Consider the following 72,089-nt stretch of genomic DNA (forward strand, 5'->3'; position numbering starts at 1 on the left):
GAACAGACCGATCAATAATATCATATCAAAAATAATAAAATACCTAGGAATAAAATTGATCAAGGAGGTGATAGACTTACACTCTGAAAACTATAAAACATTGGTGAAGGACATTGAAGATGGTGCAATGTAATGGAAAGATAACCTGTGCTTTTTAGTTGGAAAAGATAATATTGTTAAAATGACCATAATACCTAAAGCAATCTACAGATTTAATGTAATCCCTACCAAAATACCTACAACATTTTCCACAGAACTAGAGCAAATAATCCTAAAATTTATACACAACCACACACGACCCTGACTTGCCAAAGTGATTTTGAGGAAAAAGAACAAAGCTGGAAGTATCATAATCACTGACTTCAGACTATGCTACAAAAAAAGCTACAGTAATCAAAACAACATGATGCTGGCCCAAAAGCAGACACATAGATCAATGGAACAGAATAGAGAGCCCAGAAATAAACCTGCAAACCATGGTTAATTAATCTGTGACAAAGGAGCCAAGAACATACAACGGAGAAAAGACAATCTCTTCAATAAGTGGTGCTGGGAAAACTGGACAGCTACATGTAAAAGAATGAAATTAGTACATTCTCTACTACCATATACAAAAATAAACTAAAAACGGATTAAACACCTAAATGTAAGACCAAACATTATAAAACTCCGAGAGGAAAACATAGACAGAAAACTTTTTGAGACAAATTGTAGCAATATTTTTTTGGCTTTGTCTCCTAAAGCAAGGAAAATAAAAGCAAAAATAAATAAATGGGACCTAATTAATATTAAAAGCTTTTGCACAGCAAAGGAAACCATCGACAAAATGAAAAGACAACCTACTGAATGGGAGAAAATATTTGCAGACGATATGACCCATAAGGGCTTAATATCCAAAATATTTAAGCAGCTTACACAACTCAACAACCAAAAAACAAACAACCAGATTAAAAATGGGCAGAAGAACTGTGAATAGACATTTTTCCAGAGAAGATATACATATGGCCAACAGGCACGTGAAGATGCTCAACTTCACTAATCATCAGGGCAATGCAGATCAAAACCATAATGAGATACCATCTCACTCCTATCAGAATGACTATCATCAAAAAGAACATAGGAGAGGGGGCAAGATGGCGGAAGAGTAAGACGCGGAGATCACCTTTCTTCCCACAGATACAGTAGAAATACATCTACACGTGGAACTGCTCCTACAGAACACCCACTGAATGCTGGCAGAAGACGTCAGACCTCCCAAAAGGCAAGAAAATCCCCACGTACTTGGGTAGGGCAAAAGAAAAAAGAAATAACAGAGACAAAAGAATAGGGATGGGACCTGCACCAGTGGGAGGGAGCTGTGAAGGAGGAAAGGTTTCCACACACTAGGAAGCCCCTTCGTGGGCAGAGACTGCGGGTAGCAGAGGGGGGAAGCTTCGGAGCCACGGAGGAGAGCGCAGCCACAGGGGTGCGGAGGGCAAAGCGGAGAGATTCCCGCACAGAGGATCGGCGCCTAGCAGCACTCACCAGCCCGAGAGGCTTGTCTGCTCAGCCGCCGGGGCGGGCGGGGGCTGGGAGCTGAGGCTCAGGCTTCGGTGCTAGCCGGGAGGGAGTTCAGGAAAAAGACTGCAGCTGCCGAAGAGGCAAGAGACTTTTTCTTGCCTCTTTGTTTCGCGGTGCGCAAGGAGAGGGGATTCAGAGCGCCGCTTAAACGAACTCCAGAGACAGGCGCGAGCCGCGGCTATCAGCGCGGACCCCAGAGACGGGCATGAGACGCTAAGGCTGCTGCTGCCGCCACCAAAAAGCCTGTGTGCGAGCACAGGTCACTCTCCACACCGCCCCTCCCGGGAGCCAGTGCAGCCCGCCACGGCCAGGCTCCCTGATCCGGGGACAACTTACCCGGGAGAACGCACGGCGTGCCTCAGGCTGCTGCAACGTCACGCCGGCTTCTGCCGCCGCAGGCTCGCCCCGCCTCCTCCGTACCGCTCCCTCCCCCAGCCTGACTGAGCCAGAGCCCCCGAAGCAGCTGCTCCTTTAACCCCGTTCTGTCTGGGCGGGGAACAGACGCCCTCAGGCGACCTACATGCAGAGGCGGGTCCAAATCCAAAGCTGAACCCCGGGAGCTGTACCAACAAAGAAGAGAAAGGGAAATCTCTCCCAGCAGCCTCAGAAGCAGCGGATTAAAGCTCCACAAACAACTTGATGTGCCTGCATCTGTTGAATACCTGAATAGACAACGAATCATCCCAAATTTAGGAGGTGGACTTTGGGAGCAGGATATATTAATTTTTCCCCTTTTCCTTTTTTTGTGAGTGTATGTGTGTATGCTTCTGGGTGAGATTTTGTCTGTATAGCTTTGCTCTCACCCTTAGTCCTAGGGTTAGGTCCGTCCGTTTTTTTTGTTTTTTTGTTTTTTTGTTTTTTTACTTAAAAAAATTTTTTTCCCTAATAAATGTTTTCTTAATAATTTTTTCCTTATTTTCTATTTTTAAAAAAATTAAAAAAATTTTTTAGTAAGTTTTTTCATATTTTTTATTTTAAAAAATTAAAAATTTTTTTCTTAATAAATTTTTTTCTTAATAATTTTTTTCTTAATTTTTTATAAAAAATTAATAAATCTATTTATAAAAATTAAAAAAATTTTTTTCTTAATAATTTTTTTCTTATTTTTTATTATAATAGCTTTATTTTATTTTATTTTATCCTCTTTCTTTCTTTCTTTCTATTTTTTCTCCTTTTTATTCTGAGCCGTGTGGATGAAAGGCTCTTGGTGCTCCAGCCAGGCATCAGGGCTGTGCCTCTGAGGTGGGAGAGCCAACTTCAGGACACTGGTCCACAAGAGACCTCACAGCTCCACGTAATACCAAATGGCGAAAATCTCTCAGAGATCTCCATCTCAACATCAAGATCCAGCTTCACTCAACGACCAGCAAGCTACAGTGCTGGACACCCCATGCCAAACAACTAGCAAGACAGGAACACAGCCCCATCCATTAACAGAGAGGCTGCCTAAAATCATAATAAGGCCACAGACACCCCGAAACACACCACCAGACGTGGACATGCCCACCAGAAAGACAAGATCCAACCTCATCCACCAGAACACAGGCACTAGTCCCCTCCACCAGGAAGCCTACACAACCCACTGAACCAACCTTAGCCACTGGGGACAGATACCAAAAACAACGGGAACTGCGAACCTGCAGCCTGTGAAAAGGAGACCCCAAACACAGTAAGATAAGCAAAATGAGAAGACAAAAAAACACACAGCAGGTGAAGGAGCAGGGTCAAAACACACCAGACCTAGCAAATGAAGAGGAAATAGGCAGTCTACCTGAAAAAGAATTCAGAATAATGATAGTAAAGATGATCCAAAATCTTGGAAATAGAATAGACAAAATGGAAGAAACATTTAACAAGGACGTAGAAGAACTAAAGAGGAACCAAGCAACGATGAAAAACACAATAAATGAAATTAAAAATACTCTAGACGGGATCAATAGCAGAATAACTGAGGCAGAAGAACGGATAAGTGACCTGGAAGATAAAATAGTGGAAATAACTACTGCAGACCAGAATAAAGAAAAAAGAATGAAAAGAACTGAGGACAGTCTCAGAGACCTCTGGGACAACATTAAACGCACCAACATTCGAATCATAGGGGTCCCAGAAGAAGAAGAGAAAAAGAAAGGGACTGAGAAAATATTTGAAGAGATTATAGTTGAAAACTTCCCTAATATGGGAAAGGAAATAGTTAATCAAGTCCTGGAAGCACAGAGAGTCCCATACAGGATAAATCCAAGGAGAAACACACCAAGACACATATTAATCAAACTATCAAAAATTAAATATAAAGAAAACATATTAAAAGCAGCAAGGGAAAAACAACAAATAACACACAAGGGAATCCCCATAAGGTTAACAGCTGATCTTTCAGCAGAAACTCTGCAAGCCAGAAGGGAGTGGCAGGATATACTTAAAGTGATGAAGGAGAAAAACCTACAACCAAGGTTACTCTACCCAGCAAGGATCTCATTCAGATTTGATGGAGAAATTAAAACCTTTACAGACAAGCAAAAGCTGAGAGAGTTCAGCACCACCAAACCAGCTTTACAACAAATGCTAAAGGAACTTCTCTAGGCAAGAAACACAAGAGAAGGAAAACACCTACAATAACAAACCCAAAACATTTAAGAACATGGGAATAGGAACATACATATCGATAATTACCTTAAATGTAAATGGATTAAATGCTCCCACCAAAAGACACAGACTGGCTGAATGGATACAAAAACAAGACCCATATATATGCTGTCTACAAGAGACCCACTTCAGACCTAGAGACACATACAGACTGAAAGTGAGGGGATGGAAAAAGATATTCCATGCAAATGGAAATCAAAAGAAAGCTGGAGTAGCAATTCTCATATCAGACAAAATAGACTTTAAAATAAAGACTATTATAAGAGACAAAGAAGGACACTATATAATGATCAAGGGATCGATCCAAGAGGAAGGTATAACAATTGTAAATATTTATGCACCCAACATAGGAGCACCTCAATACATAAGGCAAATACTAACAGCCATAAAAGGGGAAATCGACAGTAACACAATCATAGTAGGGGATTTTAACACCCCACTTTCACCAATGGACAGATCATCCAAAATGAAAATAAATAAGGAAACACAAGCTTTAAATGATACATTAAACAAGATGGACTTAATTGATATTTATAGGACATTCCACCCAAAAACAACAGAATACACATTCTTCTCAAGTGCTCATGGAACATTCTCCAGGATAGATCATATCTTGGGTCACAAATCAAGCCTTGGTAAATTTAAGAAAATTGAAATCGTATCAAGTATCTTTTCCGACCACAACGCTATGAGACTAGATATCAATTACAGGAAAAGATCTGTAAAAAATACAAACACATGGAGGCTACACAATACACTACTTAATAACGAAGTGATCACTGAAGAAATCAAAGGGGAAATCAAAAAATACCTAGAAACAAATGACAATGGAGACACGACGACCCAAAACTTATGGGACGCAGCAAAAGCAGTGCTAAGAGGGAAGTTTATAGCAATACAAGCCTACATCAAGAAACAGGAAACATCTCGAATAAACAACCTAACCTTGCACCTGAAGCAATTAGAGAAAGAAGAACAAAAAAACCCCAAAGCTAGCAGAAGGAAAGAAATCATAAAGATCAGATCAGAAATAAATGAAAAAGAAATGAAGGAAACAATAGCAAAAATCAATGAAACTAAAAGCTGGTTCTTTGAGAAGATAAACAAAATTGATAAACCGTTAGCCAGACTCATCAAGAGAAAAAGGGAGAAGACTCAAATCAATAGAATTAGAAATGAAAAAGGAGAAGTAACCACTGACACTGCAGAAATACAAACGATCATGAGAGATTACTACAAGCAACTCTATGCCAATAAAATGGACAACCTGGAAGAAATGGACAGATTCTTAGAAATGCACAACCTGCCAAGACTGAACCAGGAAGAAATAGAAAATATGAACAGACCAATCACAAGCACTGAAATTGAAACTGTGATTAAAAATCTTCCAACACACAAAAGCCCAGGACCAGATGGCTTCACAGGCGAATTCTATCAAACATTTAGAGAAGAGCTAACACCTATCCTTCTCAAACTCTTCCAAAATATTGCAGAGGGAGGAACACTCCCCAACTCATTCTATGAGGCCACCATCACTCTGATACCAAAACCAGACAAAGATGTCACAAAGAAAGAAAACTACAGGCCAATATCACTGATGAACATAGATGCAAAAAGCCTCAACAAAATACTAGCAAACAGAATCCAACAGCACATTAAAAGGATTATACACCATGATCAAGTGGGGTTTATTCCGGGAATGCAAGGATTCTTCAATATACGCAAATCAATCAACGTGATACATCATATTAACAAATTGAAGGAGAAAAACCATATGATCATCTCAATAGATGCAGAGAAAGCTTTTGACAAAATTCAACACCCATTTATGATAAAAGCCCTGCAGAAAGTAGGCATAGAGGGAACTTTCCTCAACATAATAAAGGCCATATATGACAAACCCACAGCCAACATTGTCCTCAATGGTGAAAAACTGAAACCATTTCCACTAAGATCAGGAACAAGACAAGGTTGCCCACTCTCACCACTATTATTCAACATAGTTTTGGAAGTGTTAGCCACAGCAATCAGAGAAGAAAAAGAAATAAAAGGAATCCAAATCGGAAAAGAAGAAGTAAAACTGTCACTGTTTGCAGATGACATGATACTATACATAGAGAATCCTAAAGATGCTACCAGAAAACTACTAGAGCTAATCAATGAATTTGGTAAAGTAGCAGCATACAAAATTAATGCACAGAAATCTCTATATTCCTATATACTAATGATGAAAAATCTGAAAGTGAAATTAAGAAAACACTCCCATTTACCATTGCAACAAAATGAATAAAATATCTAGGAATAAACCTACCTAAGGAGACAAAAGACCTGTATGCAGAAAATTATAGGACACTGATGAAAGAAATTAAAGATGATACAAATAGATGGAGAGATATACCATGTTCTTGGATTGGAAGAATCAACATTGTGAAAATGACTCTGCTACCCAAAGCAATCTACAGATTCAATGCAATCCCTATCAAACTACCAATGGCATTTTTCACAGAACTAGAACAAAAAATTTCACAATTTGTATGGAAACACAAAAGACCCCGAATAGCCAAAGCAATCTTGAGAACGAAAAATGGAGCTGGAGGAATCAGGCTCCCTGACTTCAGACTATATTACAAACTACAGTAACCAAGACAGTTTGGTACTGGCACAAAAATAGAAATATAGATCAATGGAACAGGATAGAAAGCCCAGAGATAAGCCCACACACATATGGTCACCTTATCTTTGATAAAGGAGGCAAGCATATACAGTGGAGAAAAGACAGCCTCTTCAATAAGTGGTGCTGGGAAAATTGGACAGATACATGTAAAAGTATGAAATTAGAACACTCCCTGACACCATACACAAAAATAAGCTCAAAATGGTTTAAAGACCTAAGTGTAAGGCCAGACACTATCAAACTCTTAGAGGAAAACATAGGCAGAACACTCTATGACATAAATCACAGCAAGATCCTTTTTGACCCAGCTCCTAGAGAAATAGAAATAAAAACACAAATAAACAAATGGGACCTAATGAAACTTAAAAGCTTTTGCACAGCAAAGGAAACCATAAACAAGACCAAAAGACAACCCTCAGAATGGGAGAAAATATTTGCAAATGAAGCAACTGACAAAGGATTAATCTCCAAGATTTACAAGCAGCTCATGAAGCTCAATAACAAAAAAACAAACAACCCAATCCAAAAATGGGCAGAAGACCTAAATAGACATTTCTCCAAAGAAGATATACAGATTGCCAACAGACACATGAAAGAATGCTCAACATCATTAATCATTAGAGAAATGCAAATCAAAACTACAATGAGGTATCATCTCACACCAGTCAGAATGGCCATCATCAAAAAATCTAGAAACAATAAATGCTGGAGAGGGTGTGGAGAAAAGGGAACCCTCTTGCACTGTTGGAGGGAATGTAAATTGATACAGCCACTATGGAGAACAGTATGGAGGTTCCTTAAAAAACTAAAAATAGAACTACCATACGACCCAGCAATCCCACTACTGGGCATATACCCTGAGAAAACCATAATTCAGAAAGAGTCATGTACCAAAATATTCATTGCAGCTCTGTTTACAATAGCCAGGACATGGAAGCAAGCTTGGTGTCCATCATCGGATGAATGGATAAAGAAGATGTGGCACATATATACAATGGAATATTACTCAGCCATAAAAAGAAATGAAATGGAGGTATTTGTAATGAGGTGGATGGAGTTAGAGTCTGTCATACAGAGTAAAGTAAGTCAGAAAGAGAAAAAGAAATACAGTATGCTAACACATATATATGGAATCTAAGGGGAAAAAAAAAAAAAAGGTCATTAAGAACCTAGTGGCAAGACGGGAATAAAGACACAGACCTACTAGAGAATGGACTTGAGGATATGGGGAGGGGGAGGGGTGAGATGTGACAGGGTGAGAGAGTGTCATGGACATATATACACTACCAAATGTAAAATAGATAGCTAGTGGGAAGCAGCCGCATAGCACAGGGAGATCAGCTCGGTGCTTTGTGACCACCTAGAGGGGTGGGATAGGGAGGGTGGGAGGGAGGGAGATGCAAGAGAGAAGAGATATGGGAACATATGTATATGTATAACTGATTCACTTTGTTATAAAGCAGAAACTAACACACCATTGTAAAACAATTATACTTCAATAAAGATGTTTAAAAAAAAAAAGAACATAAATAACAAATGTTGGCAAGGATGTGGAGAAAAAGGAACACTTGTACACTGTTAATGTAAATGTAAATTGTTGCAGACACTGTGGAAAACAGTATGGAGGTTTCTCAAAAAACTAAAAATAAAACTACCATATGATCCAGCAATTCCACTCCTGGGTATATATCTGAAAAAAACAAAAACATTAATTTAAAAAGATACATGTACCCCAATGTTCATAGCAGCATTATTTACAATTGCCAAGATATGATAGCAACATAAGTGTCCATTGACAAATGAATGGATAAAGAAGATGTGGTACACATACAATGAAATAATAGTCAACCATAAAAAGAATGAAATTTTGCCATTTGCAGCAACATGGATGGACTTGGAACGTATTATGCTAAGCGAAATAAGTCAGACACAGGAAGAAAGACAAATACTGTATGATATCACTTACATGTAGAATCTAAAAAAATACAACAAACTGGTGAATATAACAAAAAAGCAGCAGGCTCACCGATATAGAGAACAAGCTAGTGGTTACCAGTGGGAAGAGGGAAGGGGAAAGGAGCAATACAGAGGTAGGGAATTCAGAGATACAAGCTATTATGTATAAAATAAGCTACAAGGATATATCATACAACACAGGGAATATAGCCAATATTTTATAGTAACTCTAAATGAAGTACAACCTTTAAAAATTGTGAATCGCTGTATTGCACACCTGTAACTTATATAATCTTGTACATCAACTATATTACAATAAAAAATAAATATATAATAAATAAAATCAAATGAAACAAAAGGTATCCTTTATCACAATTATCTGTATCCAGTAACAGGTGTTGTTTTGAGATTTTTTAAAAAATAAATATCAGGAGTCACCACTTTTTGGCTACTAGATATTGTTGGCAATATGTGTAAGTGGTAAGGCCTGCCATTATGATATCAGAAAATTCATATTTACTCACTATGACTGATACGTGTAAGTTTAAATCTTCCTTTGGTCTGTAGTATGCAGTTTTGGAGATCTTACTTCTCAAAATCAGAATTGCCTTGGTTATAATATACATAAATTTATCTGTGTATCTCTATCTCTAAGTGTCTAATTTTATTTCTGTATATATTTATCAGTATCTGTCTATACCTATATTTATGTTAGCTTAGATAATTACATTTATTTTATCTTTTAATTTAAAAATCATTTAACTTACATTAATTACTGAGTTTCATTAATATACAGAAATAATTTGTATTATCTCAGTGACCTTCATCTCAAATTTAGGCCTCAGGACTCACAGGCTTCTAAGGTCCTTCCCTCTTGATTATAACACTACTTGATCAATAATCTCAGTGTGAAAAATTCTATCAATTCTTAATATATTTGCTTGGCCAAGCCATAGAATGAAATTTTAAAATTGTAACATATATAACTGATAAAGTGCTTGTAACTAGAATATATAAAGAATTCTGGTAAATCAAAAGAAAAAGAGACAAGTCAGTGGAAATATGGGGAAAAGCCTTAAATGCATAATTTGAAGAAGTGGATATACAAACCTATTTAAAGTTCTCATCATCATTAGCAATCAGGAAAATGCAGATATAAGTCCTGATAAGATACGACCACACATTCAACAGAATATATACAATTTTAAAAGTTAGTACAAAGTTTTATAAAACAAATGGAACAGTAAGAACTTTCAAACATGGTTGAAGAGAGTTAAAATGGTAGCATCAATTTAGAAACCAATTTATCATAATCTATTATAGCTAAAGACATCTATATTCTATGACCTAGGATTTCCTGTGACTGTATCTACCCAACAGAACACTGGTACATGTGCTCCAGGAAATAGTACAGGAATGTTAATAGCAGCATTATTTGCCATGTAGCAAATAACCTATATGGTTATCAAAAGCACAAGAGATGAATAAAGTGAACACCATGTCTTAATGAAAATCAATAATCCACATCTACTACCAATCACATAGTTGAATCATAGACTATAATGTTAATTGAGAAAAAACAGAAACCAAAGAAAAATACCATATGATTTTCTATTCCTTGGGGATATACATGTATATTTGCATATCTATATCTATATAATTGCCTACATATTTTGAATATATATATTCAAAAACAAGAGTAAAGAATACATACTTAAGTCATAAAAATATAAGGAAAAGTAAGGAAGTTAGTACTTAATTCAGGATAATGGTTACTTTTAAGAGAGAGAGAGGGAGTTGTGATTCAATGAGGGTTATGTATAGAACTCCTGGCAATGTTTTATTTCTTAATGTAGGTAGAAATTACATAGATATTTGATTTATAATAATGCATTAAGCTTTGTATTTATATTTTGCGCTTTATAAGAAAATATTTTTAAAAATAAAAGAATGCAATAATGGTCAAAGTTGTTCTCTAAGAATACTCACTCATAATTTGTTGCTCTATTATTATTTATAAAAAATGTCCAATTATTAGCTAACAGAGTTGCATTGAGTACTGGCTCCTAGGTGCCTAAGCTCATGTCACTCTGCAAATCTAGCATATGGTAAAAGGACACTCAGTGTAGTGTAGCCTCAAAATCTTCCTTACTTAAAATACTTGCTGCAAAATGTATTAATAATATTTCTACTTTATTTAAAATGATATGTATATTTAAATCTCTATAAAATATTTTACCAAAAAAAGATGGACAAGGGATTGATTAATTACAGAAGTAAAAGGTCTTTGAGAAAGAAAGCATATTTATAGTCATCGGTGACAATGGCTCACCCATTCTGGCCCACCTTCTAAAATATTGCCCAGCAGAGCCTGATTATATTTGCCCAGGATGGTAGATACGTATTTCCTAAGACACTATCTTTCCTGTCTTTCATGATCTTTATAAAAGCTTTAAATGTTAAGGAGTCATTTATTATATTGAGCCCAAACCTGGCTTTCCATTGATCTGCATCATTTATGTATAGTTCTGTTCTGTGGGTATACAGGAAATAAATGAAAATCTTCTGTTAGTGACAAAGACACCCAATATCCAAATCCTTACTTCATTCCTCATGATTTTTGAAGTTAAAAATCAAATAGACTACAATGCAAAGTGAGACTGGGAAATTTTCTTTTAAGTTTCTACAGCTTCAGAAACCTTAGTGTGAAAGAGAAAGAAGGGAAAGTAACACTGAAAAACTGAGTTTTGCTGAAGTGTTTACTGTGTTCATCCCTTCTGGTCATTTCCTATTCAATATACTAATCTCTCAAAGTGTCTGTTTTTAACCAGAACTTCTCTTGGGGTTGAGGGTTGGGTGCAGATCCAAGAGGCATTGGGATATTTAATAAAATAAAACAGTATTTTTCCGTATTTTAGAACTGCTGAAGTCAGGTTACAATAAACAATAAAATCTTATGGAGGAAGAAAGTATTTACCATAGAACAGAAATAAGCATGAATAACAAATAAAGGAGAAGGTGGAGATTGGACCACTCATATTTAATGGCTCTAGAGGACGAGCAGGACAGACTGAAGAAGGTATTAATAAATTGCAGGCTCTCCAGGTATCCCTTATTGAGTCAACACCTAATCAATTGAAATGTGTAGAGGTGGGACATCTACCTTAGGAATCAGAGGTTCTTGATTTGCTCTGATATAGAGAAGAAAGATTCCAATGAAAAAATGAGAGAATTCCTTTCCTTTTTCTCCCCTCTGTGGTCTGTGCTTTTTTGTCTTTTAAATCTACACATTTCTTTACCTGGATTATTAATTCCATCCAAACTTGCTTTCTTTCAGCTAGAAGCAAAGAGCACTATGCTGCCCTTAATCTGAGGCTTGCATGTACAATGCTTGGTGGTCAGTGTAAAAATAAATATGGTGAACAAGAATTTAGGATGGTACACTCTGAAAGACCTACAACTCTGCTGAATGAGAGAATGTGACCCTAAGAAGTAATTGAAGAGACCCATTCACAGAAAGAGGACCAACATGAACTGTCTTCTCATTACTTCATTACTTCTATTACTTCATTCACAGCCTAGTATTTCTGTGTATACATGTCTCTAATAAATAAAGAATTAAATAAAATATATTTCAACCTGAACCATTCATGAACATTGTGCCTGCTTGGAAGAAAGAGTCAGAATACAGAGTAGAGCTTTGAATTTGGGAATAGCAGCAGAATGGAGAAAAGTCCATGATGGGACTACTGTGTTATATGAGATTCTGGGGACAATTCTGTTTAATGTGAAAAGTATGTTGTCAATGATTGGTGATGTATATCAAGCATTCTCTGAGAAGGGTGAAGAGTGGAGACAGCGTTTGTGAGAGATGGAAGGTATGTTTCATCCCTGAACTAGTGAAAATGGTTGCAAGAGCCTTGAAGTATTATGGAATCCTTGTAACTTCCTCATATTAGTTATACTTTTCTTCTGTTTATTGATAGAGTTCTAAAAATAAAAGTAATTCAAGTGCTTAGCCAGTCTTTTGAGAAAAATAATTCCAAATGGTAGTATAGAGGGAAACTACTTGAAGGAAGAAAGAGAAGGTAAGTCTCTGAAACTTGTGGTAATAATAATAACTTTGAAGTGTTATGATTTCATCTTTTGTTTGGGTTTTTAAGATATTCCCTAATACCTTCACATAAATATATCATGCTGGTTATCAGCATCTTAGTTATGTTTGCTTGTACGTACTTAACTCTTGGAAAAGATAATAGAACATATGTAAATATGCATACCTATATTCTATTTATAGAAATTATATATTACATATAAATATAATAAATATTATATGTATTATAATAAACATAATTATTTATAATAATTATAAGGCAAGGGTATGCGACAAGGATATGTTGAAGGCTAAAGGATGACCTTGAGGGGAAAGAGTTAGCAGCGGTCTTACTGCATAATCTAGCCTAAAGGTTTGCCCTTATTCAAACATCTTGCAATATGTAAGAATATTATTTAGGCTGTGTTCTTGGCTGGCAGTCTTGTTTATAATGCAACTTGTAATGTGTGGACTAAGGCCACGTTAAGCAAAGGGAGCTAGTCACTTAACCTTACAGAGGTTAGCAAGGTGTTTAAGCTGGGGCACATATACATGAAGGCTCTTTTATGCTGCTGCGATATGCACACATACCAGCTTTGGGTTAAGCTTACAGAAAAAAAATCCTGTGTACAGTCCCTGGAGACATTGGAAAATGAATCTAGATGTTCCTCAGTTATACATGATGCTGCTGGTATATATAGTGCCTTATTGGGTCTTGTGAGTTTGATGTATAATTCAAATCTTGAACCACACTTCAGTGGTCCCACAGAATACCAAAATACAATTTATGTATCCATTCTAAACATAGATGGAAATCATGAGTAAAGCTGATAAAATTTTATTTACATACGCGTTAATTACTAAGGGGCATATACGTGCCTAAGGGGTAGGATCATTTTAACACGTTATCCATATTTATCTTTTATTGATATTGACAGATTTCCAAAGTAATTATGCTAAATTTTATTTCCAAAAGCAGTGTATGAGCGTTCCAGTTGGTCCACATTTTTCCAATGTTAGCCATTCTTCTGTGTTCGTAAATGCATATCACGTTGGTTTTCATTTACTTCTTTCTCTCAAATAATTATATTGATAAACTTTTTCACATACTTATTAGCCATTAGATATACTTTTTTGAGAATTTCTAGTCGAGTCTTGGGCCAATTTTTTTACTGATTGCATCTCTTTTCCTACTGATTGGTAGGAGTTATTCAACATTCGTTCATAATAATAAGTATTCAATATAGTTGGAATTATACAGTACGTAGTCTTTTCAGATCGACTTCTTTCATTAAGTAATATGCATTTAAAATTCCTCCATGCTTTTTCATAGCTTGACAGCCCATATCTTTTTAGCTCTGAATAATATTTCACTGTCTGAATGTACCACAGCTTATCCATTTACCTCTTAAAGGACACGTTGGTTGCCTCCAAGTTTTTCCAACTATAAATAAAGCTGCTATGAAGATCCATGTGCAAGTTTTTGGTATGAACATAAGTTTTCAGTTCCTGTGGGTAAATACCAAGGAGCACAATTTCTGGGTTGTGTGATAAGAGTATGTTTAGTTTTGTTAAAAAACTGCCAAACTGTCCTAGAAGTGGCTGTACCATTTTGCATTCCCACCAACAATGAATGAGAGTTCTGCCAATACATATCCTTGCTAGCATTGGGGATTGTCAGTATTTGGATTTTGGCCATCTTAATGTGTGGAACGGTAGCTCATCGTTGTTTTAATTTGCATTTCCCTAATGATACATAATGTAAAGAATCTTTTGTATGCTCTTTTGCCATCTTCCTACCTTTGGTGAAGTGTCTGTTAAGGTATTTGGCCCATTATTTATTTAGGTTGTTTGTTTGCTTATTGTTGAGGAGGTGAGGTCTGTATGTGCCTTGCAGTACTGTAATTCAAAAATAGGAATCTTTGGTTGCAGAAAAGTTTTTTTTTTTTTAATGAAATGTTAGGAGGTAATTTTTTTGTGCTAACATTAAAATTATAACTTTTTGAAAGGTACTAGATTTTGCTGAAGTAAAATCTGATGATTCTAAATCAAAAAAAATAAAAAAGAGTTCTTTGTATATTTTGGATAAATGTGTCTTTTGCAAATAGTTTCTCCCAGTCTCTGGCTTGTCTTCACATTCTCTTAACATTGTCTCTCACAGAGTAGTTTTTTCCCCTAGTTTAGTGAAGTCCAGCTTATTAATTATTTCTTTCAGGGATCATGCCTTTTGTATTATATGTAAATAATCATCACCATACCCAAGGTCATCTAGGTTTTCTCTTATGTTATCTTCTAGAACTTTTATACTTTTGTGTTTTACATTTAGGTCTGTGATCCATTTTGAGTTAATTTTAGTGGCAAGTGTAAGGTCTGTGTCTAGATTCATTTCTTTGAATGTGCATGTCTTATTGTTCCAGCACCATTTGTTGAAAAGATTATGCTTTCTCCATTGTATTGTCTTTGCTCCTTTGTCAAAGATAAGTTGACTATATTTATGTGGATCTATTTATGGGTTCTCTATTCCTTTCCATTTATCTATTTATCTATTCTTTAGCCAACACCCCCACTGTCTTGCTTATTGGTAGTTTTATTGTATGTCTGGAAGTCAAGTCACATCATTCCTTCAATTTTATTTTTCTCCAATATTTTGTTGGCTATTCTGTGTCTTCTCCCTCTACATATAAACTTTAGAATCAGATAGTGGATATACACAAAATAACTTCTTGGGATTTTGATGGGGAATGCATTGAATCTATAGAACCAAGAGGGAAGAACTGATATCTAGATACTATTGAGTCTTCCTGTCCATGAACATGGAATTTTTCTCCATTTATTTAGTTCTTTGATTTCATTTATAAGAGTTTTGTAGTTTTCCTAATATAGATCTTTTACATATTTTGTTGGGTTTATACCTAAGTATTTCATGCTTGGAGTGCTAATATAAATGGTATTGTATTTTTAATTTAAAATTTCACTTCTTTATTGTAGGTATATAGGAAAGTGATTTTTGTATATCAACCTTGTGTCCTGCAATCTTGCTATAATTTCCTATTAGTTCCAGGAGGATTTTTTGTTTTGTTTTCGTTTTTGAATTCTTTCAGATTTTCTATATAGATAATCATATCATCTGCAAAGACAATTTTCTTTCTTTCTTCCCAGTCTATATGTCTTTTATTCCCTTTTCTTGTCTTGTTACATTAGCTAGAATTTCCAGTATGGTGTCAAAAAGGAGTGACATCCTGAGAGGGGACATTTTTGCCTTGTACCTGATATTAGTGGGAAAGATTCTAGTTTCTCACCATTAAGTATGATGCTAGCTGTAGGATTTTTGTAGATACTCTTTATCAAGTTGAGAAAGTCCCCCTCAATTACTAGTTTACTGAGAATTTTCATTATGAATCAATGTTGGATTCTGTCAAATACTTTTTCTGCATCTATTGATGTGATCAAATGTTTTTTCTTTTGTAGCCTATTGATGTGATGGATTATATTAATTGATTATTTTGTATATCGAACCAGCCTTGCATACCTAGGAGAAATCCCTGTTGGTCATGGTGCATAATATTTTATATAGTGTTGGATTTGATTTGCTAATATTATTGAGGCCAGGTTCCAGGGCCCCATCTTGTGCAAGTTGATTACATGGCCACTCAATTCTGAGATAGATTTCACCTCTTCTTTCATGTAGTAAGTCTCAAGGAAGTCACATAAGTGGGATCACTTTTTCCAGTGGCCTGTTTTCACAGTTCCAGTAGTGACTAATTCACACATTTTCCCAAGTGCCGTGCACACTCCAATGGATTCAGCTCCCTCTCCCAATCTTCACCTTCTGGATTCTTGATATCCTGAAGTAAGATTTGGCCATTTCATTGTTCTAGATCTTTATCAGTTTCTCAGTATGTTCTTTATCTTCATAACATTGGCAAAGCCACATCATTATAGTCAAAGTAGTAAGACATGGTAAGCATGGGGAGGCATAGAACTCCAGGTTGATCTGGCAGCTGCAGGTGATAGATGTTAACTAGACTTATTGTGGTGATCATTTTTCAATGTATACAAATATCAAATCATTATGTTGTGCACCTGAAATTACTACAATGTTATATGTCAATTATATCTCAATCAAAAAAAAAAATAGAGAGAGAGAGGCAAGACATCTGGATCTACTGTAGCTATACTGAGAAGTATAGGGTGAGCAGCCTTCTAGGAAAAGGGGAAAATACATATTAGGGTGGTTTGTATTCTAAGAACATTACTGGAAATGATTTCAAGTCCTTAAAGTACTCTGAGGGAAATAGGAAGGAGGATGGTCGTTTTATATCAGCCAGGAAGAATATCTGAACCAACTCTGACATGACAACCTGGAGCTAATGTATAATTCCTGGGGGACACTCTGCATACAAATTAAAAATGAGTGGATGAGGGTATATTCCTTCTGAACACCCACACCTTCTACTTCACTGGTACCTGCTATAGACTGAATGTTTGTGACCCCTCCCCCAATTCATATATGAAATCTAATCCCACAATGTGATGACATTTGGAAGTGGGGCCTTTGGGAGATGAATAGGTCAAGAGGAGGCGATTAGGTCAAGAGGATAAAGCCTTCATGAATGGGAATAGAGCCCTTATAAAACAGGCCCGAGAGATCTCCCTCACCTTCTTCTGCCATGTGAAGACACAGGGAGCAAATAGCTTTCTATGAACCAGAAAACAGGCCCTCATCAGACACCAGATCTGCCAGCATCTTGATCTTGGACCTCCCAGACTCCAGAACTGTGAGAAATAAATTTCTGTTGTTTGTAAGCCAAAAAATATTAATTAATTAATATTAATTAAAATACTATGGCTGTCAAAGGAGGAGGTAATCAATTTTTATAAAAGTATTCAAGGAAAGTATTACATAGGATGGATGAGATTTGGTATTGAACAAGTTCCATGAAGGCAGAAAGCATCTGTTTTGTTCCCTGGTCTCTCTAGGGGCCAGCAGAGTATGTGGTATATAGTAAGTGCTCAATAAATATTAACTGAATGGCAAGATGGAAAGATGGCTAGAAGAAAAGATGAAAACTAAATATTTAGGAATTCCCAATTTATGGAGCAGGAAAAGGAAAAGGTACAAGGTAAGGAATTTACAGAGAAGTAAAGCAGGGACAGACACGGATTCATACAAAGGACAAGATCATTTCCAGGAGGACTTTTTGGACAATAGTATCAAATAGTAAGACTTGCCAGAAGATGAGGCCTTATTTGATAAAGTGAGCATAGCTTAAGTTTCTCATTTTGAAAAGATTCCAAGTGTGTCTGATTGTATGATCTTCTGAGAATTATAGGATAAATAATAATACTTAAGAGTTCAAATAACAATTTGCAGGGAAACAGTTTGTTCTTCTATGCTTCTATTTCTTTACATTCTGGTATGTCTGCGTCATTTGAGTTTTAGTGAACAAAAAGCCGTTATTAACAATAGACGCAGGACTTACCTCAAGTCTCCATGCCTATTGATAGCTTTAGGTTTGAGGTTATCTAGGAGTCATTAATAACTGTCTCTTAGCTATTAGAAATGGTGGCAAAATACCTAGGTGGACAGGCCTGGCTTTACAAGAATCAGAATATTCAAGCACAAATGATAATGGTAAAATTCACTTATTTATTTAGCACAATCCATATGAAAAAGGTTTGGATCCACCCTTTGCTTAGTGGCCTGAAAATCTTGGAATTCCTACTCAACCACCTCCCTCAGTGTCACTGTTAAAATCATTTACTAGTCATTCATGCCATTATATGAACAATTAGACAAAGCAAGTTATATTCATGATTTTTCACGCTCCCGATTGATATGGAAATGCAAATTCTCAGAATTTACTAAAATTCTTTGTGCTACAACTAGTATTAAATCTTTTATGAGATTACTAATTGCAAGACTTCAGAGAAAAATGCAATTTTTTGAAAAATTCTTCCCTTTGTACTCTATGCTTATCATCATAAAGCTACTTGTCTTCTTTTTGCAGAAATGTCTTTAATAATAGAGATTCTTCAGTTTACTTAAATCTTTAAAGCTCTATGTCTTAATTGCTGTTGCTATTCACTTTCTATTACTGATTTTTTTTTAAAAATCTGTGCGCATTTATTTGGATTTTATATATCCATGCATTTTCTTTAAACTTCTAAGTAAATGCACTTCTTTCCATTAGAAAAGAAAATTCTTTTTTAAAATTTACTTTATTTTTTAATAGACTTTGCTTTTTAGGGCAGTTTTAAGTTCACAGCATAATTGAGAGAAAGGTACAGAGATTCCCCCTATACCCCCTGCTCCCATACATGCATAGCCTCCCCCATTGTCAACTTATTTATTTATTACAACTGAGGAACCTACATTGACACGTCATTATCACCCTAAGTCCATAGTTTACATTAGGGTTCACTCTTGGGGTTGTACATTCTATGGGTTTTGACAAAACTATAATGGCATCCACCATTATAGTATCATACAGAGTAGTTTCACTGCACTAAAAATCTTCTGTGCTGGGCTTCCCTGGTGGCGCAGTGGTTAAGAATCCGCCTGCCAGTGCAGGGGACACGGGTTCAAGCCCTGGTCCAGGAAGCTCCCACATGCCGCGGAGCAACTATGCCTGTGCGCCACAACTACTGAGCCCGTGAGCCACAACTACTGAAGTCTGCGCGCCTAGAGCCCGTGCTCCAAAACAAAGAGAAGCCACCGCAATGAGAAGCCTGCACACAGCAATGAAGAGTAGCCCCCGCTCGCCGCAACTAGAGAAAGCCCGCGCGCAGCAATGAACACCCACCACAGCCAAATAAATAAATTTATGAAGAGAAAAAAAAATCCTCTGTGCTATGCCTACTCATCCCTCCCTCCCCCTTAACCCCAACCATTGATATTTTTAGTTTCCATAGTTTTGCTTTTCCCAGAATGTCATACAGTTGGCATCGTAGAGTGCATAACATTTTCAGACAGGCTTCTTTCACTTAGTAATATGCATTTAAAATTCCCCCATATCTTTTCATGGCTTGATTGCTAATTTAGTTTTAAGCACTGAATATGGTTCCATTATCTGAATATATCAGAGATTATTTATCCATTTACCTACTGCAGGTCATCTTGGTTGCTTCCAGGTGTTGGCAGTTATGAATAAGCTACCATAGACATTTGTGTGCAGGTTTTCGTGTAGACATACATTTTCTGCTTCTTTGAGTAAATATCAAGGAGCATGTCTGCTAGACGGTATGGTAAGAGTATGTTTAGTTTTGTAAGAAACAACCAATTTGTCTTCCAAAGTGGCCATACCATTTTGCGTTCCCACCAGCAATGAACAGGAGTTCCTGTATCTCCACATCCTCCCAGCAGTTGTCAGTGATCTGAATTTTGGCCGTTCTATTAGGTGTTAAGCGGTAGAAATTTTATTTTTTTTAAAGTTGTATTTTGTACTTGTTGCCCTGCATTGGCCTTTTTGCTGGGTTCAATTTCTCCATGCTATTCCACACCTCACTCCACAAATAAAAATTAACTCATAATATGCCAAAAATCTATAAAAAGCTAAAACCCTAAAGCTTCTAGAAGAAAATATAGGTAAAAACCTTTGTATTCTAAGTTGTGTCCTTGCTCAATGAAACTGCATAGAACAAATCTGATAACTATTCTGCACACCAACCCTTCTGCAAGAAGCAGAATGCCCTTATGTGCCCTCTCTAGATGTCCCAATTATGCATACTCTGCTTTTCACCCTTCTATAAACTAACAGTCAGGAGCAGTATAACTGAGGTTCCATCTCTCAAAGACTCCACTCATCCTGGAATTTTTCTTTTTCATTAGTCTGTTGTCCCATCAAGATCTGTCCCACTTTCAAGATCTGTCCCACTTTTTTGATCTTTACTCCCTCTGACCTCAAGTTAAACCAGACACTGCTACTTGGAAACAGAGCCATTTTACAGGAATAACAGAGGCTGTTGGCTGCTACAAAAAGGCAAATATGAAGTGGCACATTTTGTCACCTAATTTAGTGTACTGTTGTTTTCAGAGAGTGTTTAGGGTTTCCTTGACCTGTCTGGGGAGTGAGTAGGATATGGACTCTTGACCCACAGTATCTTTCCCCACTGCCTATAATTCATCAATGGAATCTTGTATGTTTTTCACATCTCATATTACTTTATTCATCTCAACCCTCACTAACAGCAGACTGACAGGGCAAAGGTAAGAAAAGTTTAAATAACTTGAGAGTTATTTTGGAAAATACATCAGGCCCTTTGAAAGTGTCTCTGATTGAATTTTTCACATTTGGTCTCTCCTGTTGTCTTTGGACTTCCCTAGAGACTCATTCTTAAATATTCTAAGCCTTGCCATTCTTTTATCTGTAATCACCTATTACGATACAGGGCCCTGTTAATGTGGTGGTGAGGTATGTGGGAGGGGAAGTATTGTATGAATCTATGATTTTCTCGCCTGTAACATGAGAACATCTGATTTGAATCTCTAAGCAGCTTCACATTCTTTACTAAACTATGGCACAGATTCTATGACTCTCTGATTCATTTTTCTGATGTTTTATAGAGTGAATGAATCAGGTTTCCTAGAGTAATATGTGGAGGCTTTTAGCAGTATGAGCATACCAGGATCTTGTTAGAAATGCATTTGTCAGACTCCATTCTAGACCTACTAAATCAGGAATGCTGAGGTGGGGTCTTGCAATCTGTTTTTAATAAGCCCTCTACGGAATTGTGATGTAGCTAAAGTTTAAGAACGATTATCCTAGAAACTGTCTTGACCCTGTGGTAGGAGATAATCAATTAATTATTCTGGGTGCTGTGTAATAGTTCCAGCTCTTCGTCACATATCTGAAATAATAGTCTTGGGCAGTGTGCAAACTGGATCAGAAATCAACTCCAGTTCCATAAACAGAATTAAAATTATTGAACCTAGAATTGTGAAGTCAGATGATTTATTATAAGAAATTCATGTCATACTTAAAACCTATTGTGTAATTTCCCATACTCATTAGTGACTCCAGAATGATCATGTTAATTTAAGTAATTACACATTATTTGAATTGAAATAAATCATTCAACCCCCCACCCCTAGTTCTCATTGATTTCGCCTGTAAACAGAAAAGATATCAATGGAAAATTATAGCTGTAAAATTCTATGATTCAGACATCCAATAATTTAATACTGCAAATAATTTAAAGATAATCATTGTTCTCTATTGTCCTTATTCTAAGAGCATTAGAATATTTAGCATTATATGTAACATATAATAGAGGATTTGTATTACTGTAACATTTTCATCCTGATGTTGTAGCAATCTAAACACATATCCCTTTGAAGTTCCCTAAAGATTGTATTTTCATGAGAGTCTATTTAAGGTAACACAAGTAGGTTTTACTTTTATGAAAAAAATTTATTAATAATTTTTGTGACCCTGTTCTTTGAACATAGCACTATTCAACCAAGCGTACAAATGTTCTTGCTATTGATAAGCCTCAGTAGTTAAAACCACTTCCCAGGAGAATCTATAAATAAAAGGTTTCTCTGTTTCCTTATTTGAAAACACCTGACTTAAAAAAGAAGATCTGTTGGCACTTTTTTTTCCCCAGGAAACTCTCTACCATGAAGATTCATCTCTTTTTCTTTATTCTACTCTTTTGGGTCACAATTTTACCAGGTAACAGGGAAATGTTAATGGGCATACTTGTGCTAATGAATTTGCGGAGGCATCAGTTTTTCCTTGTTAAAAGTATGGTAATAACATAGAGATTAAAAGGTTTTTTTGTTAAATGCAACGTGCTACTCTGGATTGAACCCTGGAACAGAAAAATAAAAAAAGACAATAGTGGGAAAACTGGTGAAATGTGAATAAAATCTGTAGTTTAGTTAACAGTATTATAGCAATATTAATTTTTTATTTTTGACAAATGTACCATGGGTAAATGAGATATTACCATAAGGGGAAGTTGGTCTCTATTATCTTTGCAACTCTTCCATAAATCTAAAATGATTTCAAAATAAAAAGTGTAAAACACCTGAAAGATCAATTCATTAGTCTCATCACCTTCATCTGGTAACAATTAGTTAGAATTGATTCTTGATGGAAAAATGTATTCTTTAAGCATAACCAACTGGTAAGTGGTAGATGGTTCGGTATAAGAGAGAGACCTATTTACCTTTTCATTCTTTTTAACCTATGCCAGTATACTACTTCCAGTCTAGGAAGACTTTCTTAATATTCCCTCCTTGGTACTATAGGTAAATCATGTCCCTTGTCGGCCTTTCTTAAGATCCCATGAATGTTGGGTGTAATAACTTGTACATGAGCTGTATTTTTCATGAGATTTTTCCCCCTCAAGGATTATCTCTTCACATAAGGTATGTAACAAGATTCTCTTCTCCTGAACTAATGTGTAAGTATGAATTGTACAGAAATAAAATAATAAGTTTTGGAGATGGAGAACTCGTTGAGTTTACTCCCTTCTCCTTAAAGAGTTTAGTTTAAAGTGAAAGGCTGAGCTCAAGTCTGCCCAATTTATAATATTGGCACTGAAATTAGGTTCAGGTCACTAACTCTAGGAAAATACTCCTTTGTAGTACCTGGCTGACATTTTTTTTTTTTTTTTTTTTTTTTTTTAAGAAATTCATGTTCTTATTTTTATTGATTGATTGATTGCTGCGTTGGGTCTTCGTTTCTGTGCGAGGGCCTTCTCTAGTTGTGGCAAGCGGGGACCACTCTTCATCGCGTTGCGCGGGCCTCTCACTATCGCGGCCTCTCTTGTTGCGGAGCACAGGCTCCAGACGCGCAGGCTCAGTAATTGTGGCTCACGGGCCCAGCTGCTCCGCGGCATGCGGGATCCTCCCAGACCAGGGCTCGAACCCGTGTGCCCTGCACCGGCAGGCAGATTCCCAACCACTGCGCCACCAGGGAAGCCCCCTGGCTGACATTTTTAGGACAAATGAAAATCATAATAGAGGCCTAGGAGAATGAATTAATTTATTCTTTCACTGTGAATATTATAAAGTCTATCATGACAACCTAAAAATTTTCACATAATAAACTGATAAATTATCATTAAAAGGTTGCAAATGGAGAAACTTCCATATAGGGGCCAAACATCAATGAAGTAACAAAGTAATACAGTTAATTGTTAATTTAACTAAGAAAATAACTTCCTCTACCTCCATTCAAAAATTGTTAGAAAAGGATCTCTGTATTTTTTTCCAGACCTAGAAAGGGCCAAAAGGAAATTCTACACAGATTCATATTGCTTTTAACATTATGATAAATCTTTTTAAATTTCTTTTAATTTTAACAATAGCTAAAATTAATAGATCACTATGCCAAGGGTTTTTATGTTTTATTAGCTTATCTTTTCCTTATAACAGCTACATCAAGTGCCCTTAATAATGACTAATGTTATTCACACATTTATCAACAAATTTTAAAATGATGTGTTCTGTAGAATTAGAAATTATAAGCTACTTGGGGGACTACAGTGACATAGATTACAACATCAGTGTTATTAACTTTTTGTATATTTTTTCTTATATTTTCAAAGTGAGGCCATTGTTCTTGTTAATCACACATGTACCAAACTTTTAGAGAATTCCTACCATTAGTGATAAAAATATATATGTAAAAGTAAATAAATATTCAACATACATATTTTCTTCACAAAATTAGAAAAGGTGTATGTGAAATATAGACACTTTGAGACAATAATAAAGCAATAAAAATGTTGTCTTTCACCTTGTAATTCACCAACATATGGTGGTTGAACTAAACTGGATAAAATTGAATCTCATATATGACTCTTAGAGTTCCTCAGTTGTTTTTTGTATCTCACCTTCAGATGGTAAAAGTTCTTACTCAAAATTGAGGTACAAAAACTCATTTTCCACTCAGACGGTTACAGATGAAAAAGTGTTTAGACAAAAGGCCTTACATTTTCTATGCATGGAAATTTCCACTGAAGTCATTTAGCTTTCTTCTTCATTTTCTAGAAGTTATAAAGGCACCAAATGTCTAGAAATGAAGCATTGTTTCACTCACACCTATTGTTTTATTCTGTCAAATTCAAAACTCTGTTATTGCTAACAATCACTTTTCAAGTCTGCCATGTACTTTGGATGTAGGATGGTATAGTTTTGTATTGAAAGGGTAATCGTGATTTTTTCCCATTTCCAAGAAGGTTAACGATAGTCTACCACAGGGGTCCCCAACCCCCAGGCCACAGAACACCACACAGCAGGAGGTGAGCAGTGGGTGAGCGATCGAAGGTTCATCTCCTGCTCCCCATCGCTTCCCATCACTCACAGTACCACTGAACTATCCCCCCACCCCCATCTCCCCCCACCTCACCCCCCCACCCCGGTCCTTGGAAAAATTGTCTTCCACAAAACCAGTCCCTGGTGCCAAAAAGGTTGGGGACCGCTCTTCTACAGAATAAAATAGCAAGTCAGTGAAATCAAAAACAAATTATGGGTTGAAGAGATATTTTAAGAGATGCCATGCCCATTTTTAGCTTATATATTAGAGTTTTGTGTATAGTTTAAATAAATTCCTTAACATGTGAAAATGTTATAGATGCTGTATGAATGATGCTATGAAGTGCTTTGTGAAAGCAATGGAGAGGTGACTTTCTTGAAAGTGATCAACAGAGATTTCAGAGAGAAGATAGTATTTGAGCAGTGTATCTGAGGACAGAGAAAATATATGTTTGGCTTATCACAGCATTGCTAGAACAGTGGTTTTCAGTGAGGGGCAACTTTGCCCCCATGGAGACATTAGGCAGTGTCTGGAGACCTTTTAGGTTGTCACAACTAGTACTACTGGCATCTAATGGGTAGAGGCCAGGGATGCTGCTAAATTCCCTTCACTGAATAGGATCGCATCTCACAGCAAAGAACTGTCCAAAAAGTCCATAGTACTTAGGATGAGAAACCCTGCCCTTGGGACTGTCAGAGTTTGACAAGAAGTGGACTTAATAGTTGAATGAGTGGATGGATGCTTGCAAAGACGAGTATTAGTGATCCAAAGACACAAGCTTCAGGAATACTCATATTTAGAGGTCAGAATGAGGAGAAAGAAGACAATAATTTCACTTTTAGAAAAGTGAAATAAGACAAGGAATAAGAAAGGGGTGAGGTCAGTTTAGGGTGAAATATTGGACAATAGTGTTGAATGTGACAGAACTCTTGTCAAAATGAGTATAATTCAGGTTTCTATCACTGGCAAATCATTTATGGGCTTGATAATAGTAACTCCCCAGAAACTGTAGAATAAATAATGATATTAAGAAGTTAGCATTTAAACTGTGCTGAGTAACTATTTTTTTGGCTGTAAATTGTGTCATATTCTGCATTGCTTCACTTATAGTGAGAAAACAGCTAATTTTAATAGAAGAGCTAGGTTTTATACCAGCTATTTATACCAACAATATGGATAAAGTAGTTCCGAGTCTAGGGATCCACTAATAAGTATCACTACTCACCACCAACTGGTTGAAATGTAGACAGAATATCTAGGCGGAAAGGCCTGGCCTTTAAAGGAACTATTGGATACCAAACCTTAATGGCAGAAACTAGTGGCAAGATTTATTTGCTTTCATACCATGAATATATAAAAACTATTTGAGTCTGACCTTTGGCCAGCTATCCACAAAACTTAGAATTCTCCTACACCAGTTCTCCTTATTCTCATCATATTGTAAGGTGAATACTTATCAAAAGTGATGTTTATGTTTTAAAAGACTCCAAAATAAAGGGCTTCTGAAAGTACATACATCAGTGCATAAGGTGAAATATGAAATTAAAATAGATTGATTTAGAATGGATCTTTTATTTTCATTTTTTTTAAAATTTTTATTGGAGTATAGTTGCTTTACAATGTTGTGTTAGTTTCTACTGTACAGCAAAGTGAATCAGCTATACGTATACGTATATCCCCTCTTTTTTGGATTTCCTTCCCATTTAGGTCACCATAGAGCACTGAGTAGAGTTCCCTGTGCTATGCAGTAGGTTCTCATTAGTTATCTATTTTATACATAGTATCAATAGTGTAGATATGTCAATCCCAGTCTCCCAATTCATCCCACCACCCCCTTCCCCCCTTGGTATCCATACATTTGTTCTCTACATCTGTATCTCTATTTCTGCTTTGTAAATAAGATCATCTATACCAATTTTTTCAGATTCCACATATATGTGTTGATATACGATATTTGTTTTTCTCTTTCTGACTTACTTCACTCTGTATGACAGTCTCTAAGTCCATCCACGTCTCTACAAATGACCCAATTTCATTCCTTTTTATGGCTGAGTAATATTCCATTGTATATATGTACAACATCTTCTTTATCCATTCCTCTGTCGATGGGCATTTAGGTTGTTTCCATGCCCTGGCTATTGTAAATAGTGCTGCAATGAACATTGGGGTGCATGTGTCTTTTTGAATTATGGTTTTCTCAGGGTATATGCCCAGTAGTGGGATTGCTGGGTCACATGGTAGTTCTATTTTTCATTTTTTAAGGAGCCTCCATACTGTTCTCCATAGTGGCTGTATCAATTTACATTCCCACCAACAGTGCAAGAATGGATCTTCTAGTCCAATATCTCCCAATTCCCCGAGTATCCCCAAATGTCCTAAATAATCAGCTTCTAGTGACAGTCAACCTCCAAACTACAAGATGAAACACGGAACTTGGAGCACTGGTAATTTCAGAAATCATCTAATGGGCAAAAATGGACCCATCTTCTAGTCATTCTCCTTTTTTTTTTAAATCAATGCTGACATCAAATATATCTCTAAGTTAGTTCATTTCTTTGAGGGGAAGTAAATCTCAAGATATATAAGGGAGTTGCAGGAGTTCAGACAAATTGTCTAACATTGCCGCTCCTGACATTAAAGAAAAGTAAAATCAAGCTGCAGTAGAAATCTCTTGAAGGAGAACTCATAAAGCACAACAATCAGCCTACATAATGTGTGTGAGAGCAGGAGATAAAGTATGTGGACTTTTATTGTTGTCTTGGAACTATCCTTCTGTTGCTATCCAGTCATTTGTAAAAAAGCAAGCTGGCACACCTAATGAAGTCCAAGACACTCTCTAATTTCCAGGATTTACCTTGCATCAACAAAGGACAGAACATTCACTTAAACTTCCTCAGTAAGACTTTCACAGTCATAAATTAGAAGGGGGCTTTTCCTTTTGCCCTACTCTATACTCTTTTGCTTATCGGATTTTCTCCCTTTAAAATATGAGTCTGTCATAGCTATATTGCTAATTTCAGTCATTGTTTCCTTCTTACAGCCAGAAAAAGATATCCTCACTACGGTAGCTTGGATTTGAGGAGAGAGTGCAGAAGGGGTAATGGTCGATGTAAACCTGAGTGCCGTGACACTGAAGTTAGGATTGCTTACTGCATAAGACCTGGAACTCATTGCTGCTTGCAGAAGTAAAGATGACAAAAGAAAAGAAAGAGACACATGCTCCGAGAAGAAAGGACCAGTGTTACTAAGTCTCCCTTCACATCCTTCAGCACATCCTTCCAGGCCTGCATATCACAGTCATACATAAAGAATTAAATAAAATTTAATAGTGAACCATTCAGAAGTGGTTCTATGTCACACACGTTATCTGGTGCCTTTACACTGCATTGTCTCTTGATCTCTAGGTACCAGAAATAAGCACGATTTATTTTATGGAAGTTCTTCAAGAACTGTTCACATTTCTGTGGGCCCTGTGCTAGTTGACATCAGCAATGTTGGGAGAAACCATAGATCAGAGGTATTGACCCATCTTATTTCTGAGATACAAGCCTCCAATCGAGATGTGCTGTTATACTATTATTAAACGCTGCTTGTAGATTATCCCATGAAAAAAATATAAATCCACTGAATGTGTGAGGCAAGACATTGAGAGTGCAACTGCTTCTCTTGAGCGAGACAGAGCTGGAGTGAGAATGACAGAGTGTAAGAACAGAAGAGCACGGGAAAATCACAATCAGCTCCATTTTCTAGCCATAATGTTTATGTAGCGGAGAAAAATCTGCATCAGGAAATTGAAGAGGGAGTGAAAAGGGAGGAAAATAAGTTCATAAAGGAGAAGAGACAACATGTAATTAAATATTTTGACCAAGGAAGTCAGAAACTATGACTAATAGCTGAACTCAGCTCCTCCGTCCTGAGAGGTGACCCTGTCTAAGGAGATACACAGAGCAGGAGGAAGGAGGGGGATCTTCCCCCTTCAGCTCCACTCTGCCCCACTTCCTCTCACTGCCTTCTCTGAAGGTCTACAGTAGTTTTCCCCACAATCCTCTCAACAATACAACCGTATCATACATTTTCTACTCAAAAAATGCAAATTCTGCTTCTTTTATGAGTTTAGACATGCAGTTTAGTAATTTGTATCAATTCAGAATGCTTTAAAAAAAAATCATCAATATCACAACAGAGTAATAAAACAGTTAGAAATTTACCTTCCTCCCAAAATAAAATTAAATAATCCTTTGGTCATTTAAGTAAAGAAAAAGAACATCTATTGAGTGGATACCTGTGGGCCAGACTTGGACTCAGAAGGATACAAGTATTTCCAGGCCCCAGCTGCCCTCTTGATATTTGTATTATGGTGTCTCATCCCATATTCTAAATGCAAATATGAGATCTAAGGGTCTATGTTCATACTAAGCGTTATCTATTACAGTGAAGTGCATGGGGAAATAATTTCCCCCTATTTAGATAAAGTTTCTAGATATATTTCTACCACGAGGGATTGTTTAATTTTTAGTTTTATTTTAATAAACATGAGTTCCCATTATGAAACAATTATTTGCTAGGCATACATTGGAGGCTTACATGCATTGTATTTCACATTTTAATAACTTAAAATAGACTTTGTCCAATGTGTTGCTTTGCAGTGTAAATATTTTCAAAAGCATTTTTACAATATTCATTTAAAAAGAGTTTCTCAACCTTAGCATTATTGATATTTTAGTCCAACAATTCTTTATTGTGGCAGCTGTCCTGTGCATTGTATCTTTAGCAACAAGACGTTTCTCCACATCCCTAGCCTTTACCCACCAGATGCTGATAGCACTCTTTCCCCTAACTGTGACAACCAAAAATATATACCTACATTGCTAAATATGCCCTTTAGGGGGCAAAATCACTCCTGGTTTAGAGCCACTGGTTTATAATTAAGCACTCTGTCTCACAGAAATTTAAAAATAAAAATGGAAACAACAAAAAAATCAGCACTGTTTTCAGATAATCAATAAATTTTCTGTGCTTTATGAGAACAAATATCTATTTGAATTTTTCAAACGTTATTATAAATGAGCTAGAGATGATGATATATTGGTGGTCCCAGAAAAAGATTAGCCTAACTTTTGAACAATAAATATATCAGCCACATTGAGAAGGAGATCAGTAAAATAAATGCTCCAGAGGAAAGTTTGATTATTATTGATATTTGTCCTACCTGACCAGATACTGAGCCAGAATTACATCAAAGCCTGTAAAGTAAAATTGAGAAGCCTAATATACTAGCAGTATGGAGCAAGTAAGAATTGAATGTTTTAGTGATCACCCAAAAGTGGTAGATGGGTAGAGGTTTCTTGGAAGACACTCGAGATTCTTCTGCATGTGAACTAGTCTGTACTGGTAGACCCCCCCAACTTTCAGTGCTTGACAGAGAAAACCAAAACCATCTAAATTTTTGATCTGGTCTCTCCTTGTGTAGTCCAGTGTATATTCAAGCTACCAGCTTCTGCCGTCAACACAAAGGACAAATGTGACAGTCTTGAAGAATGCAAACCCATGAACATCAAGTATGAAATTAATATTCTTCCCTGTGGAAATCTTTTAGTTCTTTGTGATATCAACTGAAAATTCTAGAAGCCCCTTTAATGAAGTTCTGCAGCCAGCTTTGTTAAAAAGAAAGAGGTGTCACTGATTATTCATATTGCCCTCAGAATTTATTCACAAAAAAAGAAAAGAAAAGAAAAAAGGGGAAAAATACTTATAAATGCAAAGATTTCTGGCAACTTTCTTGCTCAACACTGTAATTTTCATTGCATTTATTGACCAAACAGTTAGATAATATTAAATTAAACTAGTTTGCTCTAAAAAGCTGAAAGTTTTGCATTTTCCCCTCCTTTGGCCCAGAATCTGAATTTTGATGATAGTATGTATTTCCCTTTACTTTTAGTTTTCTGTAAGTTTTGATTGGCAGAGACCTTGATGAAATAGACACCACGAGGTATCACATATTTTCATCTGAATCAATTAAAAGCATTATGTTGAAACCATCAAATTCCAGAACAGGACTAGGAAGAGAAGAATTAACATCCAGCCGGATATCATGCATTCAAACCCAATCTATTTCAGAATTTATTTCACCTCAATGTCCTTGGGCGAAAACAAAATCTAATTCCAATTAATAATTTATTTATTCAGACAGCATTTGATTAAGGGCTTGCTTCTTCCCAGGTATGATGTCATGGATTTTAGATCTGAAGATGAAAAAATTACAACTTCTGTCTTAAGGTACTGTTATTAACTGATTACAAACTGAGTTTTAAGTACTATTCAATTGATAGAGTTAAAAAGTGAATAAAACATGGGATCCACTCCCAAGATCAACGTCAATTCATAATACTGACAATATGTGAGTTAGAGTCTGCATTCCTCACCCCCTCATTTATTTACCAATTCAATAAATACTCATCGAGAACCTACTATGTGTCAGCCATAATGTAATAAGATTGGGACACATCAATAAACAGCACAAACAATAATCCCTATATTTCTGGAGCCATATTTTAGAGGTAGAGACAAATACAAACAGTAAACATAATAAATAAGCAAATAAATAAGCAAATTTCTCTGTTGATAAATCAAACAGAGCTAAGGAACCCCAAAACGCTGTTGGGCTGTAATAATTTAAAATAGGATTTTTCAGGGGTCCCTTATTGAGAAAGTGACCTTTGAGCAAAATAATGAGAAAGGCAAAGAATTGCTCATGGGAACATGCTTGAGATTTGTGAGGAATGCCGGTGAAGCAAGGGTAGCTGGAAAAGAGTGACTTAGGAGGAGAGTCATGGGTAAGCTGGTCAGAAGGGAAATGTATATACAGATTACCCAGAGCCTTTAGGAACTAGAAAGGATCTTGCCTTCTATTCTGAGAGAAATCCAGTGAGTTTCAGCCAGAGGAAAAACATGATTTGAATTTTGTTTTAAAAAAACATCCCTGAAGTGCTTTCATGATTAGGTGGTATTGAAATAATATGGGTAATACATGATGGTAGCAGGGTGGTAACAATAAAAACAGTGAGGAATGGTAGGATTATGGATATGTAAAGTAGAGTTAGTCAGATTTATATATATATTTTTAACATATTTTTTGAAGTATAATTGCTTTACAATGTTGTGTTAGTTTCTGCTGTATAACAAAGTGTATTAGCTATACGTATACATATATCCCCATATCCCCTCCCTCTTGCGACTCCCTCCCACCCTCCCTATGTGGGCACCCCTCTAGGTGGTCACAAAGCACCAAGCTGATCTCCCTGTGCTATGCGGCTGCTTCCCACTAGCTATCTATTTTACATTTGGTAGTGTGTATATGTCAATGCCACTCTCTCACTTCATCACAGAGGGGGAAGTTAGTCAGATTTTATGAGATTTTTTTCCTTTAAGCTATTTTCTAATCTGCCTTATTCTATTCTTTACCAAACCTTCTTAAAAAGTAGCCTAGACTCATAGTCTCCGCTCTATCAAATATTATACTCTTCTCCCCAATACATTTATCCATTTCAATTAACTGAAAATCTTCTTGCTAATATTATAAAAGTTTTCCAAAAAGCAAACCCAAAGACTTATTTTAATTCTTCATCTTGCTGGAATTCTGCACATGGCTAGAGTTGGTCACTATTTTGACAATTATTAACTGACTTCTCCATTTTGATAGTCTCTTGAATGCCATGGCCTCTAGTGTTTTGTCCCTGAATCTCCTTTCTTCTTGTTTGATACGCTTTCCCAAGATAATCTTGTTTACTACAATGACTTCTTCTATCAACAAGCATTTTTCTCAATATATTTCCCAAACCACAAAGCTATATTTATTACTACTCATGGAACTTATGTATTCGGCCAGCTTCCAAATTTTTTAATCCTGATATGTCAAAAATAGAGCTTCTTACAAAGCGTAAAGTCTTTCCTCTTCCTATTATTCTCTGTTTCATTAACTGCTATTATCAACTACACAGTATTAAAATCTAAAACACTTGATATCATTGCTGCTCTGCTTCCCAGCAGTACTCTTCTCCCAAATCCAAAAGTTACCAAGTTGGGCTGCTTCGAATTCATAAATATCTCCTAACTTCACTTTCTCCTCTTTATTTTAAATCCCGTTAACTCAATTATATTTCTCATTATTTTGTATTTAGAATGTTCTAAAAACTGTCTAACTAGCTTCTCTGCTACAAAACTCCACTCCCTTAAAGAGAAAATGCTGTTTTAAATCTCTCTAATTTTATTGGGATTGACATGTATAAAGTGATGTGTATAAAATTGATGACTGATTAAAAAAAAAAAATCTCTCTAGTTTCACCTCTCCGTTCATGACAATATTCAATTCCTCAGTTTTGCAGGTCTTTTGCCACCTGTACCCAGTTTGACTCTGTATTTTATGAAGTCTGTGTCCACATCGCTTCAGTTATGCTAAAGTGATACCATTCTGCATGTATCATAAATTCTTTCAAAACACCATATCTATGTTTAGGAGATATGCCTATATCTAATCTATATCTGTATCTATCTATCTATCTATCTATCTATCTATCTATCTATCTATCTATCTATTATCTATCTATCTATCAGTTGGTCCTATGGGTGAAATGGGAATGGTTATCCCTATCTCATAAGGTTATTATAGTATTAAATCAGATGGTGAATATATTAATAACTTGCTTAGTAAAGAACCTGAAATCTAAAGAACACTTAGTGAAGCATAGCTGTCAATAACGGTTATGGTAGTAGTAGCTATAGTAGTATTAGTAAAAAATAGACCTTTCTAGGAGGAGCTCTTTATTTTATGCTGTGAAGATATTTTATTTATATCTCAGAATTGCCTTTACAAGTGATATTGTATTTTTTTCATTTCTATGTCATCATCTCCCAACTAAAGACACTGGCTCTCTTCTGGGGGTGGGAGCCTAATTATTTTATTTATTTTTTTCATCTGCATCCAGCACAGTATCAAGTACAATATAGTTGCTTACTAAATGTGTGTTGTGTGAATCAGGAGAGAAGGTATTCTCTTCATTTAATAGTGAAAATGAAGAAAAACCGGTGAGTTAATAAAGGGTTTTTCTTTAACTTGCCACAAACCTATAAATCATTCATACTGACTATAAAAACTTACTTTACTAATTTGGAGGCTACAAACTAGTTCCATTTGTGTTATCTTATTCAATTGTCACACAACCCTCTGAAGTACACAGTTATTATTAAACACATTTTACAGTTGAAGAAACTAGCATAGGAGTTAAGTCACTTGCTCAGTTGATACAGGAAATAACTGATGGAGATTGTAATAAAGTCCAGAGAGGTTTTCAGTATATAACACCAGTTAGATTTCTTTCTATGATGACATATTTGTTCACTCAGCCGTTTTGTCAGTTATTTACACATTTATTGAGTATGTTGTTTCAAGCATTGTTACACGCTGAAATAAATCAGTAAACAAGGCAGACAGCCTGCTTGATGGAAGGCAGCTTGCACTATAGCAGGGCATAAGCACTAATAACAATGTTTCATCTGGGGTCAGTTTTAAGGGTGAATGCAAAAGGGAAGTAAAAACAATGGGTATGAGAATAACCTGATTTTGAAACCTTATTCATTTTTTAATACTATAAAAGGAGTTTACGTGTTTCATCTCATTATAACTTTTCATATTTCACGAAACCCTCAATTTCATAAGGAAATTGAAATCCAGTGGACTAAATCATTTGTCCAATATATCACAGCTGGTAAGTAGAGTACACAGGATTGAAACATAGTACTATCTGGTTCTGAAAGATCATACCCTTTCAAAATACAATATTGTCCAAACTTCCAAACAACCTATGGCCTTGTTTCTACCTTGATTCACACTTGGACCCAGTGAGAGTAGACATCCTCCAAACCCACCTCTTCTTACTTTCAACTCTTCCTTTCTACTTGCCCAGAGTATCATGAGGTGGGCAGAGCAGTCATCTCCTCGGAGATGGGGAGATACATGCCAGACATTTCTCCTGGGAGGATGAAGAACCCCCCACAGAACTTGGGAAAACTAACATTTAATAAACTCTATGGGAACCACTGAGCTTTGAACCGTCGGTTTTCTAAGAGCTGTCCATACGCATGGGCAAGCAGGACTTGTCACATTGCTGTCCACCATATACTGCCACCATAATTGTTGCTCTTCACTCTTGCCCAGATCCCAGAAATCTTTCCAGAACATGTACTCCTTATGGGGCCTCCAAACTAGTGTTTATATTTTTCTTATCATGAAAATTTATCATCAACTTCATTTCTCCAGTTATGTTTAAAAAGTGCAGACATATTAGAAGATGAAAGAGATGCTATGTGTCCTTCCTCCAAACAGTTACTTATTTTTGTTTATATGTGGTATATATCAGCTAGTTTCAATCACCTCACATGAATGTTTATGTGCTCATGGGTGACATTTGTATAGCACTGAACAGTTTATAACACATCACATAACCAATTTTCACAACAATGCTATGAGGATGTGTTATTCTCACTCACAGTTTTCACATGACATAGCTGTGATTCTAAACAGATATCTTATTTGCAAATAACTAAGAAGTGTGATAGAACCAATTTTTCAATGCACCCTCTTTGTTTCCAGATCATATAGTTCTATACATTTCTTTATTATTTAAAACGTTTCTACTCTTTGAAAAAATGAGAAAGTAAAAGCAACATTAGACTATTTTAATGTTACTCATGATCTCTATAAATCCACACTTCTCTTTTCTGAATTTAACATATCTTAACATAGATTTGATGGGTTGACAAGATGTTATGGTCTCAGGCATGTTGATTAGCTTAAAAAGTACTACCCTGGCAAAAGACTTTTAAAAAAGCAAAATGCAATCATGCAGCACACCCTTTCCTCCTTTAAATTATATTAAATATGGCTCTGAAATAACTTTAGGGCTTCCCTGGTGGCGCAGTGGTTGAGAGTCTGCCTGCCAATGCAGGGGACACGGGTTCGAGCCCTGGTCTGGGAAGATCCCACATGCCGCCGAGCAACTGGGCCCATGAGCCACAACTACTGAGCCTGCGCGTCTGGAGCCTGTGCTCCGCAACAAGAGAGGCCGCGACCGTGAGAGGCCCGCGCACCGCGATGAAGAGTGGCCCCCGCTCGCCGCAACTAGAGAAGGCCCGCGCACAGAAACGAAGACCCAACGCAGCCAAAAAATATATAAATAAATAACTTTAGATTTCACCAAAATTCATCAATGGCCAGAGATTTTCTCATCATGAATTATCTTCCCATTCCCAAAGAAGATACATATATTCACACGTCAAAACCTTCCTGACAATCTCTTGCACTTTAAGCTTAACTTCTTTCTCTTTTTTACTGACTTTATTAACAATAGAGTTAGTATATTTGAAGTCTTCTCTATGTTCTCTACTTTTGAAGTTACTGGCCAGTTCTCACCCTAATGCTTGGAGAATCCTAGGTACTCAAACACCTGCCACATGGAATGAAATGAAACACCATTCTGAATTTCAGTTAGATTCTAGGCAGACAATTAGGTTCTATGAGTTGACATTATATAACTTTAATCTAAATTCAATTCAATTAATTCTCCAAATTTTAACGAAATTATTCTGCAGTATTTTTCCTGACACACACACATATGCAAAATTTAATATTCAAAATGTATGTATGGTAGCTATATTTATTATAGTCTGTAGGGCAGATGGGTGGAATGACTTATCCAAGGTAAATAAATATTATGATAAAATTTAGGGGAAAGAAATAAGCCTGACTTCAAAGTGCCTTCTATTCTAAAGCATTGGTTGCGGTACAAATGAATCTTTAAGAAAAATAAAAGCTTAGCTTCCGTGTACTATAATTTAGTGCAGCGCTCCCCAACCATTTTGGTACCAGGGACCAGTTTCGTGGAAGACAACTTTTCCACAGACGGGGTAGGGGGCTGGGGGGGCATTGTTCAGGCAGTAATGGGAGCGTTGGGGAGCCGCAGATGAGGCTTCGCTCCCTCGCCCACCGCTCACCTCCTGCTGTGCGGCCCAGGTCTTTACCACCGCGGACCAGGGGTTGGGATCCCTGATTTAGTGTATGAACTGTGACTTTGGAATCTCAGAACATCTTTCTTTGCAATCTCAGACTGTGACTTTGGAATCTCAGAACATCTTTCTTTGCATTGTCCTAGATGACTCACGGCAAACTAGAAGCTAACAGGGGGCTCCACTTTCTACTAAATACTTAATATACAACAAAACTGTGTTTCTATGTGCATATCTAAGGTAGCTTACATTTTAATAAATTATTCTATGAATAAGTATTTTCATGCCTACTGTGTTCCAATTATCGGGGATATACTGGATATACTGGGGAGATAACAAAGAATCAGAAGAAACCATAACTATCACATAAGGGTGTATATTTTGGCTGCAAGAATAAACAAATGTTTTTAAAAATGCATATAATTAAGTACTAAATTATGTTATGTAGACTGTTGAAAGGAACATATCCATTTGCTCTAGTATAATGAAAAAAATTTCAATTAAGAGTAAGATCTGGAATGGAGAAGAAAGTATTGAACAAATGATACTGTGAGGAGGAAACAAGAATCGGTTTAAAAAATTGAGAAAACATGAAATGAAAAAATAAAGTAAGAAAAAAAGATAGGGGAGTAAGAGCCCCTAGAAGCCACCTGAAATTTAATACTGATGTGAGCTGTAAGATAAGGACGTACACTTTTTGTGCAAGTGAAATGTTTGTATCTTGGTCATCTTTTGAAACAACTGGTAAATTGTCCTGTAAAACAACCTGACATCCCAAACACTCCGTCTCCTACACACATGATCTCATGACTAGAACAGGTTGTTTTTTCCCTTTAGTAAAAAAATTAGATTGCTGACTTTAGATGTCTTTCTTGATTGCAGCCAGAAGTGAACTTGAACCAAAGTATAGATTTGAGAGATGCCAAGAAGTGAAAGGAATATGTAAAACATTTTGTGATGACGTTGAGTATGATTACGGATACTGCATTAAATGGAGAATTCAGTGCTGCATATACACTCTGGAAACCAGAAGTACAATTGAACATCAAAGTCGTTAAAAGAGATACATCTTATTGACTCAAGAGTAGGTAAAAAAAAAAAATGTTTGCAGTGTTTAATGGAAATATATACTTTAAAATCTTAAATATCACTGTTTACATAAATAAAAATAATTTACAGTCTCTAATCTGTCTATTCTTCGCACACTTTCTTTGTATTTTGGATGGATGAACACATTAAAAGAGTGGCTTTTGCATTTTCAGAAGTTGTCCTATTGGGGACCAGGAATGAGGAGATGGCATTTAGTTTAACAAGAGATTATTAATGTCACATACACCTGTGTGCTTAAAATTGTTTAGGCTACTCTATCTGAAATATTTAAGTTATATGGTTTACATGGATGTCGATACATCTTATGATTCCATTTAATCAAGGTAAGTAATGAATTTCTGGACTAGCCACTTCAAAGGAGAACATATTAGCCATCAAGCAGAACACAGAACCCACAGCAGGACCCTGCAGGGAACAAGAGAGACCTGTAGGTTGCAAGCCTGAAAGTAGAATGTGGCTCAGAGACAAATTGTTCAAGAACTTTCACCCACATAGTTTTTATTATGCTTCCACAGATAACTATGGAAGCTGGGGAGTTAGTTTAAAAACAAGGGTAATAAAGTTTTCTAAATGAAAACTGGAGGTTCAGAGATCAAAAACTCAAATCCGCTACCCAGGAATCATTAACAAAATTAACATCCTTGAAAACTGCTAAGCCTTGGATGACAGCATGCAGGTTTTCTTTAATTTTTTTGAGGTATGTTGGTGAAGTTCTTCAGCTATAGTCCTGTTTAATAAGCCACAGATTCAATGATCTTCTAAGATTTAGAATTAAACTATGAACAACACAGATAATCTATAAATACAGATAGGTCCCTCATCACAAACTCTAGTGAGCTTCACCTATATAATGTCATTATTTCTTGCTTTAAGAAACCTCACCAGCAACAGGACTTTATTTGTAATGTTTTCCTTCTTTTTAGCACATCTTTCTTCAATAAAAGTAACATATTTCTTGGATTTTTTTCTTGAAACCTATTGAAGTGCATTCTTGAAGTTCTGTTCAGATTACTACATATGATCCAAGTAAATATAGAGCTAGTCAAATGGTGCTGATAAAGAATCCAGGATTAATTCAGCAGGACATAGCTAAACTTGTAACTAAGAACATAAACTCTGACAAGGTGAGCACCTGCTTAGCTGATGTGCTCTAGGGCATCAATACTCAAAGTGTGCTCTACAGAACAAGAGCATTTATACCACAGGACAGCTTGTGAGCAATGGAGCATCTCTGCCCTGCCCCATAACTACTGAGCCAGAATCTGAATTTTAACAAGAACCCAGGGGATTCGCATGCGAATTAGACCTCAAGAAACATTGTTTTAGCAACACATCAGAGCTGCATCCAGCTACTAATCAATCTCTATCTTCCTCCTTCCCTCCACTTTCCCTCTTTTCTTCTCCCCCTCTTTCCCCTCTAAAGCACTTATCCTCATCTCTCAGCTACCCTGAACTTTCCCCTGTGGGAGTTTCTGGTTTTGTCTGTGGGTTAGACATTTTGGGGGGATGTGAATGTCCCCTATAGTACACATGTATTGTGAGATAAAAGGAAGCCCCCTGCCATAAACTCCCACATGGCTCAGTGTGTCATATTATTGGATTGTTCCTTAAAAAAGTACAAAATCTAATCCAAGGCCAACCGGAAGTGGGGAGGAGAGGACAGATACATATCAATGATCAATGTTCTGACAATGATCAGATTGTCAAGGACAGGCTCTCCTTATTTGTGGTTGGACCTGAGAGGTAGGAGTTTCTGCAGATTCAAAGGGAGGAGAACTGAATGAAATGATAGGGAGAGTCAAAAACAAGGGGAACAATGAATAAGCAGCTCAGAGAGACACTTTATCTAAGCTGCCATCTTTTCCCTCATAGACCACTGCAGTAACCTCCAAAATCACCTCCCTCCCTGACCCTGCTCATACTCCCTTCCAAACAGAGTGGGAGCTAGAGTGAATTCCTAAACACTTAGCCACCTTCCATCAAACATGTAATAAGATCCACCACTTCCCCATGACCTGAAAAGCCCAGTAGAGATGGAGCCCCTGCTGCTCCCTGACCTCCGCCCCCGACTTGTCCATTTCTCAGTAAGTGTCAGTCTCTCACCTGCTCTTTTCTCCTTACACACATTATGCTCTCTGCAGTATTTAACTTTGGCCCTCTGCATGAGACACCCTTTGTTGGCCACCTCTTTCTCAGGATGGTGGAAGTCATCTTTGGACCATTTAATACAATGTCTTTCTTGGTAACCACTCTCTTTCCTAACACTCTACAGAATTTTATGAAGAGCAATTCATATCTGAAAATTCAACTCCAAGGGTGGCTGTCACCATGCTCTTCTTGCCTACTGCTCAATCCTAGAGTCTTGAGTGGCACCAATGCATAGTGAGAACTCAGTAATTTTTTAAGTTATTAATAAGTGCTTTCCTTGTTAGATTCACGCATTATCTCATTTAATATGCAGTACAACTCAATAAGTTTTGATATTAAAATCACCATTTTATAGATAAGGAAACTGAACCTCCAAAAGATCACTTAGTAAAAGCAAGCCTAACATTCAACTCCAGGGCTTTCTAATGTCAAAGAATTGGCTCTTTCTGTATCCTAAAATCAGTCAGCCTGATCAAGGGGTCCCAGATGGAGGTAATCTGTCAAGGGTATGAATGCGCAGAAGGAGGAAACTGCATTAAATGAACTTTGGAAATACTTTATAAATCTTGTTTCTTCATTTCCGAGAGTCTGCAGACAACTTTCAAAGGGATAGAAGCATGCACTTGACAGTTATCTACATTCTTTAGTTTGGTTTCAGTTCCTAAAATAAATTCTTACTTGTCTTCAATTAGAAGCTGTTTTCTCAGATGTATTATGATTTTTGTTAATTTTTTTTAACAAAATAGGGACTTTGCAGTAAGGTCTTTGCATAGTGGAGAAGTGGGGAAAAATTGGGCTTCACCTGTGACATCCCTGAGGGATATATTTCTGTAAGAACTATGGGAAATATAAATATTCTCAGATTTTATTATTTAATTTTTTTAGTTGTTTTATTCCTACTCTTTTTTTCTTTCCATCTCTAAGTACACTCTGTGTGTCTACATATACACATACATATTCGCACACAAATATATATATATTTGTAAAATATTTTTTCGTCCACAGGTGGTCTCCTAACTCATGGTGCATGTGAAATATCAAAGGATGAAATTCCCAGTAGAGCACTGGCTTATGAATCCCAGAGCACAGTAAAATGTAGAGAACAGGGAAAAAAGCATTGGCTGGGTCAGATTAAGTACTCATCTTGCAACATTCAATCTTCACATCATCTATTCAAGGTGACTAATTTTATTACCACCACCCCTAGGAAAGCTGAAACCAGAATGGAAACACTCTTTGCCCAAGGCTCACAGTCAGACAGTAGTAAAGTGGCATTCAAACTCATTCAGTCTCTCCACACTATTCCATACACTGCCTTAATAGAGGGCTTGAGTATACACATCCAGGGGTACTGATGTTCTCCTGGGCTTGGTGGGGAGAAAAATGTGCTTCATCCACATTTTGGGCATCACTTAATCAGAGCAAAAGAAGTGATGAGACTCATCATATGAATGGAAGAAATGGTGTAGATGAGTTCACACCTGACAAAAACAGAGCATATGACTAAATCAGTTGTATCAGACCTGGATAAGCGTCTGGAAGATTTAGGGGTATTTATTTAAAAGTGCAATTTTCTGAACCATACTCGTGAATCACAGAATGAGACAATTCACGGGTGGTTCCCAGGAGAGTGTATTTTTTAAATCATCCCATTTGATTCTAAGTTACGAAGTTCAGAGAACCATTGATTCACATAATCCTTCTGCTATTTCTGAATATGAATTCACCTTTTTCTTTTAGACTCAGCCATCTGTCATTTACTAAAGCTTAAACAGCTTTAGTGCTGTGTTATAAACAGAGAGAAATTAGAGGAGCTCATTATTGCCTTTCAGAAATTTGTTCATTCACAAATTCATTGATTCTAGTGTAGTGGATAAGAACATGGGTTCAAGAATCAGACTGCTTTTGTTTAGGACTCGGTGCTTTCTCTGCAGAGGGCCTGGGTTCAATCCCTGGTCAGGGAACTAAGATCCCACCAGCCACGCAGCAGGGCCAAAAAAAAAAAAAAGAATCAGACCGCTTTGGGGTGTAATGTCAGCAATGGTAATTACTAGTACAGTGACTTTGAACAAGTTTTTAAATGAATGCCTCTAATCCTCATTTACCTCTGTGTGAAATGATGACAGTAAAACATGGCATAATGTTTGACAGTAGTATCTACTTCATAAGCTTGCAGTTATGTTTAATTGAGATAATAAATATAAAGTGTTCAGGTAGTAACCAATATTTAGTAAATATTCAATAAGTACTCACTACTACTTACTGGCCATATAGTAAGAACCAATTCTTTGGCTAAATATAAAAAATAAAAATAGAAAGTGGAGTTGTAAGGAATATTTATATGTACAATCTATATACTTTTCAGGACATTTCTCTCACCATTATCCTTGAAACAAGCCATATTTAGAATGGCAAGTCATAATTACCTGTTTAAGGTTAGGAAGACAGAGCATTAGTTCCCCTTAATCATCTTCCATAACCAAGAAAAGGGAGAGAAATGGGTAACAACTCTTTATGAATTGGTCTCTGATCCCTTAAGATTAGGATTCTGACATTCACTTTCTCAGAAGTGCCATTTTCTAAAATTTTCTGGGTAGATAAATGATAGATACTACAATTGCTACTATAACTTTATTCCAATCCCCATTCAGTAGGTCTATATTAAATACCTATTCTGTCCTAGGCTCCACTGTAAAATTGTCAAGATCGCTACCTCATGGAGTTTACATTCTAATGAGATGTGGCAGTTAATAATAATAATAGTGGTAACAATTATATCAAACTGTGTGAATAAATAATTTTAAAAAACCAAAAGCTGACAAGGGATCCAGCTAATTTCAGATAAAGACAAATAAAGAACACCGAAAATAAATTTCAATGAAGCGAGGCTCACTATAATCATTAGAGTATAAAAAAGCCTTTAAAATCTCCTCTGATAAGATGACATATGAGTAGCAGAGACCAAATTAAAAAAAAAAAATCAATTGTGATTCTGGGTAAAAGAGTGAGGAGACTACAACTTGAAAGAATGCTTGATAATGAGGCCTAAATATCACATATCTCTCTCTCACACACACACACACACACACACACACACACACACAGAGTCAAAATCCTTCTGAAGCAAAGAGAAGATTGCAGTTGGGTGAGGGTTAAAGTAATGCATTCAGTGAAGAAATGAGTCTTCATTTGAGAAAAATTTGGATTGACACACAGAAATGGATCATATGCAAAATATGTATGAATGATTAATGACTACTGTGAATTTATAATCCGTAACTTAAAATTCACTTAGACATAAGAAGAGGAGGCAAATAAAAACATGTAACACAATGGATAATCAATACTCTGTTTTCAAAATTAAAATATGATGTTTTGTTCACCACATTAATTTCCTTAGCTTAAGATAGCTCACCGATGCATAATACCAAAAGTAATAAATGTATTTTGATAGTTATAGAATTTCATCTTTCCTCAAACCACCAACTTAAGTGATGCTCTTACAAACAAAGATATTAGGAAGAGGTGTCAGTATCAACATATATTTTCACTAAAGTATTACTTAAGCCTCTACTAAACAATAGTTACTGGAGATAGTTGCAGATCAATATTTCTATATCACTGTATAAAATGGTAAAACTAATAATGGGCTCTGCCTACTTAGCTGTGGCTTTCTTTTATATTTCTCTCACTATTCATTAATCTATAGATTCAAATGTCTCTCCTTTACCTTTCTATACTCTTTCCTATCACCTACCCTTCATTTATAACCCCAAACTGTAGCCCTGAGCTTAAGGACACTTTGAAAGTGTGGGAGTAGACATCTGCCCACACACTGGAAGAGGTCATTGTTGGAACTGAATAATGAAGTTAAACATACCCATTGTACTAAGATTTACCAGTAGTAGTAGTAGTAGTGATTAGGCAGAGAGTTTCACACTGCAATAACAGTGTGGTATGACTGTAAGCAAATTCTCGAGATCAATTGTTTCATGTGTAAATTTTTTAAAAAATGATTCACAAGTAATAAGATAGCACAAAATATACATTTGTTAGACTGTAACATTTGTCACCAAAATCAAGACAAAACACACAAGCCAACAGACACTGAACAACATTTTCCCACCAGACTATACATTCGAATAGTTATCTTTAAGGTTAGTTTAAAATTCAAGGTTTATATTATTTCCTTTAGCACCCAATTACGGCTTAATATAGAATAAGAGCAACTAGTTGCAACAGAGTTCTGCATGAGAAATTGTTTTTGACTCATCTCAGTGACAATATATAATATACAATAGTTTCCTCCACTTCTTAGGATGCCAAGGAGGATTCATGCTGGACTGGGAAAAATATTTGTTGGGATGAAAGGAAAGAAAAAATTGCACTATTTACCGAAGTGTCTCTAGATTCTTCTAAAAACAGACTTTCCCAGGAGTGGTTTTTTTCCAGAGTTCCTGCTTCCAGAAGGGTTCTTCAGCCTTAAAAATAAAGGGTTAGAACAAATGAATTGTAATATTTCTTTTACCTTGGAAACCACAAGTTTCCATTATTACGTAATTTCCTTTGAACTCTAAAACAACCATTTCAGGTGATTTGGGTATGTAGTAATAATAATGGTTAAAAATATGAACTCTGACAATAGACCATGTTCAATTCCAGTTTCACTACTAACCAGCTAGCTCGTTGACTTTGGGTGAGTTACTTCAATCTCTATGTGTTAGTTTCCTTGTATGTGAAACTGGAGCTAAGCATTATACCTACCTCAGAGGACTTTCATGAGGCTTAATATTAGTATGTGTAAGTTACACAGAACAGTGCCTTGTATATAATCCATATTTAATAGGTGTTTTTTAAAGTGCAACAAGATTATGCATTACAGAGCAGCTGAGCCTCTTGGACTCATGTATTCTAAAGATATGAACCATCAATAATTATCAGAGCTTACATAAGATATTTTTGTAGTGGAAAGAAGTAGAAATTGTAGCAGAAATCCAGCTACCGATATTTATGCAATCTTTTGTTTTCTTAATAATTTAATCTTCAACATCCTCATGTGTAAAAAGTTTTATGATCCTTTCCAATTTGAAACTTTCCAAAAGTGCCCATCAATCTGTACTGGTATGTAAAATTAATCCCATAATGAATTCTTAATCTTTAATTTCAAAGCTTTGCACCGCTGAATTTAAAAATACAATGTTTTTAAGGAGGGTTGAAATAATGCATGGTGTCTAATAGTGAAGAGCAAAGAATGAAAATGACACAATGGTTTTGTAGTGCAAAGAGATCATGATGTTATTTTAGGCTTATTTCTAAAATGTATCCTTATACATTTTTGAGGATTTTCACACCCAGCTAAATGGCTTATATTTAAATATAATAGATAACATTTTTCACATATGTTACCTATTTAATCCTTACCATAAACCTCTAGGTATGTCTGGTCCTACCAATCCAGCCTTCAAAGAGAGAATCTTGAGGCTCATCTGGTGAATATTTATCCCAAATATACAGGTAGTAAACAGAAGAGCCAGATCTCAAGATTAGTTCTCTGTATTTAAATTGAGTGCTCTTTCAATTTTTAATACACTGCTTTCCCCTACGAGTGAGGTACTCCTATGGATGAGTCATTACACGGTATATAAAGAATTATACTGATTATTCTTTTTTTTTTTTTTTTGCAGTGAGCTTATTAAATTTTATTTATTTATTTATTTATTTATGGCTGTGTTAGGTCTTCGTTTCTGTGCAAGGGCTTTCTCTAGTTGCGGCAGGTGGGGGCCACTCTTCATCGCGGTGCGCGGGCCTCTCACTAACGTGGCCTCTCTTGTTGTGGAGCACAAGCTCCAGACGCGCAGGCTCAGTAGTTGTGGCTCACGGGCCTAGTTGCTCCACGGCATGTGGGATCTTTCCAGACCAGGGCTCGAACCCGTGTCCCCTGCATTGGCAGGCAGATTCTCAACCACTGCGCCACCAGGGAAGCCCTATACTGATTATTCTTATAGTATAACTATGATAAGTTTTAATGTAACAGTATTAGAACTAGAAATAGTTTCTGTTTGTAGAAAAAAGTTTTTGAAGTCTTTATTGAATTTGTTACAACACTGCTTCTGTTTTTTATGTTTTGGTTTTTTGGCCGCAAGGCATGTGGGATCCCAGCTGTGCGACCAGGGATCGAACCCTCACCCCACGCATTGGAAGGTGAAGTCCCAACCACTGGACCGCCAGGGAAGTCCCTAGAAAAATTGAATTCCAGAAATAGTATCTATCTCAGGCCATATGACTTCACATGATGGACACCCATCATTCAGTTATGAGAGTGAAGAAGGTGGGGATTGAGACTATGGACTCCGCCACCTCATTACTTAAGAGTCCATTTCCACCCTACCAATCACTACGTGTCTGATTTGAGGCAATTACATAATCCCTCTGTGCCACACTTTCCTCAGCTGGAAAATAACAAGTTTGTATGTCATAGAAATTGTCATGAGGATTCAACTAATTAATCCCTATAAAGTGCCTAGAACACTGCCTAACACATAATAAATACTTGAAAAAGCATGTGGCTGAAAATGTTGATGCTGCTGAATATGTGCTTTCACTTAAAGAATGAGGAAGACTTTAACTCCATTAGTGGCTTGTATAACTGAAAATGAGTTCACTTTTGGCTCTTTGAGGTCATAACAGAACTAAGTCCTCTATGCTGCTTGCTGTTGTTTCACAATACTTACATGAATATCTGCTCAATCTTGAAAGGCAGCGTTAATCAGCATAGTAATCGCCCTGAGAAAGCTATAAAAACAAGAGTTCATCTATCTTTTTTCAAAGAATAGCACATCTCTGTCATTTTGAGCTCTGCCTCAACTTTACTCAAGGAACTATATCAGCAATGAAGATACTTTGTATTTTCCTGATCTTTATCTTCACCATATCTTGTGGTCCATCAGGTAATTTTTGTTAATATGGAAAAAGAGGGAAAGGCAACTGTTTTTTGTGTGTGTGTGTGAATGCTTTACTCTGGAAAATAAAACAAATTGTTGTTAGGAGACCCCATATGAACTCATAATGTAATTCACTAATGGAAGAGGCAATGAGTAGAACTGATAATTGAGACTATAATAGGAAGACAGTTACCAATGTGGTGCAATTAAACCTGTTTGTTGTTGTTTCTGATGAGACTATGACTCCTTACATGCTTCCTAATACCTTCTCTTTTTAAATGCAATTTAATGAACTGATGCTATAGCTGTTGTCAAAATTAATCTTTCTACTACTGGCCCAGTAATTTGTGGTAAGGGAGAGGGGTGTTGGAGTGGATGGCTATTTAGAACACAAAATATGTAGACTCTTTTATCCACATCCTTTTGTCTTTACTCTTGAGAAAGCATGCACAGATTAGATATTTACGAATATTCTATTTACAACAACAAAAAAGCTAATGGCAAAGGAAATATTGTTGGATAAATAAGTACTTATAGTGTACCAATTTATAGGCAATAAAATCCAAACTCTTTAATATAGTTGCCTGGGCATGATTTCAGAAGCAAAATGGTTTAACTCTATACTTTATACAACTTTATTTACTTATCTATCTATCTACCTATCTATTTATCCATCTACCTATGCAAGGGGATTAAACCTGGATCATGATCATAGCTACTTTCTCCTAGTTTTGCAGAGGAAAACAAGAGAAAAAACAAGAGGAATTGAAGAAAGAAAAAGACAATGTTACCTTGTTCGTGGTGCTTGCAAGACTTCATGCAACTCCTGGGAATACGTATTTACTGACTGCGATTCAGAGCCCTGCTGTGTTGTACGGGAATACATAATGCCAGTCAAACCCAGCACCACCACTAAAGCTTCTATAACTGTAAACTATACTCCTGCTACACTACGTAATACTACAGATGCAAGTTATATTTCTAGTACACTACGTAATACTAACGATGCAAATTATAATTCTACTACACTGTCTAATACTACAGATGTAAATTATAATTCCACTATATAACACTATATTGTAAATATATTATAAATAAAAATGAACTTTCTACTTTCTATAACTCTATTTTCACGTGTTGTTCTCTAGCCTTCTGGATTACGCAACCATATAATGACAGCTAGTGAGTTCAATGTTAGGTTAGTACAAGAGAAATAAAGAAGAATGGCAGCCTCTTCATTAAACTGGCAGAAGTTCTCCTCCACCCACATGGCAAAAACCCTCCATCCTTAATACTTCCCTTTACCGCTGGCCTATTTATTTGCCCTGTGCAGTAGCCTAGTTATTTTCATATGATCTTTTAAGTATCAGCCATCAGTCATAGTTTATGCTACCTTTCCATAGTTTCAGCAAAAATGCACTCGGGCCTTGGACACAAAGTCATATACATTTTATTCACATAATAAGACAGTATGATAATATAATTGTGAGAAAGAGCAATCAAACAAACCTCAAAAGGAGTAAAATGTGATGAAAATAAAAGTAAATTAAAAAATTTTGAAGGTATATTTTTTCTTCTGATAATAAGAACATTTGGAAGATTACAGAAATGTTTAAAGATGAAAAGAAATATCATTTCTAATTCTGCCATCCAGTGCTAACTAGTTATCCTAATCAATTTTGAACATAGGCAGCCAATCCAAGAGTCTTCTCTCCTGGGCCTTAAGAATTTATTTAACTACTTCACCTTATAATTCTGTATTTAGTGTTTCTGTCCTCATCCCTGTCTTCAATAAACTCATTGTGTTTCCAGTTTTCCACATTCCCCATTAATTTTATCACAATATTAAATTGTTAACATAAACTATCTTATAAATTATAAAGCTTTCCATCAGTAAATGCTTGACATTTAGAACCTAAAGTCTCCACTGAGTGTATTTTTTACATATAGCTATAACACATATCTGGAAAATACAAAAATTTAGGACAGAATTCTGATTAGAGGAAATGAAAAAAGTTCAATTTGAGATTTAAGAGGAAAAGGTAAGTCTCAGCTTTCTTCCTTAAAGAAATTGATGAACAACACAATCATTCATTAAGACATACAGTAAGAGGTGTAGATTTAAAGGAAACATTTATGACATTCTGAGTTTAGATTTTCCTACTGTAAACATGCGTGAAGCTCAGGAAAGAAAAAATATGCTTCAAATACAGATTTGAGGAACCGTTTATTGCAGCAATGAGATAAAATCGCCCAAGGGAAGATTACAGATTGAGAAGAAAAAAAGTCTGAAATTTCAAGGAATAACATTTAAATCATGTTAAGAAAAAATTGGACACTGCAAAGGAGAATAAGAAGGAGAAGCTAGCCAATGAGAACTCACTCCCAGGCTTCATGTCTTCCCAGGTAAGGTCCCAGATGTAGAAGAAAAGAGGCAATGCATTACTACTATGCTCTGTGTTAATTTTTGGTCCACAGAATTGATGAGCATAGTAAAATAGTTTTTGTTTTAAGCCGCCAAATTTCAGAGCAGTTTGTTGCACAGCGTTATTAACCAGTGTATAACTTCCAAACAACACAAGTGTAAAAAACAAAAAAGAAACAGTACAAAATGAATCATAGGCAAGACTTCTGAAATGATGAGGTAAAGAACTCCAAAAATTTGCCCCTTGATAAAAGTAACAAAACACTGGCAAAAAAATTGTCAACATCAACTTTTTAAGAGCTCTGCAAATTAACCACAGACTTGCAAAAATCCAAGGAGCATATATTCAAGAAAAAATGCTAAATCTCAGTAAGAACAGCTACCTTTGTGGCATTTTAACTGCCCTATTTCCTTCCAACTCTCCCCAGCTCTACAGTAGCCTTGAAAACCAGCAATCTCCCAACCATGGTAGCTGAGAACATATAAAGAATATCTACAACTAAACAATTTAAAAAAACACAAAATGCAATTATAAAATGGACTAAGGGGTTGGATAGACAGTTCTCCAAAGAAGATACACAAATGTCCAACAAGCACATCTCAGGCACTCAAATCAATACCACCATGAGTTACCACTTTCCACCCACTAAACAGGCTATAACCAAAACAACAGACCTTAACAAATACTGGCGAGGATATGAACGGATTAGAACTCTTATACACTGCTGGTGGGTAAATTGGTGCAAACACTTTGGAAAACAGTCTGACATTTCCCAAAAAGTTTAAGCATGGAGTCTTCATTTGATTCTGCAATCCTATTCTTAGGTATATATGCAAGAAAAATAAAGCCATATGTCAACACAAAAACTTGTACACAAATGTTCATAGCAGCTTTATTCATAATATCCAAAAAATGGAAGTAGTCCTAATCTCCATAAACTGATGGATGAATAAACAGTATGTGGCATATTTATACCATGGAATATTATTTGACAATAAAATGAAGGATTGACTCATGCTCCAACATGGATAAACTTTGAAAATATTATGCTAAATGAAAGTAGCAAGTCACAATTGTTACATATTGTATAATTCTATTTACATGAAATATTCAGACTGGGCAGACCTATAGATTTAAGAGGTAGATGAATGGCTGTCTATGGCTTAGAGGGAGGGGACCTTATCGAGGGGTGGGAGGGTGGTAGCTAAAGAGTACAGAGTTGCTTTGGGGGCTTAGAAAGTATTCAAATATTGATTGTGATGATGGTTACACAACTCCATGAACGTGCTGAACACCACTGAATGGTACAAATTAAATGGGTAAATTGTCTGGTACATGAATTAAATCTCAACAATATTGTTATGAAAAACAAGAATACAGGCCAACTGTCTGTCAGAAACTATACAAGCCAAAGGACAATGTATCAACATTTTTAAATACTGAAAAAAATTCTGTCAATCTAAAATTCTACTCAGTAAAAAAAAAAATAGTGTCAAAAATGGAAGTGAAATAAAGACACTTTCAAGCAAGCAAAATCTGAAATAATGCATTTCCAGCAGATCTTTCTTGAACAAATATACACAATTCTTCCAGTTGAAGGAAAAGTATACAAGATAAAAATTTGGATTTGCACACAGGAATAAATTGAATTGGAATTTGTAAATTCACAGGTAAATGTAAATATCCTTTCCCTCAATTTGTATTCTCTATAAAAGATCATTTATTGCTTAAAGCAAAACTAAGAATATATTGTGCAGTTTATAGCACTGCAGAGAGCAATGAATGACAATAATAGCCCAAATCATGGGAAAGGAAAATAGAAGTAGAGGATTTTAAGGCCCTTATATTATACGTGATAGCTAAAGACCTATATTATAAATCCTAAGGAAAGGACAAAAAATATATAGTGAATGGGGTAGATAAAATGTAATCATAAAAAATACACAGACAAGAAAGGGAAGGAAAGAAAAGTGAACAAAGGGAGGGAGAACAAATAGAAAACAAATACCAGAAGGCAGGTTTAAAAACAACTATATTGTTATTTTCTTAAATGTAAATAAATTGTGAATATAGCAATTAAAAGGTAAAGACTGTAAGACAAGATGTTGTATTAGTTATCTATTTCTACATAACAAATTACCCCAATAAGTAACAGCTTAAAACCTTTATTATCTCATAGATTCTATGAGTAGGATTCCAGAAGTAGCTTGGCTTGGTGCTTTTGTCTCAAGATCTCTGATGAGTTTGCACTGAAATAGGTGGCCTGAGCTACAGAAATCTCAATACTCAACAGGGTTGAAGGATCTTCTAAACTCACTCATGTGGTTGTTGGCAGGCTTCATTCTTGAGAGCTACTGGACTTAGGGTTTCAGTTCTTTACATGTTGTTAAATAGAGGATCACAGATTCAAATGACATAATTTGGGCTACTCCAATATAAAAGGTTATATTAAAAACTAAGACATGTCTGAAAACTATGAGATGCTAATGAAAAAAATTGAAGAAGACACAAGCAGATGGAAGGATATACTATGTTCTTGGACTGGAAGAATCAATATTGTTAAAATGACCATACTACCCAAGGCAACCTACAGATTCAATGCCATCCCTATCAAAATACCAATGACATATTTCACAGAACTAGAACAAAAAAATTTTTAATTTGTATGGCGACACAAAAGTGAAAATAATCTTGAGAAAGAAGAACAGAGCTGGAGGAATCACGCTCCCTGACTTCAGACTATACTACAAAGCTAATCATCAAAACAGTATGGTACTGGCTCAGAAACAGACACATAGATCAACGGAACAGGATAGAAAGCCCAGAAATAAACCCATGCACTTATGGTCAATTAATCTGTGACAAAGGAGGCAAGAATATATAATGAAGAAAAGACAGTCTCTTCAATAATTGGTGCTGGGAAAACTGGACAGCTACATGCAAAAGAATAGAATTAGAATATTCTCTATACCATATATAAAAAAATAAACTCAAAATGGATTCAAGACTTATATTAAGACCTAAAACAATAAAACTCCTAGAAAAAAAACAAGGCAATAAACTCTTTGACTTTAGTCTTAGCAATATTTTTGCACATGTGTCTCCTCAGTCAAGGACAATAAAATAAATAAGTAAATAAATAAATAAATGGGACTACATCAAACTAAAAATCTTTTGCATAGTGAAGGAAACCATCAAAAATATAAAGCAAAAAGGCAACCTACTTAATGGGAAAAGATGTTGCAAATGATATATCTTATAAGAGGTTAATATCCAAAATATGCAAAGAACCCATACAACTTGATATCCAAAAAACAAGCAATATAAATAAAAAATGGATAGAGAACCTGAAGAGACGTTGTTCCCAAGAACACATATATATGGTCAACAGAGTCACAAAAAGGTGTTCAATACCACTAATTATCAGGGAAATGCAAACTAAAAACACAATGAGACATCACCTCATACCTGTTAGAATGACTGTTTTCAAAAAGATAACAAATAACAAGTGTTGGCAAGGTTGTGGAGAAAAAGGAGCCCTTGTACACTGTTGTTGGGAAGGTAAGTTGGTGCAGTTACTATAGTAATAAGTATGGAGTTTCCTCAAAAAATTAAAAACAGAATTACCACACAATCCAACAATTCCACTCCTTGGTATCTATCCGAAGAGAATGAAAACAGTAATTCAAAAAGATATATGCACCCCTTGTTCATCCCAGAATTATGTACAGTAGCCAAGATATGGAAGAAACCTAAGTGTCCATTATATATATAATGGGATATTATATACATAATGGAATATTATATATAATGGAATATCATATATAATGGAATATTATATATATAATGGAATATTATATATATATATGGAATATTACTCAGCCATTAAAAGAATGAAATTCTTTCATTTGCAAAAGCATGGATGGACCTAGAGGGTATTATACTAAGCAAAATAAGTCAGACAAAGAAAGACAAATACACATGATTTTACTTGTCTGTGGAATTTAAAAAACAAAACAAATGAACAACAACATAAAAAAAGCAGAAATAGACTCATAGATACAGAGAACAAACTGGTGGTTGCCAGAGGGGAAGTAGGTGGGGGAATGAAGGGGATTAAGAAATACAAACTTCCAGTCATAGAATAAATAAGTCATGGGGATGTATGTACAGCATCAATATTGCAATAACTTTGTGTAGACAGATGGTTACTAGATGTACTCATAATGTATATAGTATATATATAAATGTCGAACCACTATGTTGTACACCTGAAACCAACATTGTTTGTCAACTATACTTCCATTTAAAAAATGAAAAAAAAGGGAAAGAAAAGAAGGAAATAATAATAAAAGAAAATAATAATAGTAAAATAATAGTAACAATCTACTCGACTTTGAAACCAAGGATAGTTTTCTTTAACTAGCACAAGTGTTTTTATATTAAACATATTTTAAAAAGGCAATATGATGCTTACTGTATTACAAACTTTAAATATAAAGCATGAATTTTCTGTTTCAATTCTGGTTATACACACAGTTCAAATATTATTCTAGACCACATAAGAGGAAGTGTGTAACAACAACTGAATGAGTGTGTGGGGAGAAATGTTGGTGTGAATGGAGAGGGGACTAATATCTTTATTTTAAATAGAGAAGAGTTAATGTTGTGACTAAAGTTGGTGGGGAAAAGATAAAGTATTTAAATGTTTAAAGATACCTACAGAGATTTTCAAAAATTAATATGACTTTCAAATATTTGAGGAGAAGGACATCACAGGAGAAAGTGTAAGTGGTCTAAATCCTCTTTTTTTTTTTTTTTTTTTTTTTTTTTTTTAGTGGAAACCAAAAGATATACTCTTGGTTGCCAAGCAAGGACAAATTCTTATGTTTATAGTAACCAGAACACATAAAAATAGGGAAATTGAGGTAAGAAATTATTTATATTCATTACAAGTTATTTTTTCAATATTTATTGTTTTACTGTGATAAAAACTTTAGAATAAGTGGATACTAGTTAGGCTTTTCTAGAAAGAAACAGAGCTTCATAAATATTCAAGTCACATCTTAAAAAATGGTAATAAAAATCAGTGACAAAAGTGAGGCATAATATCCGGACTTTGGTAAATGAATCATTTGGGGAAACTAATGGGATAACTGGATATAAGGTAGGATTTTGGATATAGGAACGTATTGATGAATTTGTGTACCAGGTTAGTGATTGGAATATATTTTGAAAAATAATCAGGAGTTTAACTGACAAAGTAATGTTCAGATGTTTTACATCTAAAATGGTAAATATTTATCTCAAGCCTACTCCATGCATGTTCCTCTGTGTTGGTATTTAATTGATCACCATTGATATAAGAATGTCATGTTTACAACTATCTTCTACATAGAGATTCCTCCCTAAAGACCAATTAATATCAAGTGTTTCCAATTCTGCCCACAACCCTAGTCAATGGAGCAGAGATAAGAACACAAAATTAAAACAATTTCCGGAAAAAGAGAGTCTTTCTTCCATTAGAAAACTATAAATAGTAAATGTCTCTTGGCTTTTTGGAAAGTGTCCTAGTTGTTAACAAATCTTTCAGCAGCTTCTTTCTACAGAATGAAGATCTTTATTTATCTTCTTCATTTTCTGTGTTATGTGACCTTCATTCTACCAGGTAATAGATGCTTCTGGTGTGTTTGTATGTATCATATAGCTCCTAGCTAAAAGTAGAAATATTAAATTATGAATTAGAAAATGCAGGTTCTTAATACACTCTTTTCAATTAAAAAGTCTCTTGATTATCTTGAATCTCAGTTTCCTCATTCAGAATAGTGTTATACTAATATACTTTATCTCATTTTGAAAATTAAAATGCAAATAAAATAAGTTGATTCAGATGAGATTCTTTTTCTTTTTTGGGTCTTGATTTGTTTTGTTATTCAAGTTATTAAGAAAATCATAATTTATTAAATTTATTTATTCTTATATCAGTGAAGACTTCATAATAAATTGGATCCCAGAGAAGATGACTAGACTAAGAAAACAGTATATATCTCTTGGGATATCAATAACAGAATCTATAAAATGATCCAGGATATAGTCTCAGAATATGCTGGGCAATGAGGTACAGTGCTAATAAAAAGGCAAGTAAAGAAATAGTACTTCAAAAATCTTTGTTGAATTAGTCAATGCATTAGTAAAGGAATACAGCAATGGTTTTATGAATCAATTAAAAATAAACAATCAAAATATGTAGTACAGTGAAGCCCCTGGTGGTGATTACATGCTATTCTTAATACGTGTTGCCCCTGAAGCAATCTAGACTCTCTAACAAGAGAGATACAAATTTATGACCCAAAGTGTGCTAATTTGGCCCTAGAGAGTTAGAAGTTCAAAAGGTGCAACATGTATTAGAAATAGAACTGAATTCAAATTTAGAAAATCTAGATTTTATTACTAGCTCCCTACTCAACTGCCTGTCAACCTTGCCACTCAGAGAATTTAAGTGATTTGTCAATGTCCTTAACAAAAAACAAAGAAAATACAGAAGAATCAATAACAATTGTAAAAAAAAATGAAATATCTGATGTGAAAGTTTGTGCCTGTTAATTACATGCACCTCAGTTAAAATTTACTGAAATAACGTATTGGAAAGTGGCTCTACAAACTGAAAATTAGTTTACCAATTTAGGTACTATTATTATTATTATTATTATAGATGTTTCTGTTATTACAGTTATTATTAATAATGAAAGGGGCCTGAGTAAGTGAGGACTTCAAATGTGATTAAGGAATGTGTTGAGGCATATGGTACTAGCGTGTCAATCAATAACCATCTAAAATTGAGTGCCTAGTAAACTACTGAACAAAATGCTAGACTCTGAGAAAACAGAAATAAAAGACACAGTAATTCTCTAGGCATCCTTACAAGCTAGTTGAGTAAAAGATAAATCAGAGGATTTGCTCGATTTAGAAAGTTTATGTAATTATGCTTCAAAGAGTAAGAATGGTGCAATTATGGCATTAGTGGAGGTTTGGGAGAATATCCTGAATTCCCTGATGAAGAGTTTTGAAATTGGGGGTAAGACACTTGTGTTTAGACTTTGAAAGGTGAGAGAAAGAAAGAAAGACAATAAGTATGTATGAGGGTCTAGTATATGCCAATCCCATTCCATAACTTTCCATGTCGATATCTAATCTGACCTTCCAGATAACATTATGAGATGACTGTCATTGCCTCTTTTAATAGAAGAGGAAAATGACATAAAAGATCATATTTCAAGTTCACACTTATACAAATATCAATGATAAGTGGAATGAGAATACAGACTTTTCAGATCCCAGCATATTGTTCTTTATACTTCATCATGCTTCCTATAGTAGAAGGCACTGAGGTTAAATAAAAGACTGAATAGATAACTTGGTCAAAAGCAGTGAGGTCACACAGGAGGATATCTGCACTTTAGATGTATACGGTCTATACCATCAAATTCTACATTTACTGAGCCTTGCAGAAAACGTTAAAGAAGCCTATGAAGATGGTTGGTCTATGTCTATGACCACAATCTTTCCTTTACATTTTGATCATTCTAACAGATACTAAGTTATAATGCCAGCTGAAATGGATAGAATGCACTATATGTGGCCTTTGATAGATCAAAAAAAAAAAAAAAAAAAAAAACCAGGAAGAGTAATTCAAGATGTCAGAGTGGGTGGCTTTGAAGGAGTTCATAGAGTGGTACATATCCGTTGCACAATGGTGTGGTTTGACTACTGGTAAAACCTTAAAGTCACAAAAGAAGCGAGGAAAAGTGTCTAATCTAAGTGAATACTTTGTGAAGATGTCAGATGAGTGTTCAGTCCAAACAGAGTGACACCATGCTGGAGAGACCAGCTGTAAAATGATAAGAGATTAATACCAATTTTGATTAAAATATGAAGGAATGGACAGTATTTTAGGGGAAGTGCAAGCCTAAAATAATCCATAGAGATAGTGAACATAACCTACTATCATAGTTTATAGAGTGAGCTTGCCATTAAATGGGTCAGGGTTTATAGTAAGGACCTGGGGCTCCTTTGTAGCTGTGGCAATATCTTTAGTTCTCTTAACTATAAAATGGATGGTAATATTAATTTTATAAGGTTTTGAAAAGATGAAAACAACAGTGTAAGCAAAGTATTTATCACATTGAAGACTGTACTGCAATATTTCAAGAAATGAAAGAAGAGGAATAGAAGCAGAAAGAAAAAAGGAGAGGAGAGGAAGTAGAAGAGGAGAAACAACACAAGGTTGTGTTCAGGTATAGCCAGCTCTTAAGATGTCTCAGAAGAGGCCGTGGATCCCAAACAGCAGAAATATGGTGGCCTTGGCAGATTTATGATCTAGTGCATGGTGAACCAGAAGCCGAGTCTAAAATAGTGAAGGAGAGACATACATCTGTGTTGAAATTTTGGTGAGAAGACAGTATCAGTCTTGGTGCTTTAGGTTTTATTCAATTTACAAGTAAGCTGAGTCAGTCACCAAGGAAATTTGGTTACTTGAGAAACATGATAAAATGTAGAGAAAAAAGTAAAACCCATAATAATAAATAGCCTTTTCAAAGTGGCCAGGATTTTGTTGGTTAGCTAAATAACTTCCCAACCAATCCAGAAAGCTGCTCTATCACAAATGAACTCCACACTCGTGCCTCTCATGTGGCAATGATTAGTTTATATTAATTAATTTGCATTAGTTGAGGTAATGTACAAATTAGTCTTAATTCCTCATTAGACCTTCCTCAATTTGTAAATTCTTTAAATATTCTTGAATAAACTAAGGGACAAATAAATTAATACCTACTTTAGAATCCTTTATGACTTTTACATGATGGTACTATTAATTGATATTAAATCTCTTCAGTTGTAAAGATCCAAGTACAGCCATAAGATGAGTAAGTATAACCCTTGCCAAAATGACAATGTTTCAGGAATAGAAAAGAAATCAAAAATGTAATTCTAAGATCTAAATAAGAGCTGGGTAAGAGATGGGGAACAGACAGTGATATAAAATTCCCAATTATCATCCAACTTTGAGTTAAGACATATCAAAGTAAGGAGAACTAATAAAGAATTCCAAATAGAAGGGCCAGAACTATTTTATTTAAATTTGCCTAAGGTAAAATTTTTTTCTACATTCAGGTTGCAGCCTGGAAAACCACTTATTAAGCATATAGAGAGAGTACATTATCAAGAATTTATTACTAATGATTCTTTACAAATGTAAATGTTCATTTTAATAGAATCCCATTTATTTGTCATTAACCAAACACTCAACTTCCAATTTTTTTAATCTTCATATTTCTCTGTAGTCATAAAATAATTAAGGCTCCTAGAGACAGCCAAATCTATCACAAGCTGTATCTAATTTGATACAATATTCAGATAGCTGTTGAATGCTTTTCATGTGTCAGTTTCCAACTTTTTCAATGTAGAAGCCATGGATTAAATATTTAAAGTGTGAATTCTGGATTTGGAGAAATTTAAGATTAAATCCTGGGTTAAGCATGGGTTTTGCATCCTTGGGCAAATTATTTGGTCACCCAAAGCCTCAAGTTTTTATCTGAACAGCAACTACTTCAAAGTTTTAGAACAGTTAAATGAGCTAATGTGTACAAGATATTTAAAACAATACTTGACACATAGGTTTTTAATGAATAAAAACTATTTTCATTATTATTTGCTTTTGGACCTAAACATATCATGTCCTCTTTCAACTCTAGAATAAGAATCATACTACTTTGTCTGCTGGTTCACGTTCTTTTTACAGTCCTTCTATTCATCTGGATAACTCTTACTCATTTTTTAAGGTTTACATTTTCCTATCACTTGCCCATGACACCATGTCAAGATAATAAGCACTCATCTGTTCACACGTTTGACCCAATATATTTCTTTTATCATTGTACTTAATTAGTCTATCTGTGGATTTATCTCTTTGCCTCCACGGTTTGTTTTATCTTCAGAACAAAGCCCGCTGTGTGGTCTAAAAGTCGTACTCAGTAAGAATTTAATTTCAACTATAGTCTTTTGTTTACCATTTAATAATAGTTCTTAATCTGTGAGAAGCTATTATATTCCACTGTTGTAAACATACATATTAACTCATCATGTCTCAAAAAGACTGTGAATTACATGCCATTGTCTCCATTTTACAAGCGAGGCAATTAAGGCTCCTAGAACTGAAGTAGCTTACCCAAAGCTACATAGCTAACAGATGACAGAATTAAAATTCAAGCTCAAAGTCTATGGCTATAAACCCATATTCACTCTGCAGTTAGAAAGAACTATCAATCTGTACCATACAAAGATTTTGAAAAATAAAAGTAGTGATTTGTTTGCTCTATCAAATGTTAAAACACACTATAAAATTACAGTAGTCTGTTTCACATAGCAGTGTTAAAATGTTAAAACACACTATAAATTATAACAGTTTTTAACTACAGCTTCCCTATTAAGAGGGATAGATGAACAAAAATAAGAGAAAAAACTCTGTTTAAAAGCATTGCGGGGGCTTCCCTGGTGGCGCAGTGGTTAGGAATCCGCCTGCCAATGCAGGGGACACGGGTTCGTGCCCCGGTCCGGGAAGATCCCACATGCCGCGCAGCGGCTAGGCCCGTGAGCCACAACTACTGAGCCTGTGCGTCTGGAGCCTGTGCTCCACAACGGGAGAGGCCGCGACAGTGAGAGGCCCGCGCACCGCGATGAAGAGTGGCCCCCGCTTGCCACAACTGGAGAAAGCCCTCGCCCAGAAACGAAGACCCAACACAGCCATAAATAAATAAATAAATTAATTAAAAAAAAAAAAAAACAATTATAAAAAAGCATTGCGGAGTTAACAGGTCAATTAAAAATTATAGAAAAAACATCTGGTTGAGATCAATATTTCAACCATTCTTGAAGAGGCAGGAGAGAAGTTGAAAAACAGAAATTTGATAGCCTTATGCTACTTCTGGGACAAAAATTGCAATTCACAGCCCGAGAAGGAAGGAGAACTATGGAAAAACTGGCAAGTTTTCATTTCAGATGCCAGAAAGCTACAAACTAGGCCTAGGTTAAAATGACATTACTCTAGTTGTCCCAGGGACGAGTGCTCATTTTCACATTACCTTAAATTCTATAAACGGTTTAAGACCATCCAAGAAGGTTGGTTGGCTGTTCAAGTCATCAGCAAAAAAAACAATAATAAATCATTTCTGGAGAAAGATAATATTTCTCTAGGCCTCAAGTTATTTCCTCATTTTTTTCTTTGACAAAGTATGTAACACAAAAATAATCAGGAACAAATGAAAACAAGACTATCCTATCAAAACTCAAAAACCAACACATAAATGAACAAATTAACAAGAGATCCAGATAATGGCGTTATCAGACCAAGATTTTAAAATAACTATGTGTAATTTGTTTAAATAAATAAATAAATAAAAACAAGATTTAAAACGTGGCATAGAAATAAAAACTATAACAAAGAACAAAAGTAAAACTCCAGAACTGAAAAATAAACAAAGCAAAATTAAATACATAATGAGTGTGTTAAGCAGGAGTTAATGCATAATTGCTGAGATATTTAATAAAGATGAAATATCAGAAGAAATTATCTGGAATGAAACAAGGGAAAATTAATGATTGAAAAATAGAAAAAAGGGGGAGAGGAAGAGAGGGAAAGATGAAGGAAAGAAGAAAGGAAAGAAGGGAGCAAAAGTTGAGGAAAACAACAGATCACTTTCAAAGGATCAACTATTAAATTGGGAGCTGACTTCTCACCAACAAAAACAAAGAAGGAAGTGAGAAGACAATGCAATGATGTCTTCAGGGTTCTGAAAGAAAATAACTACAATCTAGAAGTCTGTATCAAATGAAAATACTCTGAGAATGAAAGCATAAAAATATGTACTGTCAAACAAAAACAGAATTCAACATCGGCATTCCTGTATCAATGGAAATTCTTAAAAGCATTGTCTAGACAGAAAGAAAATTATCTTCTCATATGGAAGCTCAGAGACAGAAAAAAAAGCAGTGACTTTTGATAAGATTTTGGGAAGCTGAAACCTCCATCATAAACTAGTAAAAGAATAATAAAAGATAATATAAATACACAATAGTAAGGTGATAGAATCATAAAAAATAACTAATATATATTTTTTAAAAAGGAGAGAGAGAAAAAATAAAAGCATGTATTTCAACCAACATATATTAATAACTGTCATAAATATAAGTGAAAAAATATATATACTGTGCAGTTGCTTTCACATCAGCTTTAAAATAAGCAAACAAAATATTGCAAGTCAAGGTAACAGATTATTTTGAAAATGAAAGAGTAGAATGGGATACGATTTTGAAGCAGCACAAATGTGATGCCAGCAATGTTTTATTTCTTGACCTAGGTGGTGTTTACACCAGAGCTTAATTTTAATAATTCTCTTTGTGGAGCATTTATACTTGGGCATTCTTCTGCAAGTTTTGTTTCATTTTTAAAATTTACTTATATAAAATTAAATATAATAAATGATTTTTCTATTATATATTTTGATAATCTAGCTCATTGGTTTTGTTTCAAAAACCCATAGATATAATCACAAAGTAGAATAGATAGCTCAATATAGGTCTAGAGTTTGTGAGAATTTAGAATGTAACAACATTAAGAATATAATGAAAAAAACTCTAGAATCAAACTCTTTCACAACTGTCCTAAACATATATCATGTAAATATTAAAATATGCAATACAAATTTGTTTATAAGAACCTGGTAAAATTTTAAATATGATGTAGTTGAGAAATTGATAAATTGTCATATATAATTTCAAGGAATATGATGTAGCTCTAAAAATCTTGAATCTTGTTGGGAAGAGCAACATGTCATAAAATCTAATCATATATTAACTAAAAGCACATTTCAATTTTATACAGATAATGGGGATATGTAATATTTGTGTCTTCTTATTTTTTGGCATTTTACAAATTTGTTACAATGTACACGTAGTATTTTTATAATGATAAATAATATGTTCTTAAATAAGAGATCAGTGATTTCAATTACTCTTCTTTTACTATAGCCTTGGTGGATCCTGATCGATGCTCAAAATTGTATGGTCAATGTAAGAAACGCTGTTCTAAACATGAAAAGCAAATTGAAATATGTTTGTCACCAAGTAAAATTTGCTGCATTGAGAGGGCGTTTGAAGATGATTTATCTTGAAACGGAAGATTTACCTGTGACCAAAGAAGTCATGTGTGCACCAGTGCAGAGAGGTGTCTCTGTAATAAATAAATACATAAGCTGATATCAATATCTTCCTTCATAGATATTAATTATATATCCAATGGAATGAGGTAGGATCTTTCTTATTTTCTCTAAGCTAAAGTTTAGATGGAGGCATATCTGGTGCTAATTTCTTATCATGGATACTATGTTTGTGTCAATGTCAGACCACTTTTGATGTGTCGAAGGTTCACCTACACTTACACAATTGAACATTTCCCAACTTAACCATGACCTCACTAGAAAGTTGGTTCATGAAAATTAATACCCATAAGCTTATCAATTATCTAAATATCATCATCACATTACTGACATTAAGAGACAGGAAACCTAAGTACGAGATGAATGCATGAGCTATAGTAGAGCACGGAAATGCTCATTGCCCTTCCTTCTCTTCTCCCAAGGTTCTTCTCATTCAAAAAGGCATATTATTTTAATACTATCTAATGCTAATACACTTGACCCTTGAACAACACAGATTTGAACTGCGAGGTACTACACCATCCCAGTTGGCTGGATTTGGGGATGCAGAACCATCAATACCAAGAAACCAAGACACAGAGGAACTGTGTACACAAAGGGCTGACTATAAATTACACATAGATTTTCGGCTGTGTGGAGGGTGGGAACCCCTAACCCCCTCCTTGTTCAAGGGTCAACTGTACTGTTAAACTGGGTTTAAATACAATCCGAACTTTGGCTAGGCTTACACTCATAAAATATTAGCTCTGTGTTTCCTTACTTAGGTATGGATAGGTTGGGAAAATGCATAAAGATCTGTTATCTTAACCTCCGTATAAGTACTAGATGGCACAAGTAGTCTCCGTAATGTTAAAAGCTGAGGAAGAAACATGAAGACTAGAATTTGTTTTTCAGCTAAAAGCAAAAGATAAATCAACACTTTATCAATATTCTACAAGGTCCCAAACATATTTTTAATCATCATATTCTTTAAAACTAACTTAACTACTGGCCCAAGATTATTGCTTTTTTTTTTTTATTTGAAAATCTGGTGAACCTAGTGGGAATGTCTTACCTTAAACAGATTTTACCAAGGTAGGCATCATATAGCCACCGGGGGTTTAAGTGATGTGTACCTCAAAAGAAAAATGTTTAATTCAAGTAGAATGCACCCATTAGAGACAAGGAGGTTAGCCAGTGTCTGTACTTCTGTAGGCTCAAGAATCAGATATGAGGATCAAATTCAAGGATTTGAGAACAGAAGAAAGAAATATATAAAGAGCTCTAGGGATACGGAACAAGTTGAAAATGTTGAATGCAATGTGAAATAAGGCAAAATAATTCAAGATTTACATTAAAATTTTGAGGAGAGGGATTTTGGAGGATGGTGGCAGCAACACAGTTGTTTGAAATAGAGCAAATAAGAGTAAAACCAGAACTCATGAAAAAATTTACAACAAACTAGGTGACAAGATATCCCCACATACCTTATCATACAAATGGGTGGAGAAAAAAAAACACAAAAAACAAAACACCAATGGCCTAAAGGCCTTTGTGAAATCTGTATGCAGCCTTTTTGTGGATGTGACAATAGAACAGTCCCATACAATGAATGCTGCTGGAGGAGGAATAGCATGCCAATTTCATTACATCAGCTATAACTGGTAGGGATTTTCCAATTTAATAGTGGGTAAATGAAGTGATAATTAGCAATATCTGAAGGGGCTGAGAAAATCTACTCCTATGAAATCCTGAAACTGACCAGACTGGGCTCATTTCAGAGAGAATATCTCTCAATATTAAGAAAAACAACTGCTGGGAGTGGGAAGGAAAATTGCCCAGGACTTGGAAAATGAGAAAAGGGAAACTGAGTTTTTGCTCATGCCTACAGTCAGTGGCAGATCCATATCCAGAATGCCCATTTCTCAATAGCCCAATTCTGTATTTTAATTAGGAACAAAGATCAATGTACATTATACCCAGTTCTAGAGCTCAACCAAGGTATTGGCAGCACCACATACTTGCTTAATATACAGTAATATACAGTAAGTCCCCTACATAAGAACCTTCATGTTTCGAACTTTCAAAGATGCGAACGTGCGTTCACATGTTCAATCACGTAAGTTAGTTCACACATCTGGCGTACATTGTCACGTGAGTGCATCCTCTACAAGTGGTTGTACTTTTGTGTACTTTACTGTACAGTACTATATAGAATACAGTAGTACAGTATTTTTATTTCAAGCTAGACCTGCAAGAGGACAACTTCATTGAACTCCTTGCTGTGCAACACAAGGACCTTACTAATGAAGACCTGATGGAACTGGAGGCCCAGAGACAGGATGAAGAGAGACAAGAGGAAGAAGAAGTAACTGAAGAACCAAAGAGATTCACGATGCAGGAAATGGCAAGGGGCTTTTCTTAATTTGAGGAGGGACTGTTAGTTTTTGAAGCACAGGACCCAAACTTAGAATGGTACACGAAGGTTGCAGCAGCTGTTCAGAATGCAGTCCAGTGCTACCATGTCATTTATGATAAGAAAAAAAGAGCTACTACCCAGACATCACTGGATCATTTTTTCAAGAGGGTAGATAGAACTGAATTCAGCAAGGAACCAGAACCTGTGCCATCAACATCAGGCGTGAGTGAACTTGCAGCTTGCCCTCCGTCTCCTATTGCTGACGATCCTTCAGCTCTACCATCTCCTACCTCCTCTCCTTCCTCCAGTCAGTAACTCTTCTTGCCTGTTCTCTCGATGCCAGCCTCTGTGTGCCAGCTGTTGTACTGTACTACTGTACTTTTCAAGGTACTGTACAGTAAGATTTAAACCATTTTCTTTATTTTTTGCATTTGTTTTTTATGTATTATTTGCGTGAAAAGTATTATAAACCTATTATAGTACAGTACTGTATAGCTGATTGTGTTTGTTGGGTACCTAGGCTAACTTTGTTGGACTTACGAACAAACTGGACTTACGAATGCACTCTTGGAACAGAATTCGTTCATATGTAGGGGGCTTACTGTATTATATTTCACTGTGCTCTGGCTCCTAGAGATGCTTCTCTTTTGGAGCCTCAGCTAGATTTCAAGTAAATTATGAGGGTTTAGAAAGGGTTTATATCCTATTCCTTCATCTCTCCTCAAACTTAACAAGCTTGTAACCATAGTAGACGGTTTATCTACATTTATCCTAGACATTCCAATTTCCCATCTGTTCTTTTTTTCATTTCAAAAGGTATTTATTAGGTGCCCATTTTATTGAAGTATAGTTGATGAATACAATATTATGTTAGTTTCAGGTGTACTATTGATACAAAATGATGACATTTGCATACATTATGAAATGGTCACCACGATGTCTAGTAACCTTATGTCCCCATACAAAGTTATTACAGTATTATCGATAGGGACAGAGTAAAGGGACAGAGTAGGTGATTAAATATTTAATCCCACTAGGGGATTGTAAGTAAAGAAAAAAGGTATGGGAGACCCCTGTAAGTTAATGATTACTCAAGAAAGCAGGTTTGCTTAACCACAAAACCAAGCAGGCTTGCTTAGCAACAAAACCCATGCAGCGGAAGCATGAGACATACTCCAAAACAATAAAACAATGGTGGCATGAGACCCACATCCTGCCCAGTGAGCTCAGTAAGTTAGTGACCCCTAGGACATGCTCTCTGCACCCATAAAAAACTATAACTTATGGAAAGGTGACATTTCAAAGTGAAAGACCCTCATTGTACTGAGACCTGAAATAGTTTTTCCATAGTGCCATGAGAGTCCTGGCTTGACCATGTAGGGACAAGAAAACTCCCCTGCCCAACCAGAGGAGGAAATGATGACAGAAGCTTGACATCTACTCAAGAATGAGGAAGAAGGTGGTCTTCTCATCCTCCCCACTTTTCCTCGGATTATGAAACTGTAGCCCACTAAGTTCTCAGGGTGGTACCTCACCCGCCTGCTTTTAAGCCTCACAAGCGTCCTATTCTAATAAATCACTTCTTATCTATCACTTCACCTCTCGCTGAATTTTTTCTGTGCTGAGACATAAAGAACTGGAGCTCCTCGGAACCCCCCAAAATGCCACTTAGCTGGTTCATTAGTAACCATATTCCCTATGCTGTGCATTACATCTCTATGCCTTATTTATTATGTAACTAACTCGAGGTTTGCACCTGTTTATCCCTTTCACCTGTTTTGCCCAGTCCCCCAACCCCCTTCCTTCTGGCAACCACCCATTTGTTCTCTATATCTATAAATCTGTTTTCATTTTGTTTTGTTTAATTGTTTTGTTTTGGGGATTCTGCATATAGGTGACATCATGAGGTATTTGCACACTATCTGTAAAAGGAACATGAATTTTTGGAATTCCTGGGTCAAAGTACATTTTTAACATTTATACACAGCCAGGATGTCCTGTCTGTTTTCCCACAATAAGCTCACAACTCATAATTGTTCTTTAAAGAATAAAAAAAAAAATGCAACATATGATTATGGAAAAATATCATAATTGCATTCATTTATATTTTCCTAATTCCCAGTGAGTTAAATATTTTGGGTAAGTTTATTGGACTTCTGTATTTCTTCTCCCATTAATTGCTTTTTCATAAACAACTCCTGATTTTCTTTAGAATGATTTGTATTTTTAAAATAATTTTGCACTCATTCTTTATGTACAATAACCCTTTGGCTATTACATGTTGCAAATATTTTATCCAAGCTTTGCTTGATTTTCATTCATAAATAAATTATAAATGTGTGTATCATTAAATTGTATTATCTTTTGTATAACTTCTAAGGCTTTTTTTTTCTTGCTTAGAAAGCCACTCCCTGGGACAAGATTATAAAATATTTCCATATATATTTTTGATATATTTTATATACATACATACACAAACACACATACAGACACACACGTATTTCACATTTTGTTATTTTTATTTTAAAGAATATAATTTATTTAGCATATGTTAGGAGACATGGGTTTCTGGACATTTTTTTTCTGATAGTTTGCTAATCCCAGTATCATTTGTGCCATATTTATGCCATGCTTTCCACACAGATTTGACATGCTATATTCATGAGAAACTAAATTTATGAATATATATGTGGGCCTGTTGATCAATTGACCTCTATTTCTGAGAAATACCATCTTATTTTTATTGCTATAACTTTGTAGTATGTTATAATACATAGTAAGGTACATCCTTCTTTGTGCTGTTTTTTAGGTTACTTTCCCTTTAGAAGATGCCCTTGATCCTACCTGCTCAACTAACAGAAATCAATGTTACAACTCTGATATCACACAGAGTCTCACTCTCTTGGATTCTTAAAGAAGTTTCTTTTGAAGAACAAAGAGACTTTGCTATTGTACTTTTATTCAGTACATTTGACAGGCTGGTAATTAAATGATTAGATGAGTGCAGTGCTTTACCTTATGAATACCGGCTTAAATGATGTGCAATATTACTTAAAATATTTAACAAGCTCAACCAAGTTATTCCAGAAATTACAAAATTATTTTTTGAAAACCATACTAGCAGGATTAGGTATCTCAATGATTTCATAATAATAATACCAGATAATTTTCTAGTATTTTATATTTACAAACATTTTTATCTATGTCATGTCATAAGCAATGAAAGAAATCAGAGCAAAATCATGTTTTCACTGACAAGATTTAGATAATTTAATCACACCCTTCATTAGACAGTGTATAAGGTGGTCAAGAGATGTGACTCTGGTATCCAACATCCTGGGTTCAATTCTCATCACTACAATTTATTAACTGTACCAAACTGGGCAAATTATTTAATCTTCCTAAGTCTCAGTTTTCACATCTATAAGCAGGAAATAATCATTTTACCTACCTTGTAGGATGTTGTAAGGATTAAATGAGTTAATATATATATATATAAATTGTTCAAGACAGCGCCTACACAGTAAATGATGGACATATGTTAGCTTTTATTGTTCAACGATAAGGGATGTGAAGCCCAGTTAGATGAATTGACCAAAATGTTTCTTATCAAGTTAGTAACATAAGGAAAAGAACTCAGGTACCATAACTCCTAGACAAGCGTTCTTCCCAGATACAAAAGAGGTCCATGAAAGAAGCCCACAGTAAGTGAAGAAGATGAGCTTTGGCTAATTTTTCCTTTTATCTGTTTTTGTAATCTCTGTAGCCGCAAAGGTAGCCTTTGCAATGACTAGCGCCTTGAAAATAAGAAATATGTCCTAAAAACATCAGTCTTGGATAAGCACCAGAGCTTTGATAGCACTCTTTGGACTGAGGGTCATATCGAATCTAAAACTATCCAACTTCACTTTGAATAATTACCAAGCCTTTGAACTTACCCTAAGAATAAGGATCATTCAGAAGACCCTGTACAAATTTGTTGCAGAGACTGGTCATAGGAATTCGGCAGCTTATATATAACAGCCACTGAATCATCTGGCAGTGTTCCAGGTTTCTTGGTTCAGCAGTTAAGCATAAGGAGGTTTATTGAATTTTTTAATCTTTAATAGAGAAACTTTCCTTGCTTTCTAAGAACAGGGGAATGGAATGCCTTTAAATTGGGAATTTCATTAATACTTCTCTTTAATGGACCATGGTAACCACATTTTCCAATAATCCTGTTACTTCTAGATCTTAAAAAAAAAAAAAAAGAACAGCCAAAGCAAAGCAAAGCAAAATTTGACTTGGATCTTTAGCTAAACATCCCCTTTATATGATCATAACTCCTTACAAACACCTTACAGACACCATTCAAATAATTCATTCTTTTATTAAAATGACAGTATTTGTTGATGGTGTCATCATTTGGCATCTTGCAAATATGACATTACACATATTATTATTTGGCTGTGTATATGTGTGTGAGAGCATGTATTCATTGTGAAATTTTCTTATGCCTATTGTGTCTCTAAGATCTACATTGCATGTGAGAGACAACAAAGAATTATTTATTTCTGTAATGATGAATAGGGTTTTAATAATAACTATAGATCACAGGGGAAAAGGTGGTTCTAGTGGCAAAAGTAATAAATTAGTAGACAAGAAATTTCTGCTACTTTTACAATTCAGTAGTTTATATTTGCATAACATCTTAAGATATAGAAAAAGAAAAGCAAAGATTAAATTCTCATATTTATACTCCTCAGACCTCCTGTAAGAAATTCCAGTGATATGGAATTACTTAGTCAACTAGCTATTAAAAATCATAATAATCTGCTGGCGATGTCATAAGCCCTTTAGATTACCAAGATAAAAGAAAAACAACATCCAGCACTTTTGCCCCAGGCACTGCGAAATAGGAGAGTTAACTTTTGATAAACATGAATGACTAAATTCATATCACTGCAGGGAAATATAAAAAGATACACTCTCCACCTTCTTCTCACTGAAAGACTCCACAGCTGCTGATTTGACTGACTTTCTTTAATCATGAAGATTCCTGTCCTTCTCTTTGTTGTGTTTTTCTTTCTGGCCCCATTGCCACCAGGTAAAATGGAAAAGTTAATTGAGGGGTTGAAATCTTTATGGAGTCTTGGTTGATGTCAACTGGAGATAGTGACTGAGTTGCCAAGAGAGAGGTTTGTGATGGTCCCAGGAGTAAATCATAAAGAAAGGACCTGTGATCTTACTAAAAAATAAGGTTCCTGGTGAGTTATATCATTACGGGAGTCAGTTTAAGGACTTGGTCAAATTCTTTGTTCTCAGTCTAGGCTGGCTATCCAGAAAGACAAGGTAGATAGGATATTAAAGTATAATCACCTGGATCCTTGAGAAACAATGAGGTACTGTGTGTGTTGTGCAGTAACAGTGGATTTTCCACTAACTTACACTGAATGATAGATTTGGCTATAATATGTTGCATGATTTACTTTGAGAATTCTCATTTAAAAAAAAAATTGATGTTTTCAATGGATTTAAAGCCTAAAAGCATTTTAACAGTTCTATTACTGCAGGTCCAATTACATAGCAATTAATATTAATCAGATAATGAAATGAATATGGCCTTTGGAGTTACTTATACCTGGGTTCAGATTTGGTTTCTGCCACCTATTGGCTATATAAATGGATCAGTTATTTACATTCCTTCAGCATAAATTTCTGCATCTGTGAATTAAGTGTAGTAAGTCTATTTCATAATATTATCATGAGGATTACTGATATGTAAATATGCAAAATGCCTAATATAGACTACAATATATATTATGCCCTTCTTAAATACTGTAATTACTTTTACATTGTACTGAAACATCTTAGAAAGAAAGTAACTTCTTGGTGTCTCATTTTGGAGGAAGAACTTCTTTGACAACTTCTTTGACAACTACTGTAGGAGACAATGGATGCAATATTTACCCTGTTGGATTTCACGTGCTTGGGTTATGTACCCCCTTTTGTAAACCATTGTACTTATCACTCTTAGGTTGGATTAGCAGCCAAGGGATGTGTCTTGATGGAGATCATTGGATGTGCTCTTTTGACATATTTCAGGCTACATGAGATAGAAAAAGTATTTTTCTTGTATATGCAAGAACACTGTAAAAACACACACCCAAGAAAATAATTCCAATCACCTTAGAAACAAATAAGACAAACAAGCAAACAAATAAAACTCTAGGGACTTTTGATTTAGAAGTAGTTTAGAACTTCAATAGTTTACTAATTGAACTCAAACTCCATTCCTTAATAGCATAGGTGAAACCAAGTGCTCTAACAGTTAAGTCTATCTTTGAGTAAATTTAAAAACTCAAACACCTAAGTATTCTGGGTAAAAGATTCAAATGATCTGAATTATCTTACAATTAAAATAAATTTTCTCAGATGAAAATTATGAGGACTATTATTATATGACATCTTTCTAAACTCAGAACAAATCAAATTAAAACCAGGTTTTGTTTTTTACTAACCCCAAACAAAGGTTTCCTTAAAATAGAGAAGGCTGGTATATAG

At 35.4% G+C, this 72,089-nt stretch overlaps 3 protein-coding genes across 3 annotated transcripts; all 3 read left to right on the forward strand.

The window, feature by feature from the left end:
- The first annotated feature begins 22,545 nt into the window (after window positions 1–22,545).
- DEFB110 (defensin beta 110) lies at window positions 22,546–28,384 on the forward strand. The gene is made up of 2 exons (XM_061194985.1): window positions 22,546–22,600; window positions 28,236–28,384. Exons 1-2 carry the CDS (start codon window positions 22,546–22,548, stop codon window positions 28,382–28,384), a joined length of 204 nt encoding a protein of 67 aa, XP_061050968.1.
- Window positions 28,385–38,651: 10,267 nt separating this feature from the next.
- DEFB113 (defensin beta 113) lies at window positions 38,652–48,521 on the forward strand. Its single transcript, XM_061197429.1, has 3 exons — window positions 38,652–38,685; window positions 47,344–47,457; window positions 48,181–48,521. The coding sequence occupies exons 1-3, from the start codon at window positions 38,652–38,654 to the stop codon at window positions 48,519–48,521; spliced, it is 489 nt and encodes a 162-aa protein (XP_061053412.1).
- Window positions 48,522–55,487: 6,966 nt separating this feature from the next.
- DEFB114 (defensin beta 114) lies at window positions 55,488–63,103 on the forward strand. The gene is made up of 2 exons (XM_061197430.1): window positions 55,488–55,554; window positions 62,961–63,103. The coding sequence occupies exons 1-2, from the start codon at window positions 55,488–55,490 to the stop codon at window positions 63,101–63,103; spliced, it is 210 nt and encodes a 69-aa protein (XP_061053413.1).
- Window positions 63,104–72,089: the final 8,986 nt, after the last annotated feature.

This window comes from Eubalaena glacialis, chromosome 7 (assembly GCF_028564815.1).
Source record: "Eubalaena glacialis isolate mEubGla1 chromosome 7, mEubGla1.1.hap2.+ XY, whole genome shotgun sequence".
NCBI classification, from domain to species: domain Eukaryota; kingdom Metazoa; phylum Chordata; class Mammalia; order Artiodactyla; family Balaenidae; genus Eubalaena; species Eubalaena glacialis.

Bases quoted from the DNA above. Each gene is read 5' to 3' on its own strand.
- DEFB114 (XM_061197430.1), top strand. From the start codon at position 55,488: ATGAAGATCTTTATTTATCTTCTTCATTTTCTGTGTTATGTGACCTTC. The intron at 55,555-62,960 runs GCTTCTGGTGTG...CTTTTACTATAG, and splicing joins CATTCTACCAGGTAATAGAT to CCTTGGTGGATCCTGATCGA.
- DEFB110 (XM_061194985.1), top strand. From the start codon at position 22,546: ATGAAGATTCATCTCTTTTTCTTTATTCTACTCTTTTGGGTCACAATT. The intron at 22,601-28,235 runs GTAACAGGGAAA...TCCTTCTTACAG, and splicing joins TTGGGTCACAATTTTACCAG to CCAGAAAAAGATATCCTCAC.
- DEFB113 (XM_061197429.1), top strand. From the start codon at position 38,652: ATGTCGATACATCTTATGATTCCATTTAATCAAG. The intron at 38,686-47,343 runs GTAAGTAATGAA...TTCAAAGAATAG, and splicing joins TATGATTCCATTTAATCAAG to CACATCTCTGTCATTTTGAG. The intron at 47,458-48,180 runs GTAATTTTTGTT...ACTTTCTCCTAG, and splicing joins CATATCTTGTGGTCCATCAG to TTTTGCAGAGGAAAACAAGA.